The following is a 72,089-nucleotide window of genomic DNA, read 5'->3' as shown; positions in this document are numbered from 1 at the left end:
GTTAATACAAAAACACACACATGTTGATTGGATGGTCAGAATACTATCTATACCACCGGAGGAGAGTTACAAGCACCAGAGCGGATTGAGGTAATTTTCAAAGTGAGGAGTACAATTACTTTTTTTTTCCAAAAGGAGGGTTGCAGCCCCAAACATGTCTCAAAATATCCTTTTTTCTGTTTGATAAATATTCCAATGGATGAATCGTTAACAAGACAACACCGCTTAATAAAAATATCGCACGTTGTAGTCGAGGCGCAAATGGTGTAATGTTTCTCTAAGTATTACGACCTGTTGGCAGACTCAACACAAAACGTTTAAATCTTATCATCAGTATAATTAACTTATCATTAAAGATTGCTACACGGGTACACCCCTCTAGATCCACCATCGACTGTACTCATTTAACTCGTAAACATACAGGATGTCACAAAAGAATGTAGATGGCATTAATTTGCTGCAAACATACAGAATATTAACAGAAACTGAAAAACTGGTTGTATATTGTTTAATGTCCCTCTCGAGAATCTTTCACTCATATGGAGACGTCACTACTGCCAGTGAAGGGCTGCAAAATTTCGGCCTATGCTCGGCGCTTACAGCCTTTGAGCAGGGAGGGGTCTTTATCGTGCCACACCTGCTGTGACACGGGACCTCGGTTTTGGGGGTCTCATCCGAAGGACCGCCCCATTTAGTCGCCTTCTGCGACAAGCAAGGGGTACTGAGGATCTATTCTAACCACGAAAACAGAATGTCCATGGGTACAAATTCTACTTCATCATTAACTGGCTGCTTTTGTATTCGTATAAGGCAGAATTTATCCAAAAGCTTCTACATGAGAACAAATCTCTTGCTGCGGCTGTTGACTCGACATTTAGATATATCGACGTTCTTTTCCCCTATTAACAAAACTTATTTTCATTTTATATGTCGATTCGATATATCGTTAACTCGAAATAAGACATCACATAATCTTCCATATCTGGTTCATAATTGGTAACCGGTATTTTATTGAACATGGATATTAATGGCAAACTAACAACGCAACTGTATGACAAACTAGATGACTTCAGCTTCTCCATCGTCAACTTCCCATATGTGTGTACCAATATTCCATTATCACTTGCAAATGGTATTTATGAATCTTAACTGATTCGGTACGCAGGGAACATGTTTTGCGTATGATCAATTTTTAAATCGATAGCTACTGACAAATAAGTTGATGTTACAGAGGTTGTAATGATCTAATTTACAAATACAAGCTATCACTGGGTCGAATGATGTCTGCGGTGTTTCATACCAATTGTTTGGCCGTTCTTTACATACTGATTTTGATCCCGTGGGGATTCGGGTTAGAATAGGTACTCAGTACCCCATGCTTGTTGTAAGAGGCGATTAAATGGGGCCGTCCTTCGAATTAGACCGAAAAAACCAAGGCCCCGTGTCACAGCAGGAGTGGCACGATAAAGATCCCTCCCTGCTCAAAGGTCCTAAGCGCCGAGCATAGGCCGAAATTTTGCAGCCCTTCACCGGCAGTGGTGACATCTCCAAATGAGTGAAAGATTCTCGAGAGGGACATTAAACAATATACAACCAACCATACTGATTTTGACTATGGATTACTCCGTTTACTTAATGAAGATATTAATAGTGTTCACGGCTGGTGCGACCGGTCAACAGATATGCTCCTCCTAGGCACTTGATCCCACCGCTGGTATGTCCATGGGTCCGTGTTTGTCCTCTATTTTTGTACTGTTCATAAGAGTTATGAGATTGATCCACTGTTCGTTATCTTCATTTGATCATTTTTCTATATCTTCATTGAAATGCGGCAGTCTACATTAATTTTAATTACTAATACATCTCATCTATTATATAATCACATACTTCTCTTTTTCTCGCTGCTATCCGCACTTGAGGATTCGCCACACGAATCCACTTCACTACTACCGCCGGACGAAGGTGTGGTGATCGGTGTTGACGTCGTGACGTCAGAAGAAGTTGGAAACGTAGTGCTCTCAACAATGGAAGATGATCTTCTGATTGAAAAATACGCCATTTTTTAATGTCGTATTTTTAAATTATTGAACAAAATATCTTAAATCATACAATACTTTCAAGAATACAGAGAAAGAGCGCCGCAAATTTTAAAATATGGCTAACAAAGAAAACAAATTTAAAACACCAAAACCCAAACTGCCCTTCATAAAGAAGGGTTTGCATTCAAATCGGTCGTGTCTTGGAACACTTTGAAAAGCTCAAGAAAATAAATTCGCTAAATATCAAAGTGAGAGGATAAGTTAGATTTCTGCTATTGGATACCTGGAAGTATACAGCGAAGTGGTGGTTCTTGTAGATTCCGACATAGTTGTCTTTGTCGATGTAGATGAAAGAACAACGTCTGTTTTTGTTGATAGGAGAGATTTGTCTGCTGAAGACGTCATAGTATATGCTGTTGATGATAGAGTGCCAGTGGTACCTGCTGATAGAGTGCTAGATTCTTCTGTCAATGACGTCAGAGAGCTGTCTGTTGATGACGTCAGAATGTAAGTGCTATCTGCCGATGACGTCAGTGTACTAGTGATGTCTCTTGATGACGAGAGAGAACTAGAGCTGTCTGTCGATGAAGCCAGAGTGCTACTCTTCTTTGTTGATGACGTTAAAGTGTAAGTGCTGTCTGCCGATGACGTCAGAGAGCTAAGTTTTTCTGTTGATAACGTCAGAGTGCTAGTGCTATCTGCTGATGACGTAAGAGTACTGTCTGTTGATGACGACGAAGTTGTGTCAACTGGTGTGAAAGATACGTCGAATGTTGATGTTGTTTGGTCCGTTGTAAATGGTGACGTGGTCTTGGAAACGAAGGCAGTAGTCACTGCCGGACTGGATTCAGAAGTAGTGTCATAATCAGACTGGGTAGTTGGTTCTGTTGTTGCGGGAACAGTTTTTGTTGAGGATCGTGTAGTTGAAGTTGATTCAGTTGTACTGGGTGGCACTGGTGTTGTGGTGCGTATGAGTGACGTACCTGCATCACAATATTCAAATCTGTTTTACAGTCAACTATGAACTACATTTGTACATATACCAGTATGTTTAAGTTGCATTTTATATTTAATGCCAACTTTACAAGTATTTATATAAATCATTTAGCCAGACTTTCTTATTTCTGGGCTACAGTATTCCCTAACCATTTTGTGTTGACTTTGCATCATCAGATGTGACGTAGAAAACAGAATCCGATGACGTAGTTGATAACGGCGCGTCAGTCGAAGCGGAATATGGCGATTTACCGTTTTTGCAGGTCAGGCAACAGAGGTTTTCACGAGTGAAGTTGTTGTATGTTGAACACTTTGAGTACTGACATCTGTCTATCCTGTCCCCGTACTCGCAATCTGTAAACAAAAGAAAAAGGGGGGGGGTAAAAACTACAAAAGACTTGTTTAATAACAATGTTAAAACTGAAAAAGAGTCTCACACATGTCGAATGTTAAATTCAAAGCGATTAAGTGAAAACTGCACATTGCTTGCCTCCTATGTCCGTTTTGATTTCCTCACACGACTGACAGCAGGCAGCATTGAACGATGGCAGGTAACAATCGAACGGCCTGCCGTAGATTCTGTCCGAACATCCTACACTGTCCGGCAGCACGGGTTGGTCACCAAACGGGCAACTCTCTGCGAGGTAGAATGAATAAATGAACACAATATTTTATATATTTTAATATTTTACAATTGTTCATCTGAAATTAACATTAAGGACACGCACGGTTATGCGCAAACTAGTTAAACGATTTCCTCGCAAAATGTAATTCAACAGAATGGATCATTAAGATTGACGACTCCATATATTGAGGAAAAAAATTCATGCAGTAATACTTAATACATGTACCATCCAAGTAATTTTCTTTATATGAATGTCTTGAAACAACATATTCAAATATTTACTGTGTTAACTATTTTTAATTCATTTAAGGTAGATCTATCCTCGGCCTTAAATGGACTCAATCATGAAAAAATTGCCTTTACAAGATAAATATACATTCCAGTAATAGATAGACATTGAAAAATATATATGTTGACATGCTATTTTCGTTGTTATTGCTTCTCAAAAGTAAGCACCCCATCAACATTAAGGAAAATGCACTCCTCCTTCTTTATTTTTCTTATTAATTATTATTTTCCCAAACAAATGGGCTGTAATAAGCAACATAGACTATATACCCTTTATTTAATGGTATGTAATCATTTATTCTAATAAATTGGAATAAATATTTTCACAATGTATACTTTATGAGCCCAAACATGTGAAAGGAAATACTGTAGGAGATACCATTTGACGTCAATATTGGTCTTTTTCCTAATTTTGATGGACTAAACCTTGAATAAATTGTTTTTGATTTACAGATTATTATCGTAGAATAAGGATTTGAGCAAGAAACTCATATGTTGACATATTATTTTAGAAGCTATCAGCTCTACAACAAGTACACCCCCCCCCCCCTTTAAAATCTTGAAAAATTATACATTATCATAATTTCGTAAGACATGTGAAGTTTGAGCATATTTACAACCTTGAATAATAATTTGAACTATGCTAAACTATAACTATTATAAGATACATGTGGTTTACAACTAAATTTTACATTTTATCTGAAAAAAATTCTAGAGAGGCTTTGCACAATGTAAATGTAAAACGAAAGTAACAAACTGAATTTTGATGATTTTGCTTATATGATTAATGTATACGTGTAATGTGTGATATATCTTATATCCTGAGACAAAGTTTTATATGAATCTCTACAGGTCATGAAATCATTTACATGTACATAAATTGGATGTATGCACATGTACATCACTTACGCCGGTCTAAGTAGATGCAATCTCAATAAGGAACTAATAGATGCCGCCCCAATAATTTTGAAAAAGGAGAGAGGATGAGAAAAAAATGACAAATTCATGACGGTCGGTGAAATAAAACAAATTATTTCCAGCTGATCTTTGAAGCTTGTGCCAATATCAGTAACATTGTAGCAGCGAACACAACTACGATATCTGTGGTCACTGGAGCAGCAAAATGTGAACTTTTCTTTTTTACACAGCGTACCATGTATTTGTTGATGATAATTTGGAACCTATTCTAACCCGGATCCTCATAAATGAAATATTATCGTGATGCTCGTGGAAATCTGAATTGGTCTGACCTCCCCCCCCCCCCCCCTTTCCCATCTGTCTCCCCACCCCCCACCACTTTCTGATGTCCCGCAATTCCATATGTTGAACATTTGGATCATAGTAAAACTTTTACATACATAAATAGTCAGTGTACACTGAATGCCTCACGGACATGTACAATGTAATTGACACACCCTCATCCACCAAAATGTTGTTTGTTCTTCAACCAATTTTTTTCTAAAGCTATAATCATCTCTATCCCCCCTCCCCTTTAAAAAAACACACCACAAAATCTCAACTTAAGATTTGACTGATAAGAAGATAAGAACACCCAGGAAGGAATTGATATCGGATAATCATATCTCGTATCGCCATGTAAAAATCAAATGGATATATATCGTTAAAGTATCACATTTCGGAAAACGGAAGCGTGGTTCCGCATTTACATTTGATTGTGACGTAGGCCGAGTATAGGTCTACTTTAAAGTATGAAAATCAGATTTGAAAATATCAACAATCAAGCAGAGCATCGAACCCGCAATAACCTGTCCTTAAGCAATCTAGATCAGTAAAATCCTTAATTCAAGGAGAAATACACATTTACCATCGTCTCAAACCACGCCTATTGTTTCTGTTCACACGTCACAGTCGTGGTATGTGATAACGAAAACCCTTGACTGTGTAAATAATTATGTTTACATATCAACCAATCGGGGAGCTTCCATAATGTTTTTGGATTTTAAAAAAAAAAGCACACTAGTAGCTCGAAGCAGAATAATCCGAGTATTGCCGATTAGGAAAAATGGATACAGTAGCCAATCAAATTAAGTTTATTGATGGTGAATTTGCGAGTACATTGTATATCATTTGTTGTTAAGGCGGATTTTATTTAACATATACATGTAGCTATATAATGGACTTGCTTCTAAAAAAAAAAAAAGGTGATCTGCAAACTTTTTTTGTCTGCTATCATTTGTAAACACATGCAACACGTTTTGAGTGCAACCATTAAAATATTGAAATTTGTTATGGTGACTGTTTTGTCAATAAATGATTGTGTCATTTCATAAATATTCATGAAAATTAAGAGTTTCGCTGATCATACAGCCATGATTAGAGGTAGGGAAGTGTAATGAATCAAACGTTTTAATATGGAATGACCTGACACCCCTTATAATTAGAACAGCCTGGGTGTATATAAACCCGGGGTGCTGCGATTCTGTGTGTTTCTTGTGAACTGATCGTACCGAGAGGAAGCTAAATAAGAAGTAAGGTTAAATAAAGGTTTTAGAAAAAGGAGAGGTAAGTAGACAATCAACTCAGTGGCCCGAATAGAACTGAAGCTGTTATGGTTGTTTGCTCACCTTATTGTTTTCCGGAGTGGTTGTCCATTGTTACCGACCATAGCATTGACAGTAAGTCAGGGAAATAGCTAGTTCTGGGAATAGTGGCCCGAATAGAGCCAATCTATTTCTGGTACTAGTCTATTTAGTTAAGGAAACATACTACAACTGTATTTACTTTTTTAAAGTCTTGACTTCCATTTATTATTGATTTACTTCTTGATTTCAACCCAAGGTAAGGACATTCAAATAAATAGATATATATCTCCAATCAGTGATTGAGGAAAATTATACTTTTGTTAAGCAAAGAGGTTCTTTTCGAACTCGCGATAGATTGACGGCAATAGAGTGTCGTTACAGTACGTACTCCCGGACTAGATAAGCATTTCGAATCTGTCGAGAAGATTCAGAAGATTACATCTCATCAAATACTAGTATGTAATTGGTAGAACTAGTATTAACATTTTTGGAACAAATGCTATGTCTGACCATATTTACCAAATTGGAACCCCTCGCCCTTTACTCCGTACGTAGACCTTGTTTTCTTCTGTTTACGGGGTAACGAAGTAAAGGGCGAGGGGTTCCGATTGCATATTTACATGAACATTTGAAGTCTTTCAAGTACAAGTTTGAGACCTTTATATATCAATTCTAAATCACAAGTATGAAATTTACCTTATTACATTTCTTATGCCCCTTGGTTACTGCAGAAATCATACCTTATGCGCCCACTATCAATTCTAATCTGAGAAAGCCCTTGTTTTTAATAAATCGAAGAGAAATAGTTCTGGTGGTATACTTTTACACATATTTATTTTAAACATAATTACATACAAATATACATGTAATTGTATATGCATGAAATCTAATAAACTTTTGGGAACATATCTTTTGCCTCACGAGACGGGAGACCGGAGGGACTTTTATTTATTTATTTCATTATTATCATTTTGTGGTCTCTTTCTGTGCTTTTCTCTTTGATTGATTGCTGCAACTTTAACTTTAGCCATAACGTTTGATATAAGGTAGAACATCATACTTGGCAACTTGAAATGTGATTGACAACAGTCAAGGTCATTAATCAACAAATTTATTCCGTTCGAGAAGAGGGCATATTGTTTCACAATCAAACCTAGTTGATGTAAATTAAATTAATTAATACATCAAGGTGCTGCACCATTGCTGTTCACACACCTTGGCCAACGTGACGTTAACAAACTTGATTAAAGTATTCATTGACAGTGTCACGTATGACAAACTTAAAACATCCATTGACCTAAGATAACTCACCCGGAACGTTTCTGCCGTCACTTGATTCCACACATTGACCTTCTTGGCATACCTAAAATAAACACAGTAATATAGTGGAAGGTACAGTACTTAATTATTGTATGATTTCAGAGTCTGTAGTAAACTTTCACATTATATATAGAATGTCCGGTTTTATTGTTTTGTTTTTATTAAACCTTAGATTTTTCTATGTTTTCATTCTTTGATAAAGACAATGTGACGCGCAAGTGAACTATCAACTTGATATAAAATCTTATAATTATATGGAAAAAGTTTTTACTACATGTAGAAAATACGAATGTAAGAAATGCATGTTGTGTTTGTTTATCTCATTTTCCTTTGAAAATCCTGGGGGAAAGTATGAAAGATACCGAATAGTTTCCACAAACAGTGCCGTCCAGCGGAAGTATGTCAGAACACGTGGTAGACTTCGGCACGAAACAGGACATTCCGCCACAGAGGGCGCTGTAGTCAGTTCCAGTCACAGCCTGTAGAAATTATTTATATCTACATTAATTTAATCTCTCCGTACTCTATTTAGCGTCTAACCTGTCTTTGTCTAAGTCGACGTTTCGTCTATAGAAATCTGCTTACTTACTCTGCATAGAAATGAATCCAGACCTAAAGCCGTTCTACATTGTGTATCGGGATCAGGGGTTGGCGGTACTTGGGTCTGTATGACGTCAGTCTTCAGCGTTCTCACGCAGTCCTTTCCATCGCTGGAAAAAAAAAGGTGGCACGTGGATGTTTCAGCTGTATACTACAACGATTCAGAATCAAAGTTTCCAGTACCTGTCTAACTTCCGGAGAAAAGCTTTAATGTAGACGATGGAACATCGAGAAAACTTCCATAGATTCGATGTCTTCGGACTGTTGAAGACAAATTTGGTGGACATGATATTCAGATTGGTGGATCGACAGAAGTTACCATCCATGTCAAGTCTAGATCCAAGGCTACATGAAAGAGCACATTGAGTAATCATATAACGTGGAGGAAACATCATTAGTATAGAATTTGATACTGTATCTTAGGTTTACTTTGAAATTTTTAAAATTATAAGAGTGTAGTATGCAGTTCCGCGCGTACCTTCTTCCCAGTTCCTGGGCGGCGTAAACAGCAGTCCGCTCATCATAAAATTCTTCCACCACAGACACCGCCTGCCCCGTACAGACGGACTCGGGATAAGACAACCCTGGAAAGACCAGAACAAGACAATAATATTCTCTTTGGAATATCCCGAAGTTTGTGGAGAATTCATAACTTTGACTACGCTGCACAAGAAATAAATACTTTTCGAAAGAGCATTCTCACATTAAAGCTTGTGAAATTCTTCTCACCTGTGGAGGATGCCGAGCCTCCGTATGTTAAATTGTACCTGAAACACGGAAAGTAATTCAGATACCAGTCATTGATTTCTTTTATTATTTTTTTTTTTACGTTTTAAAAGCTATATGAATACATGTAGTTTAATAAACTGGGTATTCTTTTTCAACCATAGGAAAACCAAACCCCGTAAAAAACAGAGCGTGATCATGGTCCGGAAGTTCTGTTGTATTGATCCAATCCCTGAAAGCGTCTAAGACACCTGGGGCGGGGATCAAAGATCGAGAGTCGGGGGTGTAAGAGATAGGTAATGGAAAACTCAGATTCTGAAACACGAAAAAATAATCAACATTTAAAAATTTTAATGTACAAGGTGATTTATGATGGTCATTATCATGCAGGTCAATAGAATGCTGTAGGTACATGAAAAATACAAAATTCACTGAATGCGGAGGGTGGGGTGCATGAACTTCGAGTGTAGCTAGAGCATCATATTGATAAAGAGTAGAAATTCTTTTATCATACCATTGAGTTATTCAAAACATGGAAACACGCTATTAAAGAACTGGTCGGCCATTTTTGTTTACAGCTAGAGTACAAGACCTATAGTCGAAAGTTATTCGATTGATTTATTGTATCTTGTTTAACGTTCCTCTTGAGAAATTTTCACTCATATGGAGACGTCACCAAGACCAGTGAAGGGTTTCAAATTTAGGCCTATGCTCGGCGCTTCCGGCCATTGAGCAGTGAGGGTTCTTTAGCGTGCGATACCTACTGTGACACGGGACATCCGTTTTTAAGAGCGTTTGGCGATGGAACTGTCACTACGTGTTTTAACGACTTAGGTATATTGCGAAAGTTATTAGAGACGCGAGTTTTCAATGGAAGACCCAAAAAGATAATTAATTGTATGAATTTGGGAATTTCCAATTTATTGGGGGGGGGGGGGGGGTCTTGGAAAAATCAAAGGTTATATTCACCTTAAATACAAGTAGAGGTGAATATAACTTTCTATTTTTGTAATTTGCTAGATCTCAGCCAATCAGAAAGATTGGAATAATTCAATCATGTAATGAAAGATGTCTGCAGAAGATTACAAGATACATGTAATTAAGGCTTCGCCTCGACCAGGCGATGTCTTAGGAATTGTTTACCTTTGTGAAAGTGATGTCCACCAGCTCCAATTTCACATCTATTTCTGGAGAATTCATGAATCTTATTTTTATCTAAAAATAGTAAAACTGTTTCGGGCACCTTTTAAAATTTTCAATACCAGGTGAACCAATTCTATTTCAATGAAATGTGTTGCTTTTGTTCCGAAACTTTTATAATTCAATATTGGACACTTCACCAGTAAAGGTAACTGAGAGGTAGATCAGTAGAAATCCTTACCCCATTAAAAACACGAAGATAATGCAGTCTCGTTACATTGATTGTTTGTTCTAAAATCTGCTCCTCTGTTCCTGGCCCAATTTGACTTTTAAACCTGAAAAAGTATATATATGGTAAAAATTACAAGCTGTTCCAGTGCGTGCATTTTGCAAACAACGGAGAATTCCTCACCAATTTAGGACCACAGGATCCACGACGAAAAGGATCTCCAGTGTGTAATTGTTTCTCGGTGATTGTCTCTTCCGCCGGGAAAAGATCATAGCTGACAATGAAATAATGGAATGAGAAATCATCATCCATTACATATACCATATATTTCTCTCTTTTTTCCCCACAGAAACTAACAAATATATATATATATATATATATATATATATATTTAAAGCACTAAATAATCACAACTAGGTACTGAAAATTTTCGCCCCAGCCCGAGGTCGAACCAGCGACATAATTTTTTACAAGAATGGAGAAAAAAAATCATTTTTCTGATTGGAATCTTTTATCACTAGTATGTCACATGTCAGAAAAGACTGAAAGTTTTGAAGTCAATCAGAGAAGTCCGCGGTTGGTGGTACGTGAACAAATGCTATTCTTAATTCTTTCAATAGAAACATTCGTGTGTTTTAAATCAAGTCTCAAATTAAAGTATTGATACTCACTTGACTGGTCAGTTCTTGTTTCGGTGATTTGATCCCTCTCCGATTCGAAGAAGATTACAAATATAAAATACACAACACATGGGGCAAGAATTGCACAAATAATTTTCATTTTGAAGCAGTTTTCATCCCAGTCTACGTATTTCCCAGTACGGCGTTATCGCTGAACGTTCTTAACTTTAGTAACAGTGACACCTACATCAGGAAGACACAAAGGTGAAAGTGACAGCCACAAGGGCTGCTGGGAGATTATTTACAAAATAGATGTCCGACAAACCTTAACTGTCCAACGGACAATATCAACCAGGAGGGTAAGTGTCGGGTTACCGTACATGACTGGTGTAACATCGCGCTGTGTCGTTGTCCTCATCACCACAACACTGTGGTCCCGTTTCAGCTGTGTATTACATCTTTAAGGACGTATAAAACACAGATACCGCAATCGTCACGACTGATTCACTATAGGATATGTGGTGATGGAAATTATAAATTTTGTTAACTTTTTTTCTGTCCAATTTTTCTTTGAGATCGAAATCAGGAAGTTCTGAATTTCTACAGAGCGCCACTTTAACATAAGCTCAAATTGAAGATGTCTTTAATTATTTGAAGATATCATCAATTCATTTAAAACGCGTAAAAATTCAATTAAAGATCTCATCAAATGATTAATTATATCTTCAATTCTGAATTATTGCGTGCATTAATTGAATGATTGATAGCATTAATTTATTCTGCTGAAATATTAATTGCTATAATTGAGTTACTGTTCTCTTGAAAAGAATTAAGTGATATCAACCAATGAATTGATACACGCTACAATTTAATTGAAGAGTGCAATATTTCAATTAATGAGCGCATCAATTCATTTAATGCACACAATAATTGAATTACTACTTTCTTCAATTGAATTATTGTTCTCCTTGATTAAATTAATGATATCATTAATTCAATTGATGGGCATAATTATTCTTTTAGAGAGAGCAACCATTTAATTAGAGATATCTTCAATATCCACAATTGAATTAATGATCTCTTTAATTGAATTGTTGCTCTCTTAAAAATAATTGATGAGCACATTAATTCCTTTTATAAAAGCGATGTAAATATTCAATTGAATTAAACAGATCATTAAATCATTGATATCACGCTGCAAAATAAGACTGTTCAATGTATTTAGTAACCCAATAATAATCAACATCCAGTGTTACAGGAAAAAAACAAGATGTGTTTGTGAAACACAAATGTCCCCGATAATGGCCAAGGTCACAAGGACAAATATCTTGGTACCAGTAGAAAGATCTTGTCACAAGAAATGCTCATGTACAATATGAAAGCTCTAATATTTACCATTTAGAAGTTATGACCAATGTAAAAAAAAAATTAAAAGTAGGTCAAATGTCAGGTCAAAAGGTTTAGTACCAACGGAAAGGTCTTGTCACAAGGAATACTCTTGTGAAATATCAAATCTCTATCACTTACTGTTCAAAAGTTATAAGCAAGGTTAAAATGTTCAAAAAGTAGGTCAAACTCCAAGATCACTGGATCAAAAATGTTGGTACCCACGGAAAGGTTGTGTCATAAGGAATACTCATGTGAAATATCAAAGCTCTATCACTTACTGTGCAAAAGTTATTAGCAAGGTTAAAGTTACAGAATGACAGACAGGACAAAAACAATATGCCCCCCCCCCCCCCTCCCCCCCTGATATTCGATCTCGGGGGCATAATAGCTCCAACACTTTCTCTATCATTGGAGAGTATAAACAAAATGTTAGTTCTAAGATGCCTTTTTAAAATATGAAATTGAAGAAAAAACTATTATTTGAGAATCAAAATTAATTATCTTTCAAAAATAAACTTGGCAGCAATAGCAAGTTTGATGATCCTAGTCTTATTTACTGTTTTTGATCATGAGAAATAACAGGCATCTTCCTCTCATCATTGGGAATGTGCACCAAGTTTGATTATTCTAGACTTACTGCTCAACTTTTTGTCCTTCCCAAAAGGTGCTGATGGATGGTCATATATATGTAACAGACACACTGCAATGGCTGCATCATATTGGAGTCTACGATGGTTGAATATGAGCATCAAGTTTGATTATCCAAGCCTTCATTTATCTACTCTTTCTATCATTGTTTGCACCTATATAATTACCATTGTAAGTCGATCTTCACACATCACCTTGACAAACAGGCTTCTTCCCTTAGCAATGGGAGCATGTGTACCAAGTTTGATTATCCTAGCCTAAGTATAGACACACTGCACCATACCATTTCACCTGTCTATGAAGGACACACAAAAATCTAAAGATGTTCTCCTTTAATGATTTATAACTTTTGTGTAAAATATAAAAGTGTTTTGTCAAAAACTCCTTTTAAGATATAGAATCACTAAGAAAGTAGAATATGGAATCGGTGTAATTAAAAAGTGTATCAAAATTAGGTTGAAGGTCTCCAGTAACTTTGACCTCATGACCCCAAACCCTATAAGTGTCTTCTTTTATGGTCTACTGCCTTTGTATAAAATATGAAAGTTTTATGCTGCAAAATATTCAAGATATTGTATTGCAACACAAGTGATGATGGGCAGATGATGTCTATGGGGCTCCTACATTTTTAAGTGTGGCCTCATTAAAAATGTTCTAATACTAAAAGAAGACAAACATGTTTTAATTTTCTTTTACTAAATATTGTGTAGACATCTTAAAGAAATGCCCTAAAATCCATAACAAAAAGTCAAATCTAATATGCATGTGACATTATTTGAAATTTTACAAGTTATAAATCTTAAAATATGTAAAACAAACCATGCCTTGCAAAAAGGTTTAGTTAAATCTATTCTGTTTGCTTACAGTTTAAACACATCATGGTTCACATTTGTTTCATAAACAATGAAGAACAGCACCCATTACACAATTGCTCATCTACACTAAAGTGTACCCCAAACTATACATGTACTACAAATGTTTTGTAAAACAGCTAGATTACATGTGAGAGTAAATCCAGATGACACTAGCTACCTTAAGGGAGGTCTCGGGTTTTCAGTTTTGTGTCTCAGTACATACAGAAGATGGATAAGAATACACAGTGATCTTTTTACATTATTTTCAAATTAAAACAAAGTGTCTTTAATAAACAAAATTTTGACGTAATTTGGTGGTGGTGGGGGGGGGGGGGGGGGGGGGGTTTCCACTCAGAATAAGAAATCTTATAAATCACTGTTATTATTATTCATTCTTATCTATTATGCTAAATTCTAAAATTACGTTTATGAAAATTTTATGAAAAAAATTTGGTACCCTGTACATGTAATATAACTGAATAAATTCAATTGCTTTTTTAATACATGTATTAGCAAAAAACAGGAGCATGTGGGAAATACAATCTCTAAATATTATTGGAAAACAATATTGGAAGTACTCAATTATAGTAAATTCCAAAATTAACAATTTATACCTTCAACCTCCCTTAACATAAATTACTAGGCATGATATGGTCATCCTAACAGTAATTTATATGCAGAGCTTATTTGTAATTTTTTCACAGTCTGATGAAAAATAAACATTTTTTTAAGAAATAAGACAGATTTCCATATAAAGCATGGAAATCTGATTACAGATACAGCTGAATACATCAAAACTCAATGAGGTAGACATCAATGACATTTTCAAAAAATTACCAAATACCAATACAACAAAAGGCCAAAGGGCTACATCACTCACCCGTCATTTTGCTCTGAATACAGTCATGACGTGTTAGAGCCCTAACAGTATCTCCACATTAGTATGTCACATTTTCTCAAGATGGCTGCCTTTATGCATTATCATTTAGAGAAAAGATGCCAAAATATTCCTTTTGTTCAGAAAATTGCTAGATGTATTGTATGGTCCAACTTTATATTCCTAGATCTATTGTGTGGACCCATTTTATATTCCTAGATCTATTGTGTGGACCCATTTTATATTCCTAGATGCATTGTGTGGACCCACTTTATATTCCTAGATGTATTGTGTGGACCCATTTCATATTCCTAGATCTATTGGGCAGACCAACTCTATATTCCTAGACCTATAGTGTGGATCCATTACATATTCCACTCTATATTCCAAGATGTATTGTGTGGACCCACTCTATATTCCAAGATGTATTGTGTGGACCCACTCTATATTCCTAGATCTATTGTGTGGACCCACTCTATATTCCTAGATGTATTATGTGGACCTACTCTATATTCCTAGATCTATTGTGTGGACCAACTTTGGATAAGGGGGTCATGATTCTTTAGTCTACAAATTGATATAGATGCTTGCATAAAATTATTTTGGTAAATTGCAGTTCTGTTAGTCTATTTCATCTCACCGTTTGTGTATACTTCCAACAAACATCTGGACAGTCGAATATTTTTTATGAACTCAAAGCAAGACTGATTGAGTTTCTGATAAAAACAATGATTGGTTAGGTCAAAAAGGGTAATGCCTGCACCCACTGAAAGAAAAACAGATTCAGTGTCTAATACATCTTTCCTTCAGAAAAGATGTGTTTGGACTCTTTCCAGTAAATTGTTACTGTCATGCAACTTGAATGTAAGGCAGGAACAATCCTGGTTTAAAATGAATATTTGCACTCATCTCCAACATCATTGTTTAGATTTCGTACAAGGAACATACAATTATTTATTGCATACTATTCTGTCTATAGCATCCCCATATTTTGGGTTTACCACTTTAGCTCCACCTAAAGGGAAAGTATTTTCTATGAAATATTGTCCAGATGTTTGAGTGTACACAAACATCAGGAAAGTTAAGACTCCGTACTGTGGAGTATGAGAAGATCTTAGCTATATTTTCCAAAGTAAAAAACAACCCTGCAACCCTATAGCAAGCCTGGACCCTGATCTAAGGAGGAAAATGGTTTGAACAAATTTGAATCTACTATACATGAAAATGCTTCTTTGTTGTTTTCAACTTGATTCAAACATCTTTCACAAATTTTAAAACATGTATACCAAGGTAACTTAATATACTGTATAATCTATTATCTTTTCACAATATCAACTTCTTCCGAAATGAGTGGGTGAATTTCAACCTGTTACACTTGCCATCCTTAGACAATAAGATTCCTGTTTGTTCATATCAAGAGCCAAACAACTTGCCTATAATGGATAATCAAGAAAAATCAAAACAAGATGAGATCATTTTCATGAGTACTCTTCTTAAGATCCACTAAGTCAGAAGCATTAAAAACTCTTCCACAATCACCTCCTGATGTAGTTTAGAATCTTTAGATTCAACTTTAGTTTAAATTTTGGTCCCAAGGCCAGTTCAAGGTCACATCTGTCCCAAAGGCCAATTACAGGGCCACGTGGGTATATACGACAAACATAACTCAACTTTAGATCAGAGAAGCTCACACGAGCATTCAGGTACAATAAAATTGTTCAGTACATGAGATAATCAAGTGATATAGAATATTATTGACCTACTTTAAAATAAATTTTGGACCACAGTAAAATAGTAGATATAAACTTATATTTTTACACAAACTTATCTGTCAGAGAGAAATTCAGGGGTGGTGAAAACATTTGACATTAACAAAATTATGTTATAACTGGGAGTAAAAGTTCTGTCACAGATTTACTGCAACAATTCATCAATGAGACAAACACAGATCAGAATCTTCTTCTACCACCAGTATCTACAGCCTGCACAAATTACATTCTCCAAATAAAAGACATTCATCTCACAAGGAAACAATGCACCCCTTTGCTGAGGCCTGTTGCTGACCAAACCTGAATCTGCCTATCAATCAAAGGATGGATGCTAAATCATAAACTTAAAGCTTGTTGGTCTAATCTTAAAGAAGGTTTTCAAAAAATGTTCTAAATGCACACATACACATATGTCTATGTAAGAATTTGGACCCCACTGTGAAAAAAAACTTCTACAGTAGAAGACTTTACACCACTATCAGACTAAATGTAGGTTTTCTGGAGGGTGACTTGCCCATGTTGGCACAAACCATTTAAAAAAAAAATCTTTTTTAACAAAAATACCTGCATATAAAAACAACATGGAGATATACTAATTTGCATTACTAAATGGCAATGAAAACAAAACTCTTTCATTCCTGAAGATTCATGTTCATAAAAATTAACAAAAATAAAATGTCATGTATATACACTGGCTCTAAAAAAAAAAATGCTTGACCTTTTTAAAATTCAGACTCATCCGAACATAATAGACCTCTGTTTTCAACCAATAGCATTAATCAAAATGGTGATTGATTAATCATTGATAATTATTTTTACACATTATTCAATTGTATGAGAATCCATGATAAAACTACCTGTGGTACATTTGTATGTATACAGTTTGGCACTAAAAATACTGGCTAAATCTTAGGACATAACAACCATACAAGATAACAAATATTTGCATTATAATGTCAACAAATAATAATAACTATAGATATACGGCAGACATGATCTCTTTCACACACGTCTTGGTATCTATTTGTTCATCACAAACAACCCTAATATCTACAATCACTGCAGGACATTGTAGAAGTCAATACACACATTGTATAACATGTATAAGGTGAATTAAATCAAATAACAGGATTATATTGCTAACAATACAACAAATGTCAATGTTACTCACAACCTCCTCTTTGTAATAGGTCACTCTTTGTACACAATGTATTTCACTCTGAAATTATCACAACTTTATCTTATGAGATTTGAATCATATTGCAAGACATCTCAACGTTTCCAAATGAACACTTTCAAACTTACTTCTGTATCGAGACATACAGAAAATTTAAGTAAAACAATACATATTTTGTACTATCTTTTAAAAGACATGCCTAACAACTTTGTTACAATACATTAATTAGGATCGACTTGGGAGTCTGAAACACTAGGATGTGGCTCTGAACCACTAGTTCCTTCAGTCTGTTGTGATGACATGGCATTAATTGTCGGCAGTTTGTTTCCTCTCAGCACAATCTGCCCACCCTCCACTTGGATGTGGGAGGGGCTGGATTCTGGAGAGCTACAACACCGGCCACTGCTGGCATTGCTCCTACTCTCCCCCCTGAGATTTTCATCTGCTCGGCTTCCCACACAAGTTTCACATGCCGAGCCACCGCTGACATTCTGACCAGTCAACACAATAGCACCGTCCTGAACGTTTAACTGACACACCCGCGGACAGGATACACATTCTACATGACAAGATTCTGGCAGACTGCATTGTGAAGGTTCTGACGGAGCTACATTGGACTCTGCTGCCAATAAAATGGCTCCATTCTGTACAGTTATAGACTGGCACTGACAGGACTGGGACAACCTCCGTCTCCGACCAGCTTCAGGATCATCACAACAAGTCTGAACAGACACAGTACATGTACTAGACATGGGTATTGTCTGTGGAACACACAGTTCCGATTCTGATAAAATGGAAGAATCACGAGATAATGACGGCAAGCAAGGGGCACATGCAGTGGCTATGGAGATAGAGGAGTCCTGTATTATGTAGTTATTGAAATTGATCACCTCTTGAGGTGGGTTTCTGTCTATTGTACTGTACACTGGAGGTGGAGATCCTCGCTCCCTGGTTATCTCTCTTTCCACATCAGAATAGGATGGTGGCACACCAACAGTGGAGAATTCACTTCTCGGGATGTATTGTACACCATTATTGACATTGACGATGATGTTTCCATACGTAGCAGATGAGGACAAGAAAGGGTCCATTTCTATGGCATTCTGATTACCATCCTGTTGTGATCGACTGTTAACCGTCATGTGATATCGTCGAAGTGCTCGCTCTGTGCTTCGAAGTGAACTCTTCATCCGGAACCTAAACACAATGATCACAATGACTGAAATCAACAGAACAGTGCCTACAGTACATCCAATCACTGCGTACACCGTAGTCTTCAGCCAGGACATCTGGGTCTCATCACTGGGCTGCTTAGTGGTGGCATTTATCAACTCTACAATAGAGAGTACACATTTCATTCACTGTATCAGTGTAACAAATGCACTCATTTTGTAGATTCCTTATATATAAGTATGTTATTTGGGGAATTCACCTTCATGTGCCACTTTACAAAAATGTAAGATCGCGAATGTGATGCTCTGAAATTAATGTAAAGTAATGATAAACGAAAATAAAATGAATAAAGGCAAAAACCTAAATTTTGCTGGAGAGACTTCTTGCAAATTAACACAAATATTAATTACTTGTGTTTAAAATGGAATCCATAGTAATAATAGTATGGTGTGCAGTATCTAAATAAGCATCTCATCAAGGTGAACAAAAGTTGCCCACAAAATAATCATAGCTTTTTCCTGTCAAAGATTTTTCCCACAAAGCATCTCATGTCCATATGAAAATTTTCATCGTTTTCATGAAAGATTAGGATTGATATGGATATCTTATCTTTCTATTAATTAACAAGAGGCCAACAGGCCTTATTGGTCACTGGAGTATTAGTGAAAAATATCACGAGCCCCAATAGCTGCAAAATCTATAATCATTTTCCTGTTCTGCATATCTAAGCTAAATTCTAATATTCAGCAGCACTATAAAAGAAGATTAAAACAAGATGTGTTCTTAAAACAAAAATGACTAAAAAAGTGAAAGACTTTACAAAGTACAATATACTTGTTAAAATTTTTGGATCCGCCTTAAACTCAGAACCCTGGGGTTGCAGAATTCATAATTTCGTAACACCCTTCTTCTTTCCCTTAATTAGGCAATGCATTTAGTTTTCATATAGATCATCAAAATTAAAGAAGTCTTTGAAATGATAGACATTTAATTATTATTACTATTTTAATCCCATCCTAATACGAAAACCCCTACCCCTGGGATCATGAAATTTACAATTTTAGTAAAGGACTACCTGCTCCTTTTAGATATGAATTTAGTTTATATTTAGCATCAAAAGTATTAAAGATTACATCTAATGTTTTAGTAATAATCACTATATACCAAGTTTGGCCCTGCCTGGAGTAAGAATTTCTAACTGGGGGATAATGAAATTTACAATTTTGGTAGAAGTCTTCCTGCTCTACGGACTAACAATTGAGTTTTTTTTTGTTTTTGTTTTTTTTTTTTTTTACAGATGCACAGTTGCAGAAAAGAAAATTTTTGAATATAGGTCAATTCATGAAAGTTTTTGCTCTGCCCCTAAGGCTTGAGGGGTTTAAAATATCCCCCTTGTCCCAAAGATGCTTCATCCAAAGAAAAGAATTGGGATAGTATTTCTGAAGAAATTAATGTTAAAATTTTAATACACATTTTAACACATTTCAACACTATGACCATTTTGGCCCACCCTAGTACCAAAACCCCTCCCCATGGGATCATTTACAATTTTGGTAAAGGGCTACCTACTCCTTCTAAATATACTCCTTCTAAATATTCACATAGATTCAAATTAATAACATTTTGAAAGAAGATGTTACATTAATGTTTTACACTGACAAGCAGTTACCGGTACCTGTTTTGGGGTACTGGTCATCTGTGATAAGACAATACTCGTCTGACCAGTCTCCACAGTGGTTGATGTGTTGGCTGTCACAGACCAGTGTTTTGTTGATACAGCGCCGGTTCTGACAAATAAACATGTCCTCACACTTGGCTGTAATGGAGACAAAATGCATGTAAATCACAGCAAAATGAAAACTGGTTGAGTTGTATTTACAAGCGTGTGTGTATATATATGTAGGACTCAAAAGTGCGATGGGACTCCAAAGTGCGATGGTCACACCAAAGTACGACGGTCTGTGCCAAAACCCGTTGGTGTGACACGCCAAAGTGCGATGGTCCACACTCGTGCGCCAAAGTGCAATGGTCTGACACACCAAAGTGCGATGGTGTGACAGGCCAAAATCCATTGGTTTGTAAATGACACAGTGTTTTGGTACACACTGAACCAACCGTGTGTTGTTTCACCAAAATATCAGTGCAAAATCCATGCACAGAAATAATAGAATAAGAACTTATTTTATTACCATTTAGTTGTCGTGTTATTAAACACGACATTTTCCAATGCAAAATCGTTTAGAATGTTTTGTATCATAGCACATCCCCAGGAATTTAATACGTGTAAGTCAAAGTAATAAATGATTATGAATTAAAGAATGTTTGGGCGAAGAAGGGAGCTCGACAACAAATGTACTTTGCCGTTCTCACTATCCTCAACAGTGTAAATCTTGCCATTGCTGTCGTCCATGTTGCATTTCTTCGGTTTTATTTTGAAAGACAATAAGAATGACTTCACAATGATGTGACATCACAAACGTTACTGAACTCTGCACCATCGGACTTTGGCGTGACCATCGCACTTTAATGTCCGTAACGTTAACAAACCATCGCACTTTGGCGCAGACCATCGCACTTTGGCGTGACCATCGCACATTAGAGTCTTACATATATATATAAAAATATCATGACCTACTTTTGTATCATGATACAGCTTTACCCTATAGATGCATTAGCTGGCAATGTATGATAGCTCTAGGCCTCATAGTGTAAAAAGAAATGACTAGGACATGAAAAAGCTATCAGATGGACAGGCAGATAGGAAAAGTTAACAGATGGACAGATGGATAGGAAAAGTTAACAGTTAGACAGGTACAGACCCTGATACGTGCTACTACACCTTAAAAACGAACCGAACCGTTCCGTGCAAGAAACGAACCGTACCGTTCAAGAAACGTACCGTACCGTGCAAAAAACGAACCGTACCGTTCAAGAAACGTACCGTCCCATTCAAGAAACGAACCGTATCGTTCAAAAAGCGTACCGTACCGTGCAGAAAGCGTGCAGGATAATATTATGCAAACCCCGCCCCCAAAAGCCCAAAAGCATACCGTACCGTGCAGTAAGCGTGCAATTTATGTCACCTGACCCACTTTTTCAGCCACAGTATATTATTTTCACAATGGCGCCCGATGGGAAAGGAGGTCGTAGACTATCGCTGGCTATTCGAAGCATTATCCTCAAACATCACGAAGCTGGGTTATCAACTGTGAAAATCACCGAGATGCTTAAAACATCTTTGATATTCTTTTTTTTTAAAAATTACTTTCCGTAAATGTCACATTGTTTCAGTGCATATATGTGTATGTATGTTATCAACAAGTACCCAAGTTTTGACTGAATTATGCATAAAAATTCGTTTTATACTGTGAACTGTTAACAGAAATAGACGTCAGATCACTGCACGGATTTTGCATGCATGCTTCTGCAGCCAGTCCTGTGTACTGTGGATGTATATTTCACTTGCAGACTTTTAAAGAGTGAACCAAGGGGCATTTCGTTGTTTAAACGGAATTTCTGTTTCAATCAATTCTTTTAAATTCAAGGGTGAAGTTAACTACAATACTGTAATAGTACTTACAAGTAGCCTATTTAATTTCTTCATATAATCAGGGACGTCGACGTCCCTGATAATGCTACTACACGTATGGCACAGGGCTTGCCGTAAGAAGATGAAATTGATATTTGTAGCATTAATGTATTCAATATGTACTTTCCTACGTACAGTGTCTGAATCATATGAGAAATTTCTAGACCGATTAGAAAAATTGTCACGTTCTACACTGTAATATTTTCATTACTTTATTAGCAATAATTTTGACATATCTTTTTCTCTTCTACATTGATAACGACCCATATAGATAGATGTAGATTGGCGGATTTATTATATACACTAATAAACAATTTTTAATTACATCGACAGAGAAATAAATAGATACATACATGTGTAAAAGAATGTAAACAAGTTAAATTGATGCAAAGCATCAAATCGGCCGCAAAAAAATATTCATTTCAGCATTTTCAAGTATTTCAACAATATATAGAAAATTTTATTGCAAACTATACACTTGCCTTACTTTTCTGTTAATTTTTTTAATTCAATTTTCAGTGATCAAAAATAAAGTATGGGAAATGAAAATCGGACTTCTCGCGTGATAAAGGATAGGAATATATATGTATTATCATCATTTTATTTGATTCAAAGACAAATGCAACAGATATCTAACATTATTAATCATGAATGACTGAATGCTGGCAAAAAAGGACGTACAAACTTCACGTGCAGATATCCTGGATCTTTCATAATGCCGATGATAAATCACAATAAATGTGAAGTGCAGAAAATAATCATTGTGTCATTTGCGACTTTAGTGTATTCAAAACAAAATTCACTTCTTCTTAAAAACTTTTCCAATTTAGGCACTGTAATTTATATCCGGAAACTTAATACGCTTTGTTTTTACACTTACGCACGCCCATGTCGGGGAGCAGTTCATGTAACAACTTTTTATAAAATCGTAAATTAATAAATGTCTGATGAGAAATGAAAAACAAATTGAAATGTAATAACAACCATTAAGACTTAGACTTAAGCAAATTCTAAAAACTTTTATTCATAACTTTTATGTACGTTATCAATATGGAATTATTCCATCGAAGCAATCAAAAAGAACGTCTCATTTCCCCATGTGCACATTCTAACACAACCACAAATCCTGCAGCCGATAATCAAAGAGCCGAATAAGACCGATCGAGTGAAAACAAACTATCGAAACGTACAATTTATACGAAGTCAAAGCGTTCAGGCCACGCCCACCTCATTAATAAAACGTGCAAACCGTTCACAAAGCGTGCAGCTATTTTTAGCAAACCGTACCGTGCAAGAAGCGTACCGTACCGTGCAAGAAACGAACCGTACCGTTCAAGAAACGAACCGTACAGAAAACGAACCGTACCGTTCATAAAGCGTACCGAACCGTACCGTGCAACTGGTGTAGTAGCACGTTTCAGGGTCTGTAGATAGGAAAAGCTATCAAATGGACAGGCTGATAGGAAAAGTTAACAGATAGACAGACAGATAGGAAAAGTTAACAGATGGATAGGAAAAGTTAACAGATGGACAGACAGATAGGAAAAGTTAACAGATGGACAGGCTGATAGGAAAAGTTAACAGATAGACAAATGGATAGGAAAAGTTATCAGATAGACAGGTATATAGGAAAAGTTAACAGATGGGTAGGCGGATAGGAAAAGTTAACAGATAGACAGACAGATAGGAAAAGTTAACAGATGGACAGCCAGATAGGAAAAGTTAACAGTTAGACAGGCTGATAGGGAAAGTTAACAGTTAGACAGGCTGATAGGAAAAGTTAACAGTTAGACAGGCTGATAGGAAAAGTTAACAAATGGACAGGCGGATAGGAAAAGTTAACAAATGGACAGGTAGATAGGAAAAGTTAACAAATGGACAGGTAGATAGGAAAAGTTAACAGATAGACAGGCAGATAGGAAAAGCTATCAGATGGACAGGCTGATAGGAAAAGTTAACAAATGGACAGGTGGATAGGAAAAGTTAACAAATGGAAAGGTAGATAGGAAAAGTTAACAGATAGACAGGTAGATAGGAAAAGTTAACAGATGGACAGGTAGATAGGAAAGCCCATAACCATGATGATACAGCCCAATAAAAGATGGGCATATAATTAAAAGTTAATTTTTCTGAAAAAAAGAAATCTGTATTTAAAGCTCATCTCTCTATAAAAATCCCTTTTAGGCCGATTCAACTTAATTGATAGATTATCATCCCCGCCCGCCCGCCCCTAGAAAATCGGCCCACCCCAATTCTTTTTATTTTTCCAAACTTACGATTTCCGGAAAACTTTCATTTCCAACTTAGGTATTTACACTTCTTGCTTACATTTCCAGTATAGCAATATGAAAAGCCATCAGAAGAAAGACACGTTTTTTAATTTCTCACATTCTTACGGGCGTAAATGAAATTAAGAGATCATGTTCTTCATATCTTGAAGAAGTTTCAAATGTTTTTGTGTTTGAAATTAAAGCTTAACCTTGAATTTGTCTGTGAAATAAGCATAGATTGATATCCATCTGGCATTAAATGATACACTTCTATTGTCAAAAACTAATATTTTTCTCAGAAAATAAAAATTAAAAAATAAAATCCTCCCACCCGCCCCATAATTTTCCGAGACCCTGGATGATAATCTACTAATTAAGTTGAATTCGCCTTACTGGTACTCATACATGACTGCTTAATACAAGTTTCACTGTGTTTATTTCTCTTGCATCATAAATTGTTAAACTAGTATAAAGAAATACCCACCATACTGACAACTTCTTTCATCTGATCCATCAATACAATCTTCTTGTCTGTTGCAGCGATGCTCCATAGATATACAGACCTTACTGGTCTCACACAAAAACTGTTTACTAAGGCATCGAGCACCTGTGGCTACTGAAAGAGATGAGCATCGCGTATCAATTAGTTACATCAGAGGCTCAATGGTACAATTCTTTGTAAACTACAGACAAAGTGCAAGGTCACAAAACATTTATCTACAATAATTACGGTGGTTTGTCGTCTTGTAATTAATCAATCATATTATACTATAGTGCAATTTTTTCAATATTTTGTACTATGCTGGAAATATATTTGGCAGCATTACATACTGAATGCTTATTTAAGAAAATCGCTAAAATGCATCAAAGATGCGTATTGTCGAGTTGCAGTTTGGAAAATTATGCATGCTTGCATTCATGAAGTAAAAACATGTACGTATTTAATATAGTTTATAAGTATGAAGCTTTGAATGGCCGCAATAGGTATTTAGTGTGATAATGACATTGACCTTTGGATTTCAAAAGCAACATGAATTTTGAATGTCATCAGGATTTGAAGTCTGATAAACATGTACCAGCAAGTACAAGTATAAAAGTTAGAGGCAAGCTCAAATCTACAGTATATAGTGAAAAAGAGACCTTTGACCTTTTGACCTCAAAATAAATAGGAACCTTCCTCTTTTGGATGTGATCAAAGTTTGCAAGTCTGACAAAGACGCACCAAGTAGTATGAAAGTTAGAGACCGCATAAGCTCAAATCTACGGCATTTAGAGACAAAGTGTCCTTGACCTTTTGACCTCAAAATAAATAGGAACCTTCCTCTTTTGGATGTGATCATGCTATGTAAGTTTCACAAAGATTCCCCTAGTAATTTGAAAGTTAGAGACTGGACAAGCTCAAATCTATGGCATTTATTGACAAATTGACCTTGACCTTTTGACCTCAAAATAAATAGGAACTTTCTTCTTTTGGATGTGATCATGTTAAATAAGTCTCACAAAGATGCACCAAAAAGTATGAAAGTTAGAGACCGGACAAGCTAATTGTGGACGCCGGACGCCCACCCGACTGGACGCCCATCCTTCGCCAATTTAAAAGCAGGGCTTGAAGCTAACTTTTTATGGCACCAGTCTAGCCGGACTGATGGGGTATAATTTCAAACAGTCCGCAGAAAAAATGACCAGTCCAACAGAGTTTTCCAGAAATAACAAGAGGTACTGTGAGCAATGCTCACTAAGAATACCCCCCGCTTATCCCAATCTCCCAAAGGGTGTTGGTAATAGGTATAAACTACCTCTTTTCTGAGTGTAAAAAACAAATGGCATGACAAACCTTGGGTATTCTCGTTTGTAAGGAGAAATGGATTATCTAGGAACACAGCATCTCCATGCGATGAAAAAAGTCGTTAAAGAATTTAAATGGAAACCATATTGCTACTTCGATATCCAGTGCACGTGACCTTTGACCTTTTGACCCCAAAATCGATAGGGAACATCTTCATCCCATGGGTAGTCCATATGTATGATATGGTGACTGTAGGTGGAAAGGATAACGCTTTAGAGCCCGGAAACCATATTGCTACTTCGATGTCCAGTGCACTTGACCTTTGACCTTTTGACCCCAAAATCGATAGGGAACATCTTGTTGCGGGGGGTATAATTAAACATATTTTCTTGATGTTATTAAAGTGAACTTTAACTCAATATGCCTCAGACAATATTGTAACACTTAAATGTGGGATTTATAATTACAAATCAGATTCGTCTGATATCTACAGATCGAAGCATGCCAAATGTGTGTATAGAATTTCATAAGTAAATTTTCCAAAATAATGCTTTAGAAAATTAACCAGTCCCATCGGACCGACTAAAACAAATGTCAGTCAGTCCGCCAGACTTTTAATCAGTCACAGACTGACGGGCATATGTTAATTTCGAGCCCTGAAAAGACGAGATTTGCTATGCAACTCGACTAAAAATAATTTAAAATATTTTTCAATACAACTGTTATTGTACTAAAACTTTAAAGGCTTACTATACATTACTTACACTTTGATATAACTCGTATGGAGAGTCCTCGTTTGGTCTGTACTGTGGAGCTGTTGTAGAAACACTGGTAGATGCCCGCATCTTTCCCCGTGATATTCCTGATGACCAGCGTCCTGGTGAAGTTGTCTGCCCACTGCTGGTGAATTTCTTCCTTGGACTTCCACACACCCTGCCAATACAAGGCTTTAGGCAGTCCCTCAGTACTGCTAATGCTGCACCTCACCTCCAGAGTCTGCCCTTCCTCTACTTCGATGCTCTGACTGGGATGGATGACCGGGTAACTCAGGTTGGACACTGTTAAACAGGTACAGTAAGTATTCACATTCCTCTCTACACTTATCTCAAGATTTATATCATACATGACTCCAACCATCATGAAGACAAAAGACCTCCTAAGCATCAGATCATTTATCTTGCATTTAGGCCCAACACAGCGTCTTGATTTAGCACATGACTTCACTATATTGTAAGTATGCATGACTTTATTGCATGTTATTCAGACAAAACAAAAAGTTATATTGGTGAAGGACTGAATTGTTACCATTCAAGACGGGCAGACTGGCAACACTTCCTTTTTAAAATGTATTTCAATAAGTAAACAATGACAATTTTTTAGGGGAGCAGGGATACTCAAAATTATTTTGTTTATAAACTCTTTCGACACAAAATGCTTTATAGAAAATTAGGGCAGTAACAATTAATAAGATGTTCAGCATATAACTATAGTGATCATGATAAGAATTAATATCACTTATATAGGCCTCAACACATACAGTTTGTCATACAAAGAGATTGCATTTATTCACAGGGGCTGAGCCCGTTTTGGGCCCGAACTCTGCGATACCATAAATATAGTTATGGTATCACAGGGTTCAGGCCCAAATGGACGCCCCTGTGCATTTATTTACTGAAAAGTATTCAAAAGAGACAAATCTGATGAACACATTTCACAGATGTATTGATTGGATTGTTGAACAGATTCAAATGATGACAGCTATCAAGTCGGAACTTGATCCAGACTCACAGACTTTTGGTTGGTAAATCTACTTAAAAATTTGTTAAATCAAGCTATTCTAAATAGTCTGTTAAACTATGAGTGAATATCTTTTGAAAATTATTGTGTTATACCTCGTTATAATTAAACACTATACAAACTAATAAGGCCTTTAATTCAGGGCCAGTAAATCTATATTGCTATAAAAATTCTATAAATAGCTTTATCAGGCTATTTGAAATAGCTTAATCAAGCTATTTTGAAAGAAGAAAACAGTAACAAAATATCTAAAACTTCAAACGCCAACAATCGAATTATTATAATTGGGTGTGCTTAATTTGTCTACATTGACCACAAAATTACACAACTTTCCGCAATCACTTTTTGGTGTACACCTTCTACACTCTGTACAGGGCCTGTGTTGTTACCGAAAAATTCAATATGGCTTACAAATGGTGAGACAGAAAATTTGCAGATCTATGTTTTCCTCTGTATTTTGTTAGTTTGTAAAGTATATATGAGAATAATTCCAGTGTATTGTATGACTAATGTAGTTATTTACATGAGTTTAAAATACATTTTATAGAATAAATGAAAAGATTGATATTTTGTACAATCATAAAAAAAAAAAAAAATTCAGCACAAAAAGTCAACTGATATTTTGGAGTATGACCTGGTATTTTTCAGATGTATCCAGGTATTTATAAAAGCACATCAAAATACATTGTTGTGAAAAAGAAATCTTAAAATTCCAGTAATTTTTTTTTTTGAAATTTATTTGCATTAAAATTGTTAATTCTCCAATGAGGATCTCCTCAGCTGCTGAATGTCCATATTGAATAAAATACTACACTACACCAAACTGCGCTTGTCAATGATTTAAAAGGTGTAAACAAACTACATCGGGTGTACAACGGTGTAGACAAATCTAACGTGCCCATACACCCCATAGCAAGAGAAGCTATAGCGAAAGAAGCTTACTCCAATGATTTCACACGTGAGTCACGTGACTTGCTCTTCATCAGCTGAAAAATGATGATCCAGGATAACAGTACCCATAGTGCTCTGGAAAAATGTTGCAGTCACTGTGAAACTATCAGTTTTCCTCCCCTAAAATTTGTTTTAATGACACCCTGTGAATTATGCAACTTTCTCCTGCTTTAAAAAAAGTTATCGAATCATGAATGGTGTATTGCAATTATCAGAAGGCTCTGTTTAATGATAACATAGCAATTCAAAAAATATGACGTCATGATACCAGTCTGTAAAATAAAGCGGTAGTCCGAACGCTTGCGGCCAGTGATTTTCCTGTCCGACTTGTAAAATTCGCTTGACAACAAATCCGACTGGCTTGTAAAAAAAAATTACCCGTCAGAGTTTTAATTTGACAATCGGAAGTAAATAAATATTACGCGCATGCTCAAGTCATAGAATTAGAATAACTCGCCCCAAACAAAGTCATTCGTCCCATTAGTTACGCATCTTCACTCGGTCTGCTCCGGATTTGTCTTGAAAATTATTCATATTTCGCATGCATATAATTTACTTTCATTTTCAGGCAAGTGAAATTGAGTTCAGGCATGTGGATTTCCTGAAAATGGTTGCCCAAATGGCTTGTGGTTTGCAAATCTTTTAAATATCATTGACTGTGATACACTAATGCTTTGCAAGTCATCCTCGAATTCATACAAACTTACCAGAAGCATCACAAAAATTTGAATAATTATTTACTGACGGAAACTTGACATTGTCTGCTGTCAACAACTTGAACATGCAAACTGTCATTGTGTGTATGTGAAGCTGTAGATTTAAAAGCCTGAATGTAATTAGTACAGAGAGGCATATATCTATAACCAGGCAAGTCTTCTTATACCTTCATAAGTTTTGATGCTGTTGATCATTACTAGCTTTGAAAGGGCGAAAAAAAGCGAAGCTAAATATAATGTCACAATACACTGTTCAACTGCATTAAATTTTCTGCAAAAATGAATAGGCAGATCAAATGTCTAAATTAGTGTTGCAAGATGTCAAGGGTCTTGGTTTGTCTCAACAGTCACACTGTAAAGCATACCAACTACAGTTAACTGTAGTCTAACTTCTTGCAAATAAGTTCAAATGTTTTTTAAAATAGGTTTGACACAATCTATGCATTCCAAACTGTTATATATAGTATAATGATAATAGTGTAATAATAATCTCATAATATACTATATCTACCATTTGCATAGATTGTGTCAATAACCCTGTGCTACTCACAAACAAAAAGAAATCTCCCCCAAATCATAGCATTGCCATTAATACGTTTTTAAGACTTTTTTTTTTTTACTGTTTTCTTCTCTCAAAATAGCTAGATTAACCTGTATGATACGGCTTGGAAATTCTATAAAGCTTTTATTCAAGCTATGTAGATTAATATATTTAGAGATTGTACACAAACTTCGCATTGACTGGAACTTAACTGATCTCGTTCAATGTAACGTGCGCGTTAAGGTAAACAACTGAACCACGATTGCAAATAGTCGAACTTACCTTGATGTAAGTGTGCCCAAAGTACAAACAAAAGAAGAACACTTGAGTGTGCTATCATAGTTTGATTTTCTCGTTGACATTATTATTTATCTTCATAATTTTTCTGGCCCAGAAGAAACCGGAAGCTAAGAAAAGTGCGCCCTCTATTAGAAACAGAAACCGTGGGTAAAACTAGGATAAGATTGCTCTAAAGTTCTTCTTTTATATAATTATATAGCCACATATATTGCCTGTGCCTGGTTAGAATTTACTGGGTAATATCAGATAAGTAATACAATGATGCACATAAGGCAGAAAATCTTAAATATGCCTATAATATTTATTCAATAATGCTTATTTATCATTATTTTCTTACAAAATGCAACTGAATGGACACAAAACTGCAACCACTGCACTGCCTTGTAAATTTTGATGACAATATAATTTTTATGAAGAAAAAATGTCTGTAGAAAGTGATGTGGTAATGTATAATGCACGATCTAAGTATTCGCAATATAATTTATATGCGTTCTATAAATAGACATGATCGATTTGTTTATAAATACATGTACATATAATTGAAAGTAGGAAGTTAAAATCCACAAGAAGGAAGCACAGGCCTTGAATCAAGGGTACTAAGGTATTCTCTCTCTCTCTCTCTCTCTCTCTCTCTCTCTCTCACCAAACCCACACATATATTATTCTAAAGGCAAAAAAGTACTATGTTAGGTATAGCTATAGGGACATCTATAAAAGTTTATATAATACTCTCTTTTGAATTATGAAAAATGGTTTTTGAGAAAGAATATTAGTAAGGACATATCCTCACACCACAAGTTGTCCTCACTAAGCTAATATTTTGTATCTACATCTTTCACATGCTGTGGGTCACATTTATGAGGACGTAATTGTGAGGACAATTATTTGTTCTCATAGTGCAATTCTTGTCCTCACAACTTCTGTCCATTGGTTGAAATTTGTCCTCACTTTATATGTTTTACTGGTCCTCTGTCTCTCTCTCTCTCTCTCTCTCTCTCTCTCTCTCTCTCTCTCTCTCTCTCTCTCTCATCATCATCATAATGTATACATAAATTACTGTACAGATATATTATCCAAGCACAGATAGCGTTTAAAATGTCTTGTATTTGATTTAAATAGATCATTCGCTATGACATTCGATACGATCTGGATTTTTCCAACTAATTTTAATATTATAATTGCCACTATTTTCTGGTAAAGAGAAATATTTTAAACAAATGGCAAAGTAAAATACATGTACGTATGTATATTGGCTGATCCCCAAAACGTTTTTGATAGTAATTGGTATCGAATTGGTAGACTGTTTTTAAGCTTGAATACCCCGCCTCCGATTTAGAATAAATTTGAAGCTTCAGGGCCAAAAGTATACATCTTTTATTTTTGTGCGTGTATCCTTTATTTATATTTTGCTTCGTTTGCTTGTTTTTGTTCAGAATTTTAGACAATATTGCAAAGTTAACTTCTCCGACTGCACCCCCACCCCGGAAAAACAATGCCACGTGCCTGCTATGCTAACTGAATGTTAAACCAGAACTTCGATTAATTACATGTATGTGTGTCAGTCGACCTGCTTGCACCCCCTTTTTCCTCCTTACACTGAGAAGTGTAAGTCGAATTTGGGGTAGTTTTATTCAGACTGGTGTTCTTTTGGAATGGAAACAGACAACGCTGTAATACAGAAGATAAATATTATGAAATGAGTACGTGTATAACATTCATCGACAAGTGAGCTCTGTGGCCCCTGGAGATATTTTCAGTGTAATCGTTCGTGTTTTTACAGATTGCATTATAGAAGAATGGGAATAACTAAAGTGGACGTCAACCTACCGTCGATCTCCAAGGGAAAGCTCGCGTTTGTTTTGTATAACGTGTTCACGGAGGAAGTAAGTCATCCATTCATACATAGGTCTTAATTATAAGTTTGTTTCCTTTTGTCAGTTCATTATTGTGACCCGTGGTTAGGTGCGGGAAATTATTTAGATTTACCCCTTTTCCTAAATGTAATTTAAAAGTGAATGTATATGTTTACCAATCCTTTGATCCGCTTACCTGGTACGACTGCTACAGTTGTGTGTAGCGATTGTAGGGGAGCGGATCAAAGGATCTAATTTATTAGATTATATGTTTACTTTCTTTATTATCTATATATATAATATATACATGTACATGTACACCATACTTAGCAATTTAAAAAAAATAAACACAAAATTTTCTTGAGTGTTTATTCAAGAAATAAACACTCTTGTTTATTTCGTTCAAAAAATGAACGAAATGGTACATGGGCCTCAATGCTCACCTGATCTACTTTGCTCATACAGATTTTATGCTGAAACAATCACAAGCTATTTTGTAAACATGATCCACTGTAGTGCTTTTAAATTCCACTCTCTGTCCGGGAAGATTTCTTACCTTTTGGGATTTCCTGTTTCTCTATTCAATACTAATTACGCTGTTAGAAACACCATTTTTTGGATTCTGATCTTGGGTTTAAGAAAATATACAACTAGTAATTTCGGGTGTCCTACTTCCGTACAGTGCAGTTAGGCGAAAACTTCATTTACATTATTAGCTAGAATTTAGCAGTTACTGAGCATTCTCTTCCACAGAGTTATCGGTCCTTTCTCTCCCTTATAATACCGTATAGGAAAGGACCGATAACACTGTGGAAGAGAAAGGTTACTGAGTAGCACGTCATGAGTGTAACATATCCAGTCATAAATGACCATCGACAAAAAAAAAAAACTTGTGATTCAATCCAAGATTTCAATTCCCAGTTCTCAACAAGCTTAAATTGTTCTTGGGCACCCGGAAACATACATACTGATTTGTGAACGACTGGCAGTGGGTGTTGTATGTGAGCAGTGTAAAGCTTTGGCATATAATGCAAAACGTTTGATGTCGCATTCATTTTATGATCGATTACAATATAGATAAATAGTGTATACAAATCAAGAATCACCACTTTGAACATGGTAGGATTCTAAAATAGTCTTTAGGTTGTGCATTGACATTACTAGATATTACTGGTTTACCTAACGGCATGCGTAGCAGTCACTGCAGTGACTGACGTAACTATGTAGAATTTTAGAATTTTATTTCGATTTTCAATTTTTGGGTCCATTATTGGCATGCAATAACAATAAACATTCATAAACTGTATAGAAGGGAAGGAATACAATATTTCTACTGTGCAGAGGTATCATAATCTGATATATTCTTGTTAAATATGTTGAAAGAATCATAATGTGAATACGGTAAACAGGAAAGAATAATATTTATTGTTACACTCATTCTACTTCCAAAGGAGTGTAAGAAGTACATAAAAGACTCGGAGAAGAGGGGATACGAGCTGGCCCTAGTCAACACTGGCAGAGGAAGGTAGATAAACACCGTTATGTTCAGGCGCTGAATTAAAAATCACACAATGTCAAATTTCACAAAAAGTCTTATTATTTCATGAAGTGTCAAAGCTCCTGATGTCCGGAACAATTCCAGAAATATGTGGGACTCAAAGGAAGAGGCGAATAAAATACTACAGAGAATCAAGGATTATCTACCGGAAACATGGAAAAGACGGAAACTTGTAGAACTGAATGAAAGGTTGTGCGATAATTGAAGTATGCGCAGAAAAAAAAAAAACCAACAAACATTCATTTTAAGAATTTATTGTTTAAAAAACCCAACATCATAATGGTAGGATTTTAGGTCACCTGAGTAACTTGGTCAGCGTCTGTCGTGCGTTAATTATTGAACATTTTTAATTTCTTCTTGTTAACCACCATTCCAATTCTTTTCATATTTAGTATGGAGCATTTTTGGGACAAAAAGGGCATAAATCGTTAATTTCAGGACTCCTACACTCCTGGGGCCTTGGGGGAGGGCAAAAAATGCCATAACTTGACCAATTTCATTATCCCCTGGATAGAAGATATAACTCCAGGGTGGGGACAAACTTAGTGTATACATGTATGTGTAAAAAAAAAAAATTAAATATCTTCTTTAATGCTATAAATACTGAATTGAAACTAAACAGGTATTTAGAAGGAGTAGCTTTATAGTCCTTTACCAAAATGGTAAATTTTATGATCCCAGAGGGTAAGGGTTTTGGTTCCAGGATGAGGGTAAAATTATTATGGTGTTTATTGTCTTTATCATTTGAAATGCTTCTTTAACTAAATGCATATTTAAGAAAAGCAAAAGAAGGATATACCAAAATAGTGAATTTAGCAACCTCAGGACATAATCAAATTAGTCATCATGTTAATGTTACACAACCTCAGGACATAATCAAATTAGTCATCATGTTAATGTTACACAACCTCAGGACATAATCAAATTAGTCATCATGTTAATGTTACACAACCTCAGGGACATAATCAAATTAGTCATCATGTTAATGTTACACAACCTCAGGACATAATCAAATTAGTCATCATGTTAATGTTACACAACCTCAGGACATAATCAAATTAGTCATCATGTTAATGTTACACAACCTCAGGACATAATCAAATTAGTCATCATGTTAATGTTACACATATGATATGTAATGTAAAGTCTTTCATCAGTATAGGCACTTTCGGGGGGCATTTTTAAAGTTTTAAGGACACATCTTGTTTTTATACCGTTGTTGAATATTTAGAATTTAGCTAAGATATGCAGAACAGGATTTTTTCTAGATTCATAGCCCTTGTAAAAGTGATACTTTTAGCTAATACTCAGGTGATTGTTTTTTTTACATTGTAAGTTAACGATTTTACACTAACAGGTTACGGTTTCACATTTTAATGTTATAGTTTTTAGCTCACCTGAGCCAAAGGCTCAAGTGAGCTTTTCTAATCAAAATTTGTCCGTTGTCTGTCGGCGGCGGCGGCGTAAAGTTTTCACGTTTTCGACTTCTTCTCCAGAACTACTGGGCCAATTATAACCAAACTTGGCCAAAAGCATCCTTGGGTAAAGGGCTTTCATGTTTATTCAAATAAAGGGCCATGACCCCTTCAAAGGGGAGATAATCACAAAAATGCAAAAATAAGGTGGGGTCATTTAAAAATCTACTCAAAAACCACTGGGCCAGAGGACCTGAAATTTTCATGAAAGCTTCCTGACATAATGCAGATTCAAGTTTGTTCAAATAATGACCCCGGGGGTAGATTGCGGCCACAATAGGGGATCAAAGTTTTACATAGAAATATATATAGGGAAAATCTTTAAAAAATTTCTTCTCAAGAACCAATGAGCCAGAAGAGCTGAGATTTACATGGAAGCTTTCTGAAATAGTGCAGATTCAAGTTTGTTAAAACCATGGCCCCCGAGGGTAGATTGGGGTCACAATAGGGGATCAAAGTTTTACATAGAAATATATAGGGAAAATCTTTAAAAATCTTATTCTCAAGAGCCAATGAGCCAGAAGAGCTGAAATTTTCGTGAAAGCTTCCTGACATAGTGCAGATTCAAGTTTGTTCAAATCTTGATCCCCGGAGGTAGATTGGGGCCACAATAGGGGATCAAAGTTTTACATAGAAATATATATGGAAAATCTTTAAAAATCTTATTCTCAAGAGCCAATGAGCCAGAAGAGCTGAGATTTACATGAAAGCTTCCTGACATAGTGCAGATTCAAGTTTGTTCAAACCATGGCTCCCGGGGGTAGATTGGGGCCACAATAGGGGATCAAAGTTTTACATAGGAATATGTAGGGAAAATCTTTTTAAAAATCATCTTCTCAGGAACCAATGAGCCAGAAAGCTGAGATTTACATGAAAGCTTCCTGGCATAGTGCATATTCAAGTTTGTTCAAATCATGGCCCCCGAGGGTAGTTTGGGGGCCAATAGGGGATCAAAGTTTTACATGGGAAATTGGGAATAAATAGAAAAAAAACTTTAAAAATCATCCCCTTAAGAACCAATGGCCCAGAGGAGCTGAGATTTACGTGAAAGCTTCCTGACATAGTGCAGTTTGTAAAAATCATGGCCTCCAGGGGTAGGTTGGGGCCACAATAGGGACTAAGGTTTTAAATGTAAATATATATGAAAAGTCTTCAGATATGGGCCAAGGTAACTCAGGTGAGCGATGTGGCCCTTGGGCCTCTTGTTCATTTTAAGTTTGTGATTTTATAAATTTTATTTGATTTTTATTTGATTTGATTTTATAAGGTCACGGTTTTACATTATAAGATTACAGTTTTACATTATAAGGTTATGTTACATTATAAGGTTACGGTTTTACATTATAAGGTTATGGTTTTACATTATAAGGTTACAGTTTTACATTATAAGGTTACAGTTTTACATTATAAGGTTACGGTTTTACATTATAAGGTTATGGTTTTACATTATAAGGTTATGGTTTTACATTATAAGGTTACTGTCTTACATTATAAGGTTACAGTTTTACATTATAAGGTTACAATTTTACATTATAAGGTTACGGTTTTACATTATAGGGTTACAGTTTTACATTATAAGGTTATGGTTTTACATTATAAGGTTACTGTCTTACATTATAAGGTTACAATTTTACATTATAGGGTTACGGTTTTACATTATAAGGTTACAGTTTTACATTATAAGGTTACAGTTTTACATTATAAGGTTACGTTTTACATTATAAGGTTACGGTTTTACATTATAAGGTTACTGTCTTACAATATGTACATTATAAGGTTACAGTTTTACATTATAAGGTTACAGTTTTACATTATAAGGTTACGTTACATTATAAGGTTACGTTACATTATAAGGTTACGGTTTTACATTATAAGGTTATGGTTTTACATTATAAGGTTACAGTTTTACATTATAAGGTTATGTTACATTATAAGGTTACGGTTTTACATTATAAAGTTACGGTTTTACATTATAAGGTTACGTTACATCATAAGTTTACGGTTTTACATTACAAGGTTACTGTCTTACATTATAAGGTTACGGTTTCTGCGGTACGATCCTGGAGAATATTTCAAACCTCATCTCGACGGTTACTACATGAGAGAAAATGGCGATAAAAGCTATATCACTGTCCAGATATATCTGAATGAGGTTAGTAAAACGATGACAAACACAAAGATTCTGGTTGATGGTAAGGTAGATTTGTAATAAAAATGCATTTCTTAATTCATAATCTTTCCTAGGTCACCTTAAATGAGCTTTTCGGATCAAGGTTTGCCTATCGTTTGCCTTTCTGCACCGTCTGTATGTTGTCTGATTGATTGATTGATTGTATCTTGTTTAACATCTCTTTCAAGAAAATTCGTTTGTTTTCAAGAATAGTTAATCATCAAACTTTTGCACTGTACATTCAAAGTAATTGATACTATGACTTCCAGTGGCTGGGGCCAGGGTGGGGTAACATTAAGGGGTAAATGTTTTACATAAATATATATATAGGTCTTAACGATTCTTTTATAATTCTATTTTTGACAACTACAAGTACATAGTATATTAGATAAAATTTCTTCGTACAATGTCCACTAAATTCGGGGTGCATGGGACCATACTTGGAATTTTGTTTCCCATGAGATAATGTAACTGTTTAGGAGAATGAATTGACCCATGTGACTCTTGCTTAAATTCCAGGAATTTGAGGGAGGCAGTGCAACATTTTTGTGACTTGTTTAAATTCTAGGGATTTGAGAAAGGCAGTACACATGTTTGTGGCTCTTGTTTAAATTCCAGGAATTCGAAAAAGCAGTACACCATTTTTGTGACTCTTGTTTTAATTTCAGGAATTTGAGGGGGGAAGTACAACATTTTTAAAAAGTTATGGTTGTGAAGATGGTGGAGAAGAAGTCGTCCCCAGAACCGGTATGAATATTTGAAACAGAACTACCAGTATGCGACATTTTTACTATCAGCATAAAATACAGTTACCAACATACAGCATATCTACCAGTAAAAAAAACACATGAATCAGAATTAATACATTTAAACAACACAGCCTCCAGCATACAGTATAATTACCAGCATAAAATACAACTACCAGCATAAAATACAACTTTATGCAACTACCAGCATAAAATACAACTACCAGCATAAAATACAACTTTATGCAACTACCAGCATAAAATACCACTACCAGCATAAAATACAACTACCAGCATATGATGTAACTGCCAGGTTGTTTGGTTGGCTGGTTGTTTTAAGTCACGTAAAGAATCTTTCCCTTTTATTGAGACGTCACCAATTGTAAATGAAATACCAAAAATTTAGACCTTCATGTATGCTTAGCGCTCATACATGTAGCCATAACAGTGAGGGTTAACACTTTCTGCGACCTACGTTTTTAAGGTCATATCCGAAAGACACGTGATTCTCACTTCTAAATGCAGAGTGTTTCACTACCTATATTTACGTCTTAGGGTTGATGTAGCCATGACACAAGTGGGGCTGGAACTCACGACCTCCCGGTTACTTATAAATGCCAGGACAGTATAACTACCAGCATAAAATACAACTATCAACTGAGCATACAGTATAACATTCAGCTTACAGTATGACTACAAGCATAGTGTAACAGTATACTACAAGTATACATTGTAAACACCAGCATATAGTAAAACTACCAGCGCACAGTATAATTACTATTTTACAGCTGTTTTAGGTGGGGCTTTCTTAATTTGTCTATAGGTGTATATTGATACAGTAAAACTACCTGCAGCATCATTATTATGATAAACATGCATTACGAATGATGTTACTTGTGGATTATGCCAGGCTTATTGATAAAGAAATTCTATTGAAAACATCGATGATCCTGTAACAGTGAGTTTAATTACTCTCAAGCTTCTACACATGGCATGATCGACATTGAATCTGAAATCTAAAACTTACGTTTTGCGATCAAAAACAAAATACGAATAATAGTGTTCTCATCAGCAACGGCTTGTTGTGAATTTATACTAGCTTTCTATAAAGTAATGTTTCTTTCACAGGATCAGTGTTGATTTTCCAACATGACATACTTCACGAAGGATCCAAACTGATTAAAGGCCGGAAGTATGCCATTCGGACTGACGTCATGTATGAAGCTTTGGAATACGACAGTAGCCGATGAATCGTTTGAAATCGTACAAACTTTCCATTCAATTCGATCTTTGTAGATTTTTAACTTTTCATTTCGTTGTGAGATAAAGAAGTAGGTACAGTTTCTAAAGTCATCTGGCCCAAAATATTGATGATTTCACTTGGAGCTCAAATCCTGGCATTCAATTAAGGAATACATTAGCAAACCCAAAATTCGCTCAGTTTGATCAGCAAAATGATTTGTGTCATATGACGAGACCTTGAAGTTGGCATAAAATTGCAAAAATGCCATTTTCAATGAAAATATCCATAAATTCAGGTGGTTTTCCTTTCATTTTTATTGGTACTGTATTATGAATAAGACAAATGTGTTTCCACACGTTCTTTTTAACTACAGTAAGAAGCATCGGCATGGTTAGTATATTGGTCCATGCAACATTAATTGTGATGTCACACCCCGCTACAGGGTGATCGCTATTCTGAGATTCCGCTTTCATATTGTGATATGTGTGAGGGAGAAGCAGGGGGTAAGAATCGGAGGAATCTCAAATTCACGTTTACCCTGTAGTGCAATTGGAACACTGCTCGACCTTTTCCGTAAAGTCGAGAGATGTAATACGGCTCTATATTGCAACTACATGTATTTTGGGTCACATGATAAGGAAAATGGCGCCAGCGGCAATGGAATCATTATGTCTTCGTATTAATTTGACAGTCGCTTCTGAAATATGAGTCCCATGTCTTTCTGTAATAGTATAAGGCGCCATTTTTTGTTTACATTTGATACCACGTGTAAAAGTGAAGCAGCTATCTTTCGAATAAAGTGTGTTATTCCACTAAAACGTTAAGCACTCCTGTAAAACAAAGCACATTAAGATATCTAATACTAAAATGACGAATAGGGATGACGGCAAATAGATTATTGTTTCTGTCACATTTGCCCCGCGTACCCCGGTAGTCGGTAATACGCCGAGGACGCTTCATATCGAAGGGAATTCTTATGTTCACCATCAAAATCGTTGTTTTGTTTTTTTTACCTACATGTATGTCCAAGATTTTTCTCGACTTGTTCCGATTGCCCTTTATTGAGTTGTGACGTAATCGTTAAAGTTCTGCTGAATTGTGATATCGTATTTTGTTGTATCCTTGCTGTTTCTTTCATTGAGTATTATTAAATCGTGAGGTGCAATATAGATAATTATTATATATGTATACCAAAATGTTGTTATAATGTCATAGTTGACCTTGAAATGAATGTACTTGTGTTTGATTACTGTGGGTCAAATATGAAATCTAATATTATTAGTATGATCAAAGAAGTATTGTATCCATGATAAAAATGCTGTGCAATGTTTCAAGGTATTATTTGTAATGTACAACTCATTATGAGAAACAGGCCTGTTACCATAATCTGTGTTTTAAAGATGGACATTTTGATATTTTCTTTATTTTCAAATTGCTTGAAAACCGACCAACTACAAATTTGGATGTATTTATCCTAATATTGCCATATCATTTGTTATTTGTTAGAAGTATGCCTTTTTGAAATTGTATTTCGCATAATAATTTTATGAACATATACTTTTGGATAAAAAGAAAGCCACATTATACGTGTGGACTGAAGTCTTAGGAGAGTAAATTTATTCACTCCTTTGAAAACATGCAGATGATTGAGTTAAAAGTTTTATTTAGTTACTTGTATTCATAAATAAAAGATAAAATATGGTGATTATTTTCTGATTTTTTTCACACGTTACCTTCATTCCTCGGTGACTTCTTGAAGCCGTATGTATGATGTCATTATAATGGATATTAATGAAAATAAAATTTCTATTGCATTACTAGTGTATACAACCATTTATAATTAATGCCTGCTTTGAAGAAATTTCAATGCCCTTTGCATTGGTGTGAATATAGAACCTCACGTACCATAAAGTGGAGTGAGAGAATAAACAACTAATGTGTCGATAAGTATCTGAACAAATAAATCAGTCACAGTTAAATCCTATCCTACAGAAAATCACTGTACAACTTTTCTATGACAAATAAGTGGCGACTACAACTATATTTGCTTACAATGAACAATGATTGTAATTGGTATCCAGAAAAAAGTTCCGATAGTAGCGGCATCATCTTTCCTCAGACATCATTAAATGAACAGGATGTCCTGAGTGCGTCTGTCAATCATGAATGCGTTTTTCGCTGAGAACAACAGTCCTGGTTGTACTATAAAACCAAAACAACAAAACCGGTATCCCGCAAGAAATGATGGTTTAAATCCTTAAACTAATTACTAGTATAGGTCAACAAATAAAAAGAAATAATTTCAAATTAAATTGAAAGAAATGAACTAATATAGATTTTTATTCTTATTTCAACACATGATATATTAGATATTTTCAAGGTATTTCTTTGAGTATAGCAATTAGCACCTAGGTAAACCCTGGTCACTTCGGGTAAATAACATCTGTTTTGATTAAGTCTTTTTCAATAATCGTACAGACACAAAATGGGTTTTGAATACATTGTTTCTAAATTAAATATTTTTCTTTGTGTACTCTCAGTCCTTTGATGATTCTTGTAATTGGCTGCTGGTTAGTGGTTTACAGTTTCAGCCTGGTTAAAATCTTTCACACAAACAGACGCTCCTGTTGAAACTTCGTGCATATTGTATAAAAGTTCCTGAAGTGCAAGAAAGAACTTTTTGGTACAACTTGAAGGCAATCAACAAATTAGATTAGGATTTCCCCATCTCATATCAACAAAGGACCTAAATGTTTAAATTGCTTTATTACTGTTGCAATATTGTAACAAATTTGATTTCTTGAGAAATACTATCACAGTAGGGGTTGGGGTTTTTTATGTGTGATGCGAAATAAGTTCCCTTTGTTATGGATAATTTAGTGTTCATCGATCAACGACTGAAACAATCAGATTCTGTTAACTAGTAATCCCAAATATGTTTTATACCTGTACAGAAATCTTTCATTGAAAGAAAAAATTTCAGTGTCTTATAAATGAGAATTGGGATCGCAGACTCAAGAAAATCAAGTTTTCAAGTTTCTCGCTTATATTTTATTTTGTACATAATCAACTGTTCGAGAAAATTCGTTTTATGAATCTACGATACCAATTATGCGAAAATAAAGTCTTGCGAAATCTGGAATTGCAGTACCCACATTTAAACTGAATATATGTCACAGATGACAGCTTGTATTCATGTAGACCTGTATAACATACCAGGCACTCTTTTTCCCCTTGCATGGTTTTGGTCGATCTCCAACTATCTGGTCGATACCCCTTTGACATTGTAGATACCCCCTTACCCTTGTTTGATGCCCTCCTTGTTTCTGTTGGATATCCTCCTTTGCGTTGTTGGATGCCATTCTTCGCTTTGTTGGATGCACTCCTTCGCTTTGTTGGATGCCCTCCTTCGCTTTGTTGGATGCCCTCCTTCATCTTTTTTAAATCCCCTTCTTCGCTTTGTTGGATGCTCTGCTTTGCTTTGTTGGATGTCCTCCTTCGTCTTGTTGGATGCCCTCCTTCACTTTATTGGATGCCCTCCTTCGTCTTGTTGGATGCCCTCCTTTGCTTTGTTGGATGCCCTCCTTTACTTTATTGGATGCCCTCATTCGTCTTGTTGGATGCCCTTCTTCGCTTTGTTGGATGCCCTCCTTCACTTTGTTGGATGCCCTCCTTCGCTTTGTTCGATGCCCTCCTTTGCTTTGTTGGATGCCCTCCTTCGTCTTGTTGGATGCCCTCCTTCACTTTATTGGATACCCTCCTTCGTCTTGTTGGATGCCCTCCTTTGCTTTGTTCGATGCCCTCCTTTGCTTTGTTGGATGCCCTTCTTCGCTTTGTTGGATGCCCTCCTTCACTTTGTTGGATGCCCTCCTTCGCTTTGTTCGATGCCCTCCTTTGCTTTGTTGGATGCCCTCCTTCGTCTTGTTGGATGCCCTCCTTCACTTTGTTGGATGCCCTCCTTCGCTTTGTTCGATGCCCTCCTTTGCTTTGTTGGATGCCCTCCTTCGTCTTGTTGGATGCCCTCCTTCACTTTATTGGATGCCCTACTTCGTCTTGTTGGATGCCCTTCTTCGCTTTGTTGGATGCCCTCCTTCGCTTTGTTGGATGCCCTCCTTCGTCTTGTTGGATGCCCTTCTTCGTCTTGTTGGATGCCCTCCTTCGTCTGGTAGTGAATGTCAACCTTGGCTGTGTTCGTTACCTTGGTTTGGGTCGATGTCTTTGGGCCATATTCCCTCTTCATCACGTTCTGTTCCTTTATAACTGGTGAATTTTCTGACCACGAAAGTGGATTAATCCACATCCGTTTGACGCTGACACGGTCTCGCTGGACGATATGATATTTAACCTCTTTAGTTTTGGTTACGTGTTTTAATTTCCCTATAATGTTGGCGACCTTGCGGGCAATGATTGATTTAATGTGCGCATTAATTAAATTGATGCACGCATTGATTCAGTTGATGCGCACATCAAATCAATAATTGCTCTCATTAATTCATTTGGTGCGTGCATCAATGTGGAGGAAATATTGTTAGCGAAGATTGATGTAGCGATCGGTACCCAACAGAAAATATCTTTAATTATTTACAACAATATTGTGTAAGAAATTAATGCGCACATTAATTCTTTTAAAGAGAGAAACAATTCAATTAAAGATACCACTAATTAATTCAATTCTGGATACGTTGAATTGACCTACCTACCCATCCTCTTCGTGCCCAGTGGCACATAAGGCTGATACCAGATCCCTCCATTTGTTTCTATCCATAGCCATCTTTTGTATTTCCTTCCATGTTTTTTCCATCTTCTTTATATCACTTTCTATAGTCCTTCTCCATGTCTCTCTAGGTCTTCCTCTGCTTCTCTTTCCTTCTGCTGGAGTCCATTTAAGTGCTGTTTTTGTGATGGATTCGTTTCCTTTTCTGATGACATGACCAAGCCATCTAAACTGTCTTTGTTTAATCATTGTGATGAGATCTTCCTGCCCTGTTCTTTTATATAGATCTTTGTTTGATATTTTCCTGTGCCAGTAGATCTTGCATATTTTCCTTAGACATTTTGTGTGAAATCCGGACAGCCTTTGATTATCTTTTTGCGTTAGTCTCCAATATTCTGCACCATACAGCAAGACTGATAGGACATTGCTCTGGTATAGTCTGATCTTTGTCTTTTCGCTGATGTTACTAGTCCTCCATATTTTATTAAGTTGGTGAAATGAAGCTTTTGCCTTTTGTAGTCTGCTGGTGATGTCTTTTTCTGTTGCGTTGTTTTTGCTAATTGTGCTTCCAAGGTATGTAAACTCATTTACTTCTTCCAAGTTCTCATTTTCTAATTTTATTTGTGGTGGTGCAGGAACAAACTGCATGGTCTTTGTTTTCTTCTTGTTTATTTTAAGGCCGATCTTGTTAGCATTTATTGAATTCGTTGAATTGAAGATATAGTTAATTAGATAGTTGCTCTGTCTAAACGAATTACTGCGAGCATCAATTGAATTACTAATAAATAACTGAATATTAATTCAATTGAAGAGAATAATAATTCAATTATTGTGCGCATTAATTTAACTGATGCACACATTAATTGAATTATTGCTCTCTTCATTTGGATTGTAGCGCGCAGCAATTCAATCGCTGATGCCATTAATCTATATGAAGAGAGCAGCAATTCAATCATTGCGCGCATCAGATCAGTGGAATAGTTAATGCTGTTGATCAATAATTTAATTATGCGAGCAATAATTCAGAATTAAAATTATCATTAATTATTTGAAGAGATCTTTAATTGAATCATTGCGCGCATCAAATGAATTGGCAATATCTTCAAATAATTAACGATATCTTCAATTATTTGAGTTTACGTTAATTTGGTGCTCCGTACTACGCAATACTTGATGTATACAAGCTTTCAGAGAATCCAAAGGTAAACTTCCCTTGTAGCATTTTCATACGTGAAATCGAAGAGGTTATCTCAGAGAGCACTCCGTGACACCATCCCACATGACTCATTTCAGCTTGCATAAGTTACTATAACCCTATCGACAGAGACATTTCCGGTAGATAACTAGTATTTGCTTCGGATACCGGATAGCTGTTGGAAACATCTTAATATCGTTTTAGAGAAAAACTTATTTCTTCAAACTGTAAGTATTTCACGCTAACCCATTCAAAGCAAAGAGGTTTCGCTGTGACAGAAAATGTACGCAGGGGTGGATCCAGGAATTGCGGTTAGGGGGGGGGCAACATTTTATGAGACAGGGGGTCGCCTTGAGACCCCCAGTGGGTCCAAGGCAAAGCCCTGTTGGGGTCCAAGAGGCGAAGCCCCCGGATTTTATAGATTTAACAAGGCTTGAAATACGTCTTCTATGTAGTAATTTTTACTATTTTCTGTCATTTTTAATAATGTGAAATTAATAAAATGACGCAAATCTTAACGGTTTTTGGAAAAAATATTACTTCTCCTAATGAAAATAATTTAGTAAATCAAACTATTTCTCCGAAATGGAAGAAATTATTGCTTCTTTTATCGTTTATATTTTTCTAAACAAGAGATCACGATTTACCTTAAATTTGAAAAGTTTAGGGGGAGCGCGCCGGCTGCAATAATAACACACATTTACAGAACATCTCCTTTTTGTATCCGTTATACGATGTTTTCAATTTTTTAACTATATATTTTTACGGGGAATGTCCCCCTTAGTCTTAATGATTTCACATTGAAAAAGAAGAACATTTTTATCCCTTCAATATCAACAAAACGCAGACGATCATCTTAAATAATCTCCAAGATAAAAAAAACCCACCCAATTTTATTTCTCTAACAAAAGTTATTTGTGAGCATTGTTTACAGACACCGAGCAGAGAGAAGAAATGCGGAAGTTTTAAACAGCTTGGATTGTTGAGAAAAGATTACGTGTACTGACTGAATATTAGAATATGTTTGTGTTTGTTGGGTTTTTCTGTTAAACGAATATGAATATTTTAAGAAATAATCAGATGCATTAGCTCACAAGAAATAAGACCCAGAATTGTAGATATGTATCTGTGTGTCTGTATACCATATATGTACCAATTTGTTAGTTTTACACTCCAATTAAAAATTTCATACATTCGTCTTCCTCTCTGACAATTTTAACGAAAATTAGATAAACCATAGTCACGATGATGTCACTTCCTCCAGGGAAAAATGACAAATAAATTGAATACAAAGTTAGTGTTATGTTTTGCGGTCTGTTGAAATTAATACATGTTCACGAATGGTATCTTCCTCATATAATGCAGTGTTGAATTTATTCAAATCTTAATTCCGTGCACGTGCCACTCTCTATAGAATCCCGTACTCCCACTCTCTATTGAATCCTGTACTCCCATTCTCTATAGAATCCTGTAACCCCACTCTCTATAGAATCCTGTACTCCCACTCTCTATAGAATCCTGTACTATCACTCTCTATAGAATCCTGTACTATCACTCTCTATAGAATCCTGTACTCCCACTCTCTATAGAATCCTGTACTCCCACTCTCTATAGAATCCTGTAACCCCACTCTCTATAGAATCCTGTACTCCCACTCTCTATAGAATCCTGTACTCCCACTCTCTATAGAATCCTGTACTCCCACTCTCTATAGAATCCTGTACTATCACTCTCTATAGAATCCTGTAACCCCACTCTCTATAAAATCCTGTACTATCACTCTCTATAGAATCCTGTACTCCCACTCTCTATAGAATCCTGTACTCCCATTCTCTATAGAATCCTGTACTCCCACTCTCTATAGAATCCTGTACTCCCACTCTCTATAGAATCATATACTCTCACTCTCTATTGAATCCTGTACTCCCACTCTCTATAGAATCCTGTACTATCACTCTCTATAGAATCCTGTAACCCCACTCTCTATAAAATCCTGTACTATCACTCTCTATAGAATCCTGTACTTCCACTCTCTATAGAATCCTGTACTCCCATTCTCTATAGAATCCTGTACTCCCACTCTCTATAGAATCCTGTACTCCCACTCTCTATAGAATCCTGTACTCTCTCTATAGAATCCTGTACTATCACTCTCTATAGAATCCTGTACTCCCACTCTCTATAGAATCATATACTCTCACTCTCTATTGAATCCTGTACTCCCACTCTCTATAGAATCCTGTACTCCCATTCTCTATAGAATCCTGTACTCCCACTCTCTATAGAATCCTGTACTCCCACTCTCTATAGAATCCTGTACTATCACTCTCTATAGAATCCTGTAACCCCACTCTCTATAAAATCCTGTACTATCACTCTCTATATAATCCTGTACTCCCACTCTCTATAGAATCCTGTACTCCCATTCTCTATAGAATCCTGTACTCCCACTCTCTATAGAATCCTGTACTCCCACTCTCTATAGAATCCTGTACTCTCTCTATAGAATCCTGTACTATCACTCTCTATAGAATCCTGTACTCCCACTCTCTATAGAATCATATACTCTCACTCTCTATTGAATCCTGTACTCCCACTCTCTATAGAATCCTGTACTATCACTCTCTATAGAATCCTGTAACCCCACTCTCTATAAAATCCTGTACTATCACTCTCTATAGAATCCTGTACTCCCACTCTCTATAGAATCCTGTACTCCCATTCTCTATAGAATCCTGTACTCCCACTCTCTATAGAATCCTGTACTCCCACTCTCTATAGAATCCTGTACTCTCTCTATAGAATCCTGTACTATCACTCTCTATAGAATCCTGTACTCCCACTCTCTATAGAATCATATACTCTCACTCTCTATTGAATCCTGTACTCCCACTCTCTATAGAATCCTGTACTCCCATTCTCTATAGAATCCTGTACTCCCACTCTCTATAGAATCCTGTACTCCCACTCTCTATAGAATCCTGTGCTCCCACTCTCTATAGAATCCTGTAACCCCACTCTCTATAGAATCCTGTACTCCCACTCTCTATAGAATCTTGTATTCCCACTCTCTATAGAATCCTGTACTATCACTCTCTATAGAATCCTGTACTATCACTCTCTATAGAATCCTGTACTATCACTCTCTATAGAATCCTGTACTATCACTCTCTATAGAATCCTGTACTCCCACTCTCTATAGAATCTTGTACTCCCACTCTCTATAGAATCCTGTACTCCCACTCTCTATAGAATCCTGTACTATCACTCTCTATAGAATCCTGTACTATCACTCTCTATAGAATCCTGTACTCTCACTCTCTATAGAATCCTGTACTATCACTCTCTATAGAATCCTGTACTCTCACTCTCTATAGAATCCTGTACTCTCACTCTCTATAGAATCCTGTACTCTCACTCTCTATAGAATCCTGTACTATCACTCTCTATAGAATCCTGTACTATCACTCTCTATTGAATCCTGTACTCCCACTCTCTATAGAATCCTGTACTCCCACTCTCTATAGAATCCTGTACTATCACTCTCTATAGAATCCTGTACTATCACTCTCTATAGAATCCTGTACTCCCACTCTCTATAGAATCCTGTACTATCACTCTCTATAGAATCCTGTACTATCACTCTCTATAGAATCCTGTACTATCACTCTCTATAGAATCCTGTACCATCACTCTCTATAGAATCATGTACTATCACTCTCAATAGAATCCTGTACTATCACTCTCTATAAAATCCTGTACTATCACTCTCTATAAAATCCTGTACTATCACTCTCTATAGAATCCTGTACTCTCACTCTCTATAGAATCCTGTATAGAATCCTGTACTCTCACTCTCTATAGAATCCTGTACTCCCACGCCTGTACCCTATCTCTGTAACCGTGCGGGAATAGGCTTGGGTTTTGCTGCAACTAGGTATAAAGTGCAATGTATCCTTTACATATTTGTAAGAATTCACAAGAAATGTTTAGAGTCATACCTCCGCAAAGAAGGTACACTAAGGGTCAAATTTGGACCATTTTCAGAAGTTAATAAGGCTATGCCTGAAACATGACAAGTGTTCATCGTTTAAGATAAAATAACCCTGTGTATATATAGGTGTTGGAAATATTTTTAAAACAATCACTCTACTATGCATACGCATTATAATAGAACGACTTACCGGTACTTTTATTGTTTCGAATTGTTCTTGAAATATTTGCAAACAAATATTGTCCTTAATGTTTTCAAAAACTGAAAACTGTCTTTACATTTATCTATCTACAATCAGGCGAGCGTGGCTTGGTAATAAAAACAACCTGATGGGACAGAGACTAACAGGGATGGTGCGGTCAAAACGGGAGCGTTCTGGCGCTGAGCCACAGAGCAGTGAGCCCTCTGGACGCGGAGAACCAGCATCAAGGTGAACACAATACGCGATTTCCGAGTTGTTCTGTAGTTATTTCCCTTTGTTGACATCGTGAGATGCAAAGCGTATTTTCGTCACGCACGCGATGGGTGCAAATGGTTATTCCTGCAATGGGGGTTGCACTGTAATGTAGCTTTAGATTATGCATATATTTTAATTAGGTCATGACTACATCGTATTCCTTTAGGTTTAAATAAATTATATATTAAAAAAAAGCAAAAATATGTGACTGTCAGTACATGTAGCACACAACAATTTGCATTTTGTTGTAGGAGATTCGATATTTCTACCCGTCATTAATGATCAGAAATCACAAAAGAAATTACCTACAATAGATACATGAAGGTTGGCAACGCGATTTAACACCAATCTGTAATATTTGCAGAAATCTTACGGGAATCACTATACGGCTGTGTCATAACGCAATGTGTATGCAGAGTTTACGACTTCGCGATGTATAACTATAAGCATTTTCTCTCCCGAGCGTTGTCTTGTATATAACCGGTTTGTTTGTAATAATGCGATTCGTATGTTGTTGTTTTTTAATTCTAAATTTTTGTTGTTTGCTTTCAAACAATCAGTCCTAAAACGGTCTAAAATTCACCAAAATGCCATCTGGTTCGTTGAATGTGTGATAACGTTCGTGACTCGTGAATAACGTTTCTAACATTATTTGACATGGTATGGGGAATTACCTTAATATCAATAGAAAAAAATGAAATGTTAAAAAACTTTCCGAGAACCAAATTGTGTGTTTACCACTTTTTCCAAATTTTCGAACTTTGGATTTTCAATTTTTTTCCAGAGATAAACACAATTAATTCAAACCTGGGCAGAACACGTGAAAATGGATTAGCAGCGTGTAAGTGTTGATTTCCTTGAGACAGATGCATTCACTAATGCTAACTTGTCTGTTACATGTACGTAACTCCAAGCATAACGTCGATCCAATCGTAAGCTGTCACTACTGAGTTCCGGCATTTAGATGTCTTCCAGAATCAAACCTATTGTATGTAGGATGTGCCTGTCCACTTCTCTAAAGAGAATAATATCTCGGAAATTGTGTATTAAACGTGAACGTAAAATTTAATTAATATAACTTTTCTTGGAAAGGAATTTCAAGCTTATACTTCGTTCGGGGTATATAGGAATCACTGTCTGTCTGTCCGTCTGTCTGTGCAGATTCGTGTCCGGGCCATAACTTCTTTGTTCTTTGACATAGGCATACCATATTTGGCACACAGGTGGATCACCATGAGACGATGTGTCAAGTACCTTCATGACCTCCATATCACCTTGGTCAAAATTAAAGGTGGTTTTTTTTTTACAATGGATTCGTGTCCGGGCCATAACTTCTTTGTTCTTTGACACAGGCATACCATATATGACACATGAGTGTATCACCATGAAACGATGTGTTATGTACCTTCATGACCTTCATATGACCTTGACCTCAAGGTCAAAATTAAAGGTTTTTACAATGGATTCGTGTCAGGGCCAGGACTTCTTTGTTCTTTGACATAGGCATACCATATTTGACACATGAGTGTATAACCATGATACGATGTGTCGGGTACCTTCATGACCTCTATATGACCTTGAACTTTGACCTCAAAGTCAAAATTGATTATAGGGTTTTGACATAGTCATACCATAAGACATGGGTGTATCACCATGAGATATGTGTCATGTACATTCATGACCTCTTTATGATCTTGACCTTTGATCTCAAGGTCAAAATTATAGGTTTATACCATGGATTTGTGTTCGGACTATATCTTCCATTTCCTTCTACAAAGGCATACCATATTTTTACACTCAGGAAAGAGGTACTTTATACCTATTAACAACACCCTTTGGGAGATTGGGGTAAGCGGGGGTATTTTTAGTGAGCATTGCTCACAGTACCTCTTGTTCTTAATTTTAAAAGCGTAAATGTGGTTTCTAAGCATATATATGTTGGACTCCAAAGTGCGATGGTCTGCGCCAAACCCCAATGGTGTGACACGCCAAAGTGCGACGATCCACACTCATGCGCCAAAGTGCGATGGTATGGCACGCCAAAGTGCGATGATGTGAGACGAATGCACCATAGTGCGATAGTGTGACACGACAGAGTCCGACGGCACACACTAGTGCTCCATCTCACTTTGGCGTCCATAACGTTAACAAACCATCGCACTTTGGCGTGACCATCGCACTTTGGAGCGACCATCGCACTTTAGAGTCTTAAATATATAAGATGAAAATATGTCAACACATATACTTGTGTCCGAGGTGGATATGCTGTTCGTCTAGCTAGTAGTCTAAGGGTACTGATACTTCCTCTAAAATTCAATCTAAATGTACCTAATATCATTTGTTCTTGGTGAAGAAGCTATTTTCTGTAACATTAATGGTTTGTTTGGGGGGGGGGTGTGTTTTTTTTCTTTTCCGCTAAATTTCATTTAGAGGTTCTTTACTGTAGCGTTGGAGAGATGCAGTAATGGTAACCCCAAGGAATTCTTGTCCTGTTCCCCTTTTATCTATCTATCTATCTATCTATCTATACATCTATATATCTATCTATCTATCTACACATTTATCTATCTATGCGTCTGATATACTAGTAGAGAAGTTTTAGAGTATTTTTACAATATTCACCCAGGCCTCATTTCAGATTACATTCTACGGAAATAACTAAAGAGGACGTCAATTTGCCGAAGATTTTCAAGGGGAGGCTGGCTTTTGTCCTGCATAACGTATTCACAGCTGAAGTGAGTCGACCATCAGTAAACAAATCGGCCTGAATTCAGTATTAATTTTCTCCGGATTCCTCACCATCTTCAGCAATGACCAGACAAAGAAATTGTTTTAACACCCACCCAATTGTATAAACAGAATGGTGATAGCCTTGTTTAACCTTATTTCTATCCATTATATTCTTATAGTAATCATTTTCAATCAACTATATAATTGCTTTTCAGTGGAAATTTTTATCAAAATCGAAAAACATTTCTCGTGATATTGTATGAAATGCGTTACCCTGTATATACCCCCCGAAAAAACGAGTCTGGATTGACTTTTCCCAGCATAGAATTTCCCTCTGGGAACAATTCACTCGCGCACATCCTTCCTATGTAAAAAAAAAAAAAAAAAAAACGGGTCTTAGTATAGACACCCCCATGACATTACACAATCCCCTTCTTTTCTACCCGTTTCTGATTCTATTGCCAGAATTTACGAAACGTAAGAATATGTGTATATTTTTATAATAGATTTCCTATCAAATTGCTTTACAAATAATTAAACGAATAAACGCTAGTCTTTAATGTACTTTAAGTAACACATGTAGAACCACATTATTTTTTAATTATTGATTAATATTTTTAGTTACAGTATCTATTCATTTTAACTTTTTTCAAATGTATAAGAAAATCGTTATTTGCATACGAATATTCTATTCACAAATTTCTTAAAACACTTGATTTCTATCATTTGATCATGCAGCAAAATAAATTAACTATGAATACAATGTACATGCAAAAATAAATTAGAGATATTTTGGGTAGTTTCCATACACCCCCCCCCCCCCCCCCCATGATGTCTAGACTCTGCATATATCTTGGCAAAAATAAGGGTGGCTATATATGAAAATTTCGTGATAAATATGTATGTGTTATAGCAATGATAAAATCTGATATGTTTTTTGGACTTCTGTATCGTACTTTTTTTTAAATACTCTACATGTATGTATTCAGGAGTCAACATGTCCTTTTCCGGTCATAAAAAGTAATCATTTACTAATTCATCGACAAATAAGGGGAAATATTATAGCTCAGGCAAGTAGAAATTTGACAGTGACCATCAAATCAAATGTATTTTGAATGAGTGAACCCCCCTCCCCCTGGCAACCCACTATTTTTCATCAGTTATAGTGAATAAGAAGAATGTAAGCTTGAAAGTTCTGATATGATAGTAAAAGACTCCATCCCCAACTCCCACGAATAAAGAAATTGAAGATTGGGAAATTATTGAAGCACTCATAGTAGAGGACTCTAACCCCAACACCAAAACCAACGAATTAAAAAGATGAAGTCAAGTCTGCGAAAAATGTTTTTGAGGCAGTCAAAGTAGAAGATTCAAACAACACACAACCACAGCCACCCCCTCCCCCAAGAATTAGGGTTTTAAACTTTAGGCAAATAAAACCTTTTTTCTTTCTTTTTTGCACGTCAAGTGAGAAGCCAGCTTTCCAATTATTCTTCTGGCTGCCCGCCCCCTCCCCTTTTGAAAAACGATGATACATACCTGAAACTTACATTATTCATCGTATTCCACAGGAGTGTACGAAATATATAGAAGATTCGGAGAACAGAGGATACGAATTGGCCTTAGTCAACACTGGCGTAGGAAGGTAGAAATCACACGTAATCAGGCACCATATGGAGCCATGAATAACCGATTGATAGAACTGAAGGTTTTGAATACTCTAGTGGTTTTAATGAAAACGTATTTCAATAGCCAGGTGAAAGCTACAGACGTACGAAACAGTTCCAGAAATATATGGGATTCTAAGAAGGAGGCCAAGAAAATATTGAAGAGGATTAGAGACTATCTACCCGAAACATGGAATGGAGGGAAACTTGTAGAACTAAATGAAAGGTTGTACATATATCATGTGATTTAAAAATCAAATGTTCAAATCTTATCAATCCTGATACCGGAAATGCTAATAATTCATACGGCATGACTTGGCCCCTCCCCTCCCATTGTACTCTCTGTATTCAACTGAGGAGGTCAGACGGGTTCAATCGACGCTGGCCAGATACACGTTGCTCAGCTGGTTCTAGAGCACCTGACTAGAGATTCAAGAGGCCCGGTATTGTAGTATGGACTTTCCCCCGCATAGACTCTCCCCCGGAAATTTATACGGGCTCGGGATAGATTCCCCCCATGAGGGAAAAAGCGACACAGCATATAATTTTCCCTTGTATACAAAGTCAGTATAGAGTTTCCCCATGGGAAAAACCGCCCTGGTATAGAATTTTCCCCTCCTGTTTCCGGATTTTATCGTGATACCTATATTTTGATCAGATAAACGGAGTAATCCATAGTCAGAATCAATGTTCCAAGAACGGCCTAACAATAGGTATGAAACATGTCAGACAGCATTTGACCCAATGATAGGTAGTATTGGCAAATTAAATCATTATAACAACCACAGAATTTGAGAAATGCTGACTTTAAGCGAAAATGTTGAAAACTTTGTAACATCAACTTGTTTGTCAGTAGCTTACCTATAGTCAAAGAGTTATCATACACAGAACAAGCTCTTACGTATCGAATCAGTTGAGAGATATAAACACCATAAGCAGGTGATAATGGAATATTGCTACATAAATATGGAAAGTTGACGATGGAGAAGCTGAAATATCCCGTTTGTCATAAAATTGAGTTGTTGGTTTGCCGTTAGCATCTACTTTCAATAGAATATCTAAGTTTGAAGCAGATGTGGAAGACTCTGTGGTGTCTTTTATTTCGAGTTCACTGGGATATATCGAATCGACATGTGAATAAAAAAGATCATTGTTCATAGATGAAAGGTAAAGATAACGAACAGTGATCAATCTCATAACTCCTATAAGCAATACAAAATAGATAGTTGGGCAAACACAGATCCCTGGACACACCAGAGGTGGGATCAGGTGCCTAGGAGGAGTAAGCATCCCCTGTTGACCAGTCACACCCGCCGTGAGCCCTATATGCTGATCAGGTAAACGGAGTTATCCGTAGTCAAAATCAGTGTGCCAAGAACGGCCTAACAATCGGTATGAAACACGTCAGACAGCATTTGATCCGATGATAGGTTGTATTGACGAACTAGATCGTTATAACGACCATAAAATTTGCGAAATGCTGACTTCAATCGAGACTGTTGAAACCCCTGCACCATCAACTCGTTTGTCAATAGCTCGCCTCGATTTAAAAACTGGCCATACGTACATCGCAGAACAGGCTCTTGCGTATCGAATCAGTTGAGAGATATTGATAGATAAAACGTCATCGATATATCTAAAATCTAAATGTCGAGTTGAAGGCCACAGCAAGAGATGTTTTCTTCTCATGTAGAAGCTTTTGACTAGATATACATGTAGAATGAAGCAGACCCATGCAATTGTTGATAATAATCAAGGAAATTTGTTATTATTGCTATAAAGAGGTATATGTTATTAAAAATAAAGTTACAAAAAAGAAACAATTAATTATGTACTGTTAAATTGTTATAGTTTAATGAAATAGATATGCGCTCATTATTACTACGATATTCATAAGATAAACGAATTTTTAATTTTTTTATTTTTTTTTGGCGATGTTGAAGTTGGGTTTACACGCTGAAAACTTTGAATTGCATATAGTAAATACAATATGCTTCCCAAAAGATTTTAAAGGGACTGATTCACTATTTTCCTCCAAATTTTGTTTTTTACTTTAAATGATCAATATGTTTAGAGGGTTTCACAAAAAATTAAGGTTATTCATCATGACAGAAGCTCATTATGGAGAGTTTATCATTTATTTTGAAAACAAAGATTGAGATGTGTTATTATTTACGGGGTTTTCAAAATAAATGGATATTGATCTAAGTATACCATATATATCACATCTCAAGTATACTTTAGGTAAAATGTGTCATTTAAAAGTTAAAATTTGTGACTATACAAATGAAGATGCTTTAAATTACAAAATTAACGTTTCACTGGTTTGTTTCTTTACATAAAAAGACTCGGGCCTTTCTTTACATAACACAGAATCAAAGCTAAAATATTGCTCTTATGCTTGCATTCAGACGGTCCAAATTTTGGTTGTCAACATTAAATGAGCTATAATTTTAAAAATAAAAAAACATTTCTTTCGAAAAACGCGAACCAGTCCCTTTAATGATGGTCAATATCATTAGTATTCTTTGTGAAAAGTCGACTAAAAGATATACAATTAAAATTATCTGGAAAGTAAAATACAGTGGCGTAGCTAGGTTTGAAATATTTGTAAGCGGGGTGTGTGGGGGCGGCAGCCCCCCAGAAGCTGAGGATATTTTTAGTGATATATAATAAAAATTTAACGAAAATATTTGTAAGCACGTGCTTACAGTGCTACATTGTAGCTAAGCCACCGAAATAGATGCACTGTATCAATAAAAGTAATTTCATTTTCCCGTTTATTTAACTTCGAAATTTTAAATTAAAAAAAATCAAACCAAAAACATCAACTGCTTCCTAACTTCATTGATTCAAATGTTAGATACTAGTAAATAACGTCAAAGACTTGAGATTGATATACCACGACAAGATTTGAATAATTTTCTTGTAAAAAAACCCCCATAAAATGATGATTGTGATGCACAAGACCCTGATCAAAATTAAAAAAAAAAAAAAGAATTCCTTGGTCTAGATAAGCAAGAGAATTCTAGTAACAGAACTGGAAACGGATAATATAGCTAAAATGTAAGGGGGGGGGGGGGTGCGTAATGTCATTTAGGGAGAAATTCTATACTGAGAAGGTTTTTCCTAGAGGGGAATTGGGCCCGGGTTAATTCTTTATAGGGGAAATTCTATGCCAGGCCCATCTTTCCAGGGGGGATGTCTAACCCGGACCCGTTTTTCCAGGGGAAAAATCTATGCGGGGGGGGGGGGGGGGGTATTCTATGCTACAACGCCGGGTTCGAATCCCGGTCTGGTCCATTGCATTTTCTTTCGTCCTGTTACACAACATTAACAATGTATTTATTTGAAGAATTTAAATATTTTCAACTGTAATTTTTCTTTATTATACATCTTGATACTTTTAAGACTACGGTTTCTGCGGTATGACCCCGGGGAATATTTCAAACCTCACATGGACGGAAGTTACAAACGAGACAATGGCGACGAAAGTCAGATCACCGTCTTTATATATTTGAATGAAGTGAGTAAAACAATGATGATGATGATGACGATTATGATGATGATGACGATAATACAATTGTTTAATTCTGGGTATATTTTGTTTTAACCATGCAGGGATTTGTAGGAGGCAGTACAACATTTTTAAGCCTTTTTGACAGTGATGATAGCAGGGAGGAGGTCGTCCCTAAAACTGGTACATTTAATTAACAATGATTGTTCAAAACAAACAGTTGATTAAATTGATGCTTCATTTTTATCATGTATATATGTTTTCAGGAGTGTAGGTAAGGAATAATTAATGTGCACGCAAATTAAGGCTGGAGGTTTGGAAGCTGCCGTAACAACCCCACCCCCCCCCCCCCACCCCCCCAACCCCGTCCCCTTTAGGTCATGAGTCCAGGGGAGCGAAACCCCCGTAGGGCGTACAAAAATGTTTAGGTAAAGGGATAGAAAGGTACAAAAAACACACATGAATTGATGCCTTAAAAATCTCCCTTTTCATCCTAGATTCAAGTATAGTGAGTCGCGATGTAAGAAAAATATATAGAATTTTGAAATTATCCATAGAAAGTACTGAGAATTTTTGGGTAGCCGAGGGCTTTGAGCATGATGTACCACATTCAACATCCTCTGTATGTTTTTCATGTTTGTTCTTTGTTTTGTTGACAGTTTACTGCTACACGAATCGGGGATTTTCTACTGTTTTTGAAACATATTTCTTTTCAACCAAAAAGATTTAACCGAATATTGTATAAAGGGATAATAATTTACAAATATTAGAATCAACCCACGGGACATATACAAATCAGACTTTTTATGATTAGTACTTGCATGTCAAAGTTCTAATTCAGTTCAGTTTTCACTGTTTTAATTTTTTCCCCAAAGTGATGTTGTATATACATACACGTAACTGCGCCCCTGGTTTTAGTTTGATTTATTTTTATGAGATTATTACGAAGTGAAAGACGAAGATAACGAACAATGATCAATCTCATTATTCTTATAAGGAATTCAAAATTAAGAGTTGGGCAAACACGGATCCCTGGATATACCAGAGGTGGGATCAGGTGCCGAGGAGAAATAAGCATTTCCTGTCGACCGATCACACCCGTCGTGAGACCTATGTCTTAATTGATCAGGTAAACGAAGTAATCTGTAGTCAAAATCAGTGTACCAAGAACGATCTAACAATCGGTATGAAACCCGTCCAACAGCATATGACCCAATGATAGGTTGTATTGGTAAACTAGGTCATTATAACGACCACGGAATTTGTGAAATGCTGATTTTAAACAAGTGTAACATTAACTTGTTTGTCAGTAGCCTGTCTAGATTTAAAAATTGATCATACGCAGAATAAGCTCTTGCGTATCGAATCAGTTGAGAGATATAAACACCATGGTCGACAAGATTACGTGCTTTATGAAAACCTTCAGAACTGGATAAAGCATCGGACAAATAATATTACAAGAACTATGTTTAAATTGGGTCAACCTTCGTTATCACCATGTTTAATTAAATCTGGCATTTTGTTAACATAAGACACAGAAAAAATACAAAAAAAGATAGAAAGACTCCCCTTTGGAAACATGGGCTGCTGGGTGAATGTTTCTGGTTCCTTCATCGGTACATATAGAAAGCACTGCCAATGCCTTTCGAAAAAGTATGGATAAATTTGTTTTGAGAAATATCATGAGTCAGGATTTTATTTCGAAAAGACACGTGTGTCCACCTAAATGACGTAGTGTTTAGAGCGTCCGCTTCTGGACCGAGAGGTCGTGGGTTCAAGCCTTGCTCTTACTTTGGCCGCGCCAAACCTAAGACATGACTGCTTCTTTGCCAACCATTCGGCATTTAGAAGCGAGATCCGTGGGTCATTCTCATATAACCTTAACGTCGAGATCCCGTGACACGGCAGTCGTTGGCACTATGAAAACTCCTCATTACTGCGGTCCTGGGCTCCATGTATAGATCGTGGGCCTTCATCTACAGCTATAGTGACGTTAGAGAAAAATTATCAGAGACGTAAAACAAACAATCAATATATATTGGTTTCTCAATGCTTTTGTATTTATATAATTTTAAATTATTTTTTGTTTTTTGTTTTTTTTTGTTTGTTGTTGTTGAAGTCTATATCAATTATCATATTCCTCATAAGATATTACAATGTTGTTCACAGGATCAGTGTTGATTTTCCAACATAACATTGTTCATGAAGGATCCGAACTGATCAAAGGCCGGAAGTACGCCATTCGGACGGAAGTTATGTACAAAGACCGGAACAGCTAAATGTAAATCGGTACCGCTACACAGATCGTCAGCCACGAGGAAACGCTGCCCATTAGCGAGTACATAAGAGCTAATGAACTGCTGCATGCTGCATTTCTCTGTTTAATACTGTTTGTAGACTCTATTTGTATATCGAAAATATTGTCCCTTGTTAGTTTCGTATTCCAAAATTACTCCTTTTCAGGTTGCCTCAGTTTCCCTACACTTTATTGCTGTGTTTTAGAGAAAGGAGTATATTTCAATTTCTTATTTTAAGGCACATGTAGCTCATCACATCAAGACTTACACATTTTATGACACTATGTCACAGGTTGATTCAAATGTTTTGTAAAATCGATTTCGATTTGTTTGTGTACGTGGCTCAGTGGATAAGGAATCGGATTACTGAAGGAAGATCCCGAGTTCAAGTCCGGCCAGTGTCGTCTGTGTTATCGTTTTGAATAATTCTTTGAAAATCATGGTTTCGCCTTCGAAAATTGCATGGGGGGGGGGTGGGGTGACAATTGTACTTATTATATATACGTTGTTTTAATGTTATTGGTAATCCTGAAATGAATGTACATGTTATACGTAAGAGTTATCTAATAATGATGTAAAGGGGTTTAACCGGTAAAATCACTGTGCAATACATGCGATTTTCAAAAGAAGTATTTCAGTGTGTATTAAAAGGTTGTTGCGCTTTTCATGTCAGCGTTGTTTTTCTTTGTACTCTGTATGGAGTAAAATACATCTGTACGTAAAAGTGGAACACTGTTCTTTATGTAGAATGTCTGGATAGAGATTATGTGAATGTTACATGATTTGTTGTTAGCTAAAACTGTTCATATTTTGTTATTTTCATAACGCTTCTGTGATATGAGATTGTTCTTGATAAACAAGAATTTATGTACTTACCTGCTTACTGTAATACATGTATGTCACGAAATAAAACAGAATGAGTTACTGTAATACCTGTATGTCAAGAAATAAAACAAAATGAGTTACTGTAATGCATGTATGTCACGAATTTAAACAGAATGAGCTACATGTATGTCACGAAATAAAACAGAATGAGTTACTGTAATACATGTATGTCACGAAATAAAACAGAATGAGTTACTGTAATACATGTATGTCAAGATATAAAACAGAATGAGTTACTGTAATACATGTATGTCAAGATATAAAACAAAATGAGTTACTGTAATACATGTATGTCACGAAATAAAACAGAATGAGTTACTGTAATGTATGTCATGAAATGATTGATTGATGTTTTCTGCCACACTCAACAATTTTTCAGTTATATGGTGGCGCCCAGGTTTTATTGGAAGAGAAAACCCAGATCAGCAGATACAAAGTGCCAATCTATCCTTGCTCTCACTTCCACCTCTGTCAACGTCTCAAGGGTTTTACAAGATTTTTGTAAAATGGCACGTATGCTCAAATAAAGTATTGTTTTGACTTCAGTTACAAAAATATACGTAAATAAATAAATATTGAGCAGTTGTCAAGTCTTTTTGTGACACAAGAAGCATTGATTTGGGTTGAAAACGTGGATATTGGGTAGTTCTATTGCACCAGGCCTATACATAGGTACATGAATATATAGTAATGGGGAAAAAATCTACAAATAGTTGCTTGTCCTACATTTTCCCGATATTTTATAAAATAGTTCTTAGTTTTATTAGCCGTAAAAAAGGTGGATTTACATGTGAAAAAACATTGCTTATTTTGAGACGTTAACAGAGGTGCAAGTGAGTGTAAGGAACGATAACTCTGGGTAGAGATTGACAATGTACCTGGGAAGAGACCACCGACCTTCCGCAAGTAAACTGGGAAACTTTCTCACTTACCGGAGCAGGCGGGATTCGAACCCGCAGAGGTGAGAGGTCGTGTGGTTTTGAGCGCAATGCTCTGACTGTATGTCATGAAATAAAACAATGAGTTTATAGAGTTTTGTTTTAATTACAGTCAGTATTCAATCCCCCGCCCCCGAAAATAAGCTATTCTGTCGAATTTACAGTGCCATAAACTCCTTCGCCAAACGCCAGACATTAAAAGTGAAGTCGTTGTACTTATAAACGGAGGCTCTGATAAACAGAGGTTCCGTGTCGCGGTAGGCGTTGGCACAGCTTAGAACTAGCGCATGCGCTGTAGCTGTGAAAGTGAAAATTTCTCAAATGGAACGTAAAACAACAAATAAACCATTACTATACAATGTACACAAATAGATATGTACATGCACTTCATATTCACTTATCTAAGTGAGAAGTTTGGTTCGGTATTCGTATAAAATTATTTAAATGCCTATATTGATCTTGTACTCCCAGTAACCAAGGCAGCTTACTAGTGTAAACATGAAAAAAAATGTGTACAATGCAATGAGATGTAATACTTGTGTTATCAAATTCCACTGTTCAAATCAGCTTACTAATTCGGATTAGGATATTTTTATCTTCATTTGTCATTAGCCAGATAAGCTTTTGATCACTGTACATGTTTACAAAAAATGTACACGATTTGTCTACCATGTGATCTATAACCCCTTCTTCTGCTACAAGACTACATGAGAATAAAAAATGTTTCAAATTGTTAATTCTCAAAAGCAAAGTTTTGTTTAAAATTGGAAAAGCAATTTCATTTTTAATCTGAATTTGATTTAAGGTGTGAATACCATTCTTTGATGTAATATTTGAATAAACAATATTTAAGAGCCTTTTAAAACTTGTATGCCCTTATAAAGGACAGCTCTTGAACTCCATTAATAATTATAATAACAGTTTATTAAGCCAAACCATAATGAATTGTTTTGTTCAAAAAGTAATTTTTATTCTCGGTATGCATCAAACAGTAGAGGAAATGACTGAACAAGATTTTCAAGTCTGTATCAGTAACTTTTAATATGTCAAAGTGAAGGGGAAATCTTCCCAATTCAGAATACAGACCTGGAAACTATAAAACCTTTACCGTACTCAAACTCAGCCATGTTTGTTTTGAGTACAACTCGTAGCAAGTTCCATGCATACTCAAAAAATCTTGAGCATGTACTCCATTGAGTATGAGATTAATTCTATAAAAGTCTTATAACTTTCACTTTTGAGTATGAGTACGATTTAGAGCACGGGGTTTGAGTATAAAAAAGTGTTCAAAAAGGTTTTATAACCTCAAGGCCAGGTGTATACTCAAACTGATTACGACATTAACGCGTGGAGTGTTTTGAAGCTTTTCAATGCATCCAGATTACAGATTCTGACAAGGCGTTAGATTGACTTTTCTACCTCTGTTTCTCATTTAGATACTAGTCATGTCCCTAAACCGGTTCTCTTTCGCTGCACTAAATCACTCAAATAGTTTTTAGAAGGAGCAACAGTATGCACTTAATCGGAATTTTCAACATCTAGACAATGAAAACAATTTCGGTTCATTTATGGACACCTTCGGTGTGGCTTCTTTTTAAATGTACATGGGTTTTCTCAAAGGATTTCATTGGCAGATAGTAAAACCTTTTAAAACCGTGGCAGTAATCGTCAACTAATAGCCGCGGTTCTGTGCCTCCCCGATCGTAGAAAACCACCTTGGAGCTACAGACGTCACTAGCCATTACGTGGTGCTGAACTAATGGACAGCACTGTTTATCTGGACTACTTGCAGTAGGCTGTCAATGTATGTTGGGGGTCTGTATTATCTGCAGATCTGCTCCGAAGAAACATACAGACACGGTAAAAAAAAAAACTTACTTTATATGCAGTGGCGGAGTGGGTTACGTGGGATGCAAACCTTCTTAAGCTTAATACCTTTTGTTTTAAAATTCTCTGGATCCGCACCAGTTACATACGTCAGCATTGGAAATGAAGGAAACAATCTCACCCTACGCAATTTGATGTTTTTGTAGATGACTTTAAGGACTAAGTCAAAGGAGAAAGTGAAACTTCGTAATTTAGCAAGTAGTTTTATGACAATTTGTAAAAAGTAATAAGAAGAAAACATTTTATGAAAAGTCAGCAATATACTTCAAACCATCTTCGCTAGCCAAGAGTGGCGATACACCGAAAGAGGAACACCGTGTATCGTCATCCTTGGCTAGCGAAAATGACTCCATACATCCTTTTGATCTAATAGTTCGAGGATCCTTCTTCAAATTCCGAAAATATTATCTTTCACTTTCTACAGAAAAAATTACAGAATTTACATGTATTTCTAATGTGTGCCTCATGTCTAAATTTTCAATCAACCAATAAAAGAAAAGTCTAGGACTGGTATCATAAAGCCTTGCATGACAAAGATCGAAACTCGAACTGGAAACTGGTTAAATATTTTTAAAGGAATTGATTGTCAAGTAGATCCATCTACAAGAATACCAAAGAATTTTACAGAAAATGATGAATTTAAAAAAAAAAGTTTCGTATGGAACAGGAACAAATAAAACCTATTTCAGTCGTAGAATTACAGAAAAAGATGTTTCTGTAGTAAGAAAATTAAATGTCATACTGTTTACAAGGAATCATCCCTAAGGAGTGGAGAACTGAATATCTGAAACCAATATACAAATGTGATGAGTCTTACAACACATCTAATATTATAGAGGCTCAGCATTCATGTCATCTTTGTCTAAAGTCTTTATCTAAAAAAAACAACAACAAAAAAAAACAACAACAACAAAAACAGTACTCTTGCCATCCTTAACATTAGGTTTCAAGTCTATGGAAGAGAAATTTGGAGGACAAAAAACACAGAACTTGCAGTTGTTAAACGACCACATTATGTTATTGAAAATTCCATTAGCAATATGTATTGTGAGAAGTACATATTATGATATAAAAGTTCGATTTCAAACATATTTGTAAGTTTCGCAAAATGGCTTCAAATAGTGTAAATTGATGTTGGTCATATCTAAGATATACAAATATTTGACATTCTAACGCACACAAAATGATCTCGGCATACACCATTTTGGGTCATAAAAAAATCCAGGGAAGACTTTAAGACCCCACATGCAACAGGGGCACCTTGGTCTAACACCCCCCCCCCCCCCTCCCCAATTGCAGATCCTGGATCCGCCACTTTTCCCCTATGGAGTTTGCTTCCTTTGTATCTAAAATGATTTATAAGTACGTAAAATATTGAAAAGTATTGGATATAAAAGTTAAAAAAGGAGTTGTTATTGCAAAAATTGTACACGAAAGTACGTGCAAACTAGTCCGGAATTTTTCGATACCGATCTGAAGTTTAGACGACTTTACTTTCACTTCCTGTGGAATTTGGAGGAAAAAGCCTTGAAAAGGTTGGGACTGTGTGTTTACTTTGTGTTTGTTGGTTATGAGAGGTTGCTAGTCTAAATTCTACTTGTATGGACAACAGAATAAGAAAAAGGATCAGAGAAGCACAGTCAAAAGCCCGACCAGGTAACAAAATTACGCTTTTTGACAAAATTATGTTGTGATGATCACGTTGTTCTTAACCAAAGGTTGCGTGATATTAGTACATTTCCAAGATATATTTCAATGTAACAACCCCCATCCCGCCCCAATCCGTGAATATTCATTTTTATTTCAGAATAAACATTAGTTATCATGAAAAGTAATCCATTTTTCTCTCTCCAAATTTTGTAACTGACTTTTAAGCCTACATAGTACCACAGGAGTTTGAAATTTTATCAATAAAGTCAATAAAATTCACATGATTGACCAAGCCATGAGCTATGCGTTAGCATAGCGAACAGGAATGAAACGCCGTTTTGGAGAAATCTCGAGTTTCGCTTTGAACCGCCGCGCAATGACTATAACTCGTCAGTATTTATCACTAACAACATTTGCCTACTTAAATTTGCCTCCTAACCCCTCTGTAATGCTGTCAGTATCCACTTTATTCGATTCCGTGTAAACATTGACTTTACCGAGGACCCATTGTAATACGTCACATTCACTCCGGGCCTGACATTTTTGTATTCCTTATAATTTCAAGTTAAAAAAAAATAATAAAATGCTATTAATCCTTTCACATATTTGTTTAATCAAATGAAATAAAATCACAACATATAAAATCCTCAGTCATATCAATTATTAAATTTTCAGGTCAGAAACTATGTTCAGAGTTTAAAAACAAAGGGCGATAATTGTGTAGAAAGTTGCATGTGCGCGAAATCATTGGATTACAAAAATGTCAGGCCCGGAGTGAATGTGACGTATTACAATGGGTCCTCGGTAAAGTCAATGTTTACACGGAATCGAATAAAGTGGATACTGACAGCATTAGAGAGGGGTTAGGATGCAAATTTAAGTAGGCAAATGTTGTTAGTGATAAATACTGACGAGTTATAGTCATTGCGCGGCGGTTCAAAGCGAAACTCGAGATTTCTCCAAAACGGCGTTTCATTCCTGTTCGCTACGCTAACGCATAGCTCATGGCTTGGTCAATCATGTGAATTTTATTGACTTTATTGATAAAATTTCAAACGCCTATGATAGTACCAAGTCCTGTTGTCTTCCTACATCATATATATATATATATATATATATATATATATATATATATATAGTATATCCGCACTGAAACATAAATGAGTATCATCATCTTCTACTGTTTGGGCCATGCCAATTTGTAATCTAGTTCGTCGGATTCGCCGCTTCTATTTGTAACAAATCCAAATTATAATATTATCAAAAAATAATATCCGCCCGGGTGTTCAAAAATATCCGTAAATATTTTTTTTAGTTTTTACAACAAGCGCACAAATAACCTTGATGTATATGCTGACAAATGACAGAAGCGCGGCCTCTCGAGAAATTTCCTAACAGTGTAATACGGTTAAGTTATTCATGATGTCAATCTTAATATGTACGATACTTCATAACACTGGATTGGAAGTTCCTTATGCTGGAATCGAACTGGAAGCCGATGAAACTTTTGAAGCGCTATTCGATGCCACTATTTAGAGAACATTGATAGCGTATGATTGATTGTTTGATTAGCCTATATATTGACTGAAGTCTCTCTTGAGAATATTTCACTTACATGAAGACGTTACCATTGCCAGTGAAGGGCTGCAAAATTTAGGCCTATGCTCAGCGTTTATGGCACTGAGGGATCTTTATCGTGCCACACCTGCTGTGACAAGGATCTCAGTTTTTGCTGTCCTATCTGAAGGACCGTCCCATTTATTCGCCTCTTACAACAAGCAAGGGGTACTGATCGATGACTATTTTAAACCGGACCGACAGTTAACGACAAATTCACAAAAGGTTTGGTGATGTCATATCAAAATTCAAGAAAATGCTCAAAGCGATGCAATGGATATTGCATTTGCAATGAATGTCAAAACTGGATGTGTCCCTAGCAATATGCATATCTCTGAATCGAAAGTTTGTAGAAATGAAACTTAAATAAAATTCTTCAAAAAGACCTTATCAGTTAATGTTGTAAAGTACATGTATTAGGTATAAAGAAAATAAGTCTTTGAAACCTGAAATACTTCTTATTTATTGACGTAAACTATATCAACAAAGTTGAAAAATATTAAGTTTATGTGGTAAACAAATGATATTTGAAGATTTTAGATCTTTATTTTTAGGCGCCCGCTTTTTAAAATCACACTTAATTCAATTAAAAATATTTATATTTCTTGTATTCGCTCGCCTCATAATTTTTATCTCTAAAATTAAAAATAATATTTGTAAAATAATTTCGCCCTCTCGCCTTACTTTTTTTGTTTGAAAATCCGAAGAACTATTTTACAAATTGGTGTGGCCTTGGAATAAAATTCAACTGACTATTGTAATACTGTTGATCTATTGTAAACCAATTTCAGAGTAATTGTCCATAAATAGGATCATCGATTTGAATAGCCATAGAACTTTTTGATTTATGTCTTAGACAGCAGTCGGGGAAAATAAATTTTGTCATTTTTTAAAGATTAAAAACAGAGTCTCTCAGCTTTACAAAATGCTTCTTTTTGGGTGGTGTCAAAACTTTCTAAATTTATAATTTGTGGTTAATGCTGAGTGACCTGTTATTTTTCTTCCAAAGCATAAAGAATTTATCTTAATGTAGCTAAGTTGAGTAAATTAAAAGAATCTATTTTAATGCACTTAATGGAATATGTTAAAAAAAGTTACATAAATTATCTGCCTGAAAATATCAGCATTTAAAAGAAAATGTTTGGAAAAATGAATAAAGTCTTCCAACACCATCAGTTAAATATGTTTGTTGATGTTGGAAATCCTGCAAATTACTTAAATGTAAACGGTAAGTAATGAAGAAAGAAAATGCAGTCCAAGTCAGTACACAGATAAATAAGAAAAATAACTATACCTAATTTCACGAAACTAGCCATTTGTGAAAAATTAGTTCTTGTGAATAAGCTCTGTGTATACATGGCAGTGATTTTTCTACATTTTTTACAAGGGCCCTGTGGCTTTTGAATTGGGAAAATTTTTTGACATTTCAGTCGAATTGGGGGAAATCAATTTCATAGTAAAGAAGTTTTAAAGTCATATCAAACATTATATTATCTTTATTTTACACATCTAATTTTCTTTAACCTTCTAAAATTTTCAACTATTCAAATCATCATTCCCATGACTCTTTGTTAAGTCTTATGTCTACTTCATATAATTCACATCGAATGTTTATTTTTTTTTTCGAATACGTTTTCCGTTCATAATTTTATTATTGGGGAAAATGCAAGCTGAATTGGGAAAAAATTGTCAATTTTTAGGAGGGGAAAGGGCTGAAATTCGGACCCAAAATGGGCCTTAAAAAATCACGGCATGGTATAGAAGATTCAAGCAATAACTAATGATTCATGAAAATTAATATGTCTTGTGAATAAATACATCATTTGATTGTATTCACAGAAAATAAGATCTGATGAAATAAAAGTGATCTACAGTCTGCAACTCTTCAGTACTTAGTTGTTAAATTATTTCATAAGAGTTGTTGGGGAAGGGTGGATATTGTATTGTCAATAGATAAAATTATATTGGGAATTTTCCCTATTTTTTGGAACTTACTTTTGGCCAGATTGTTTGAAGACTAGACATTAACTTGTGGTTATAATTCATCTTTTACAGGTGTGGATAATGGTTTTTGAGGGAAATAGAATTTTTGAAATTAAAAAATCTCGCTTGATCTGAGGGATTTTCTGCATTATTCTGTATATGTTATCAAAGTTTCATAAAAAAGGTGTGCATTTCTATATGATTTGCAGAGCTTGAAAGAATTACTGATGGATGGCATCAGTTTCATTATGCCCAGACGTTTGATTTGAGCCATTCTACAGTGCTTGACAATGTGGACAGAATTGATGCCTGCTTCATATCGAAGGAGGAGTTTGAGGAAAAGTATGAACGACCCTACAAGCCTGTGGTTGTTACTAACGCTCAGATAGAATGGGGAGCAGTGAAAAAATGGTCTGAGAAGGTACTTGATATTAATTCATTTGTTTCAAAGTACCAAGATTTAAAATTATTAACTTGTGATACTAATGGTTGCATTTTAAATGCTATGTACAAAAATGTGTAATAATTGAAAATAATTAACTCCTGATTCTAATGGTTACAAATTACGTAGTATTTACAGAGATGTTTGAAGGGTTCAAAATTATCCGTTTAAATTCATAACATTTTATCATGTTTTAACATAAAATAAACTAGCATATTTTTAGTTTCAAAAAGATCAAGATTCAATCTATTACTGGTACATTTTTAAATCACCAAGTAAAGAAGTTTCTGATAATGTTTGTTTAAACTATACACAAAATGTTGACCAGAATGATTGATTTGTCCTTGTAGAGGCTGTCTAAGAAGTATCGCAATCAGAGGTTCAAGTGTGGGGAGGATGATGAGGGCTACTCGGTTAAACTCAAGTTAAAGTATTTTGTGGAGTACATGAATGACAACAGCGATGACAGCCCTTTGTATATTTTTGATAGTAGTTATGGCGAGGTAATGCTCTCACATTTTTCTGGTGTTATAATTAAGTAACCACAACTTTTCTGTCATACTTGCCTTTTGTCAGATCTTTATGCCCCGAAGATCAAGGGACATGTTATTTTTAATATCTTTGTCTCTCCCTCCATCTGCATCTTCCACTTTGGTCATAACTTTTGAATTATGGAAGTTAAATCAATAAAGATTCAGCTTAGGTGGGGGGTATATCAGGGTTTTTCAGATATGTTATATTTTATAGTTACATAATTTTTCATTGAATACCAATTTTTGTTGTTTTTATGATTTGTAGCAGTGAGGAAGAAGTGCTCAAATGAGCGCAATTTTTAGTCAGGAAGAACATAGAAGTGCTTTCCCTGATATACCTATTGATGAAACTACAGTCTGTTACAAATTCATAACAATCTGATGTCCATGGGACCAGTGTACAATTTCAAATGCTTTCAGAATGCATTTAAATTTGCTATCATTTTCCTGTAGCATCACAAGCGTAAGAAACTCCTGGAAGACTATGATGTACCGGAGTATTTCCGGGATGATCTGTTCCAATATGCAGGGGAAAGGCGTCGCCCACCTTATCGGTAAATATTTTCAAATTTACGTTTAAAAGGAATTAGGATTATTATATAGATAATACAATTTTATCGAAATTCACATAATACTATAGTATAAAGTATCAGTCCTTTAAATTGTATGTCAATTTGTACTTTAATTGGCTTTATATTGAATTACAGTTGGTTTGTGATGGGTCCTGCCCGGTCAGGGACAGGAATCCACATCGATCCACTAGGAACAAGTGCCTGGAATGCCCTTGTATCAGGTCACAAAAGGTCAGAATTTAACTATGAAATACCACACCTGTCTTCTTCATTATATTGTAATACATGTATACCTTTCTTCTTATCTAATTGTTGTCCGAACCAAAATTGTGCTCGGTACAGTCAGCAGAATAGACATCAGATGGGAATTTAAATTCATAAACATATATACACACAAACACATGTAAAGAGTGTTAAGAAAATTTATTCTGTTCGTAAATTTAAGAAAATAAACTGAAATGCTTTTATTTGGAATTTTTATTAACTATATCATATCAGCAGTTGTCTTTCCTTGTGTGCAATATTTTGTGTTACCATGGAGTGCTGTAAACAGAATGTCTGTTACATCATCAAACAAAGTACATGTAATGAGTTCAGTGAAAAAGCAGACATCTTGTACAAGTGTTGATAAAATCAATGAAAAAGCACAAGCTGAAGTTTTATTAGATGCAGGATTAAGAGTTAGAAATGAGAGAAAACAACCAATTAAATGTGAGAGATGATTGACCAAGTGGAGGCAAGAGCAATATCAACAGCTATAAACCAATCAAACGAGATCTGGGCATCAGTAAAAAATAATAGGGGTAGTAAAGAAAACAGTGGAGAACATCAGATACAAGAGAGGAAAGTCAACTTGGAAATGAAGGTTTTAATGTAAGCCATGTAACTGTGTTTAATTATATGGGGAAAATGAAGAAATAGAGAATAAGAAATCAACTCCTGGCAAAAACAGAAAAGGCAACAGAGATTGTTTGCTTGTGATCACAAGCATTTGAATGTTGAA

General features: G+C 35.8%; 6 protein-coding genes across 8 annotated transcripts in view; 3 read left to right on the top strand and 3 right to left on the bottom strand.

Moving 5' to 3' along the window:
• The window catches only part of LOC125648232 (uncharacterized), a 12,041-nt gene extending 313 nt beyond the window's left edge, over nucleotides 1-11,728 (bottom strand). The window contains exons 1-15 of the mRNA XM_048875201.2: nucleotides 11,178-11,728; nucleotides 10,690-10,780; nucleotides 10,519-10,612; nucleotides 10,281-10,352; nucleotides 9,313-9,452; nucleotides 9,141-9,178; nucleotides 8,890-8,995; nucleotides 8,595-8,756; nucleotides 8,401-8,521; nucleotides 8,174-8,290; nucleotides 7,803-7,854; nucleotides 3,526-3,672; nucleotides 3,186-3,389; nucleotides 2,323-3,022; nucleotides 1,888-2,039 (exon numbers count right to left, since the gene is read on the bottom strand). Coding sequence (XP_048731158.2) covers nucleotides 1,888-2,039; nucleotides 2,323-3,022; nucleotides 3,186-3,389; nucleotides 3,526-3,672; nucleotides 7,803-7,854; nucleotides 8,174-8,290; nucleotides 8,401-8,521; nucleotides 8,595-8,756; nucleotides 8,890-8,995; nucleotides 9,141-9,178; nucleotides 9,313-9,452; nucleotides 10,281-10,352; nucleotides 10,519-10,612; nucleotides 10,690-10,780; nucleotides 11,178-11,286 — 2,305 coding nt within the window. The 5' untranslated portion in view covers nucleotides 11,287-11,728. The remainder of the gene's footprint in view (nucleotides 1-1,887; nucleotides 2,040-2,322; nucleotides 3,023-3,185; nucleotides 3,390-3,525; nucleotides 3,673-7,802; nucleotides 7,855-8,173; nucleotides 8,291-8,400; nucleotides 8,522-8,594; nucleotides 8,757-8,889; nucleotides 8,996-9,140; nucleotides 9,179-9,312; nucleotides 9,453-10,280; nucleotides 10,353-10,518; nucleotides 10,613-10,689; nucleotides 10,781-11,177) is intronic.
• A 2,112-nt stretch (nucleotides 11,729-13,840) lies between these two features.
• LOC125683002 (uncharacterized) lies at nucleotides 13,841-31,090 on the bottom strand. The gene is made up of 5 exons (XM_048923656.2): nucleotides 30,946-31,090; nucleotides 27,423-27,716; nucleotides 25,357-25,488; nucleotides 20,689-20,829; nucleotides 13,841-19,173 (listed from the first exon to the last, which is right to left on the bottom strand). The coding sequence occupies exons 1-5, from the start codon at nucleotides 31,001-31,003 to the stop codon at nucleotides 18,062-18,064; spliced, it is 1,737 nt and encodes a 578-aa protein (XP_048779613.2). The 5' UTR covers nucleotides 31,004-31,090; the 3' UTR covers nucleotides 13,841-18,061.
• A 279-nt stretch (nucleotides 31,091-31,369) lies between these two features.
• LOC125683004 (uncharacterized) lies at nucleotides 31,370-41,709 on the top strand. 2 transcript variants are annotated; one of them, XM_048923657.2, is made up of 8 exons: nucleotides 31,370-31,405; nucleotides 31,513-31,556; nucleotides 32,744-32,846; nucleotides 34,268-34,341; nucleotides 34,426-34,563; nucleotides 37,887-38,001; nucleotides 38,688-38,766; nucleotides 39,894-41,709. In XM_048923657.2, exons 1-8 carry the CDS (start codon nucleotides 31,385-31,387, stop codon nucleotides 40,013-40,015), a joined length of 696 nt encoding a protein of 231 aa, XP_048779614.1. In that variant the 5' UTR covers nucleotides 31,370-31,384; the 3' UTR covers nucleotides 40,016-41,709. The 2 variants fall into 2 exon arrangements, with proteins under 2 accessions (XP_048779614.1, XP_048779615.1); XM_048923658.2 differs by lacking the exon at nucleotides 31,370-31,405 and having other exon boundaries at nucleotides 31,534-31,564.
• Nucleotides 41,710-44,704: 2,995 nt separating this feature from the next.
• On the bottom strand, nucleotides 44,705-45,370 carry LOC130047224 (uncharacterized). Its single transcript, XM_056141832.1, has one exon. The coding sequence runs from the start codon at nucleotides 45,368-45,370 to the stop codon at nucleotides 44,705-44,707; it is 666 nt and encodes a 221-aa protein (XP_055997807.1).
• Nucleotides 45,371-45,998: 628 nt separating this feature from the next.
• On the top strand, nucleotides 45,999-61,788 carry LOC125683003 (uncharacterized). 2 transcript variants are annotated; one of them, XR_008796265.1, is made up of 9 exons: nucleotides 45,999-46,144; nucleotides 50,210-50,341; nucleotides 53,007-53,103; nucleotides 54,670-54,743; nucleotides 54,851-54,991; nucleotides 58,177-58,291; nucleotides 58,387-58,465; nucleotides 59,280-59,411; nucleotides 60,452-61,788. XR_008796265.1 is itself a non-coding variant. In XM_056142137.1 (8 exons), exons 2-8 carry the CDS (start codon nucleotides 50,241-50,243, stop codon nucleotides 60,559-60,561), a joined length of 717 nt encoding a protein of 238 aa, XP_055998112.1. In that variant the 5' UTR covers nucleotides 45,999-46,144; nucleotides 50,210-50,240; the 3' UTR covers nucleotides 60,562-61,788. The 2 variants fall into 2 exon arrangements, 1 of the variants encoding a protein (XP_055998112.1); XM_056142137.1 differs by lacking the exon at nucleotides 59,280-59,411.
• A 3,984-nt stretch (nucleotides 61,789-65,772) lies between these two features.
• Nucleotides 65,773-72,089, top strand: part of LOC125646524 (bifunctional arginine demethylase and lysyl-hydroxylase JMJD6-like) — a 13,992-nt gene continuing 7,675 nt past the window's right edge. Inside the window, exons 1-5 of the mRNA XM_048872869.2 lie at nucleotides 65,773-65,945; nucleotides 69,749-69,960; nucleotides 70,332-70,484; nucleotides 70,968-71,068; nucleotides 71,222-71,317. Coding sequence (XP_048728826.1) covers nucleotides 65,891-65,945; nucleotides 69,749-69,960; nucleotides 70,332-70,484; nucleotides 70,968-71,068; nucleotides 71,222-71,317 — 617 coding nt within the window. The 5' untranslated portion in view covers nucleotides 65,773-65,890. The remainder of the gene's footprint in view (nucleotides 65,946-69,748; nucleotides 69,961-70,331; nucleotides 70,485-70,967; nucleotides 71,069-71,221; nucleotides 71,318-72,089) is intronic.

Source organism: Ostrea edulis, chromosome 6 (assembly GCF_947568905.1).
Source record: "Ostrea edulis chromosome 6, xbOstEdul1.1, whole genome shotgun sequence".
Classification (NCBI taxonomy): Eukaryota; Metazoa; Mollusca; class Bivalvia; order Ostreida; family Ostreidae; genus Ostrea; species Ostrea edulis.
This window is presented reverse-complemented; position numbering and strand designations above follow the sequence as displayed.

Excerpts from the sequence above, each read along its gene's own strand:
- LOC130047224 (XM_056141832.1), bottom strand. The coding sequence starts at position 45,370 with ATGCAGTTTGTTCCTGCACCACCACAAATAAAATTAGAAAATGAGAAC.
- LOC125683002 (XM_048923656.2), bottom strand. The coding sequence starts at position 31,003 with ATGATAGCACACTCAAGTGTTCTTCTTTTGTTTGTACTTTGGGCACAC. Across the intron at positions 27,717-30,945 it reads TTGGGCACACTTACATCAAG|TGTCCAACCTGAGTTACCCG; the intron begins GTAAGTTCGACT and ends CCTGTTTAACAG. Across the intron at positions 20,830-25,356 it reads TGAAAGAAGTTGTCAGTATG|CCAAGTGTGAGGACATGTTT; the intron begins GTGGGTATTTCT and ends TCTCCATTACAG.
- LOC125683003 (XM_056142137.1), top strand. The coding sequence starts at position 50,241 with ATGGGACAGAGACTAACAGGGATGGTGCGGTCAAAACGGGAGCGTTCT. Across the intron at positions 54,744-54,850 it reads GTCAACACTGGCGTAGGAAG|CCAGGTGAAAGCTACAGACG; the intron begins GTAGAAATCACA and ends GTATTTCAATAG. Across the intron at positions 58,292-58,386 it reads TCTTTATATATTTGAATGAA|GGATTTGTAGGAGGCAGTAC; the intron begins GTGAGTAAAACA and ends TTAACCATGCAG.
- LOC125683004 (XM_048923657.2), top strand. The coding sequence starts at position 31,385 with ATGTCTGTAGAAAGTGATGTG. Across the intron at positions 31,406-31,512 it reads TGTCTGTAGAAAGTGATGTG|GAAGTTAAAATCCACAAGAA; the intron begins GTAATGTATAAT and ends AATTGAAAGTAG. Across the intron at positions 34,564-37,886 it reads CTTGTAGAACTGAATGAAAG|GTTACGGTTTCTGCGGTACG; the intron begins GTTGTGCGATAA and ends TTACATTATAAG.